Raw genomic sequence first — 72089 nt, 5'->3', positions numbered from 1 at the left:
TTCTTCTTCTTTTTCTTTCTCCCCTATGGGTAACCCTATCAGATAGCACCTCTACACTTTGTTACGTTTGATATTTGCCAGGGGCTTCACAGCACCCCACACTACGACAATAAAAGTCCGAACACTTTTTATAAGTATAGTTCGGCACCCCGAATTTAGCACTATATGCATTGGCTCCGAATCATGTCTTTGGTCAATAGTTGGGTTGCCCAGCTCCTGTGCTTGCTACCTTACGTTCCGCTATATCGGCTAAGGTAGTAAAGGGAGAACTACTGCGATTGTGCCTTTGTTTATCCAAAAGGAGCACCTCAGTAGAGAAAGCCGAAAACTAACTGTCCTGATGCGGCGAGAGTCGGTCAGCTGTTCAGAGGTTGCAAATCGTTGGAGATTTCTTCCGCATTACGTGAAGGATCGGTACTTCCCAATCATACACTTATAGCACTCTGGTTCAGATACTAGGGGTTGCGCGCATGTTTTTATTGTCAAACTCATATGGCTAAGTGAGGGCATTAAAGCTGCATAGTCTGATTGCCCGGTTCGTTGCGCTAAACAACTCCTTCAAGGACCATATTATTGGATCAAGATTGTTTAGATTCCATCCCGAACACCTCCGTACTACCTACGTGGGGGCAGAAGCCGACGACTGGTTAACCCTCAGATTTCATACAACACGGCCGCACATGAGGTAAAATTTAAAAACATAACAAGAATTATATTACAAACCCACTTTGTTCTATCATACAAGGCAGGTGGACCTCGAATACATTCATTCAAAGATAATATCCTGTGAACACTGTGTTGCTACAATGCGAGACCCCTCTAGGACATTTGCAAAATAGCGCTCGGGTGTGCGGTGCTCCTTGCCCTCCGGCAGCCCCTCGGTCATTTCAACGGCGTCCATCTTTGCCCACCACATCTTGCAGTGGGCAAAGGCCATGCACGCACATTCAATGCAGGCCAAACGCTTGATGATGTCCAGCCGAGGACAGGCGTTCACCAGCTGCTTCACGAGTCTGAAGTAGCTGCCTGGCATAGCTCCGGCTCGCCACAACCAGATTATCAAATCCTTCATGGCCAGTTCGGCCACCCTATGCAGCTCAACAAGCTGTTTCATGTGATCGAGGAAGGGCACGGGATGCTCAGGCGCAAGATACTGCGACCAGAACAATTTCTCCATGGAGCTCCCTTCTTCGGCTCAGAAGAACTTCACGACGTCGGACACACTGCGCGGCAGATCTGTGAAGGCTCCTGGAGAACTCCGAATCTGGGTTAGTAAGAAATACTTCTTCTTTATATATTTGCTTTGCATACTAAACGCCTTGCCTGCCACAATCTTCCTGGCCTCTTGGATCTCCTAGTGGGCACCCTGGGCTTCAACCCAGGCCGCTTCCGCGCTTTGACGAGCCTTGGAGAGTTCGGTTTATCGAGCCGATACATCGCCCTCTAGGGTCTCGTACTTCTTCACCGTGTCCTGGAGCTCTTGCTGGACCTCGTTCAGCCGGGCCTTCAGCTTCTTGCGAGCGGCCTGCTCCTTGACAACTTTCCCCTCGGCTTCGGCCAAGGCCTCTTTCCGGGCCGCGATCTCGGTCATCGCCCCTACACATAAAATGACAGTACGGTCATTATACATCATTTACTCTTTTCGAATATATAGCGAGCCATTGCATACCTTGCTGGTCTTCCAGCTGCTTCCTCGCCTGGCCGAGCTCTTCTTCGGCCCGCTCCAGTTTCTGCTTTAGTCCGGCGACTTCGGCAGTGTGAGAAGTCGCGGCCAGCAGCGATGCCTGCTTATTCACATCAGACATAGTTTGGTTAGTTTCCTGCGAAATATAATTGATCCTCTGTTTGGCTTTTCTTCCCGAACACCGGACAGTATCGCAGGGGCTACTGTCTATGTGGGGATTTTCTCGGTTAAACGATGCTTACGTCAAAACCGGTCAGCAGGCTGCTGCATGCTTCTGTCCGTCCACTTTTACGGACTGAACCTTCTCAATCACCAGACCCATAAGGATACGGTGTTCTTCCACAATGGATGTGCCTCGGCTGCCGGACACATGGGGGAGAAAGCCCCCATGGAGACTGGCAATGGGGGCCAAGTTCCCATCAACCCTCAGCCGGATACCATTCCGGAGACCTACATGGCTCCGGAGTCCAGCGAACGGCCTTCCCAGAAAGGAGGACGTGCACCTATTCCACCAGTGACCTCTGTCCAACCAGAGGCACCGGATAATCTACTGGAGGCACTGCGAGGCGCCTCCATTGTGGATGAGCACCGTATCCTTATGGGTACGGTGATCGAAAAGTTTCAGTCTGCCAAAAGCGGACTGACCGAGGCCCGCAGTAGCCCCTGATGCTCTATTCGATGTCCGGAAAGGAAAAGCCGAACAGGGGATCAAAATAATCTCCGTAGGAGTCTAACACAATATGTCTTTGTGAATAAGCAGGCATCACTGCTGGCTACTGCCGCTCACACTTCGGAGGTCTCCGGACTGAAGCAGAACTTGGAGCGGGTTGAGAAAGAGCTCAGCCTCATGAAGAAGCAGCTGGAGGACAGCAAAGGTATGTAGTAACATGCATGTATGTTTAGGAAGGATGAATGGTTCATGCTAACTAAAGTGCCATGAACTTTATTAGGGGCCATGACCGAGGTGGCGGCCCTCAAGAAGGCATTAGAGAAGGCCGAGGATAAAGCGGCCAGGGAACGCACCGCACACGAGAAGCACGAGGCCCGGGTCGGCGACGTTTAGCAAGAGCTCTAGGACGCCATCAAGAAGTGCGAGTCCTTGGAGCGTGATTCTAAGATGCAAGCATCCGAACTTGCGAAGGCCCTCTAGAGCGTGCAGGTGGCTCGAGCCAAATCCGAGAGAGCCCTTCAAGAAATCCAGGCGGCCTGGAAGATCGAGGCAGGTAAGGCTTTCAGTGTGCAAAGCAAGTCTGTGGAGGAAGCGTTCCTTTTACTTACCCGAATTTGGGGCTCTCCAGGGGCGTTTACGGTATCAGACGCTGTCGAGTTCTATCGAGCCGAGGAAGGGAGTCCGACGGAGAAGCTGTTTTGGTCCCAATATCTTAGGCCTGAACATCCGGTGTCCTTCAGTGACCAGCTGAAACAGCTAGTTGAGCTCCACAAGGCGGCCGAGCTAGCCATGAAGGAGCTGATAGTCCCACTATGGGCTGCCGCGCCAATACCTAGCAGCTACTTCGGACTTGTGAAGCGGCTTGTTGATGCCTGCCCCCGACTTGAGGTTATAAAGCAGTCAGTCTGCATCGAAGGTGCACGGATGGCCTTTGCCCAAGTCAAAATGCACTGGGTGAAGATGGATGCCAAGAAGGTAATGACCGAGGGGCCACCTGAGGGCAAGGAGCACCGCCGACCCGAGTTGTATTTTGATGGTGTCCTGGAGGGGTCCCGCATTGTTGCGGATCACTGTGCGAAAGACATTATCTTTGAATGAATGTACTCGAGCTCCCTTTGCCTTGTATAAAACAAGGCGTTTATGCAATATAATGTTTGTTATATTTTTAAATTTTTACTCCAAGTCGTGTTGTATGAAATATGAGGGTTAACCAGTCGTCGGCTTCTGCCCCCACGTAGGTAGTACGGGGGTGTTCGGGATGGAATCTAAACAATCTTGATCCAATTAGATGGTGCTTGAAGGAGTTGTTTAGCGCAACGAACCAGGCAACCAGACTATGCGGCTGTAACGCCCTCACTTAGCCATAGGAGTGCGACAATAAAAACATGGGCACAGCCCCTAGTATCCGAACTAGATTGCTATAGGTGTCTGATCGGGAAGTACCAATCCTTCGCGTAATGCAGAAGAAATCTCCAATGATTTGCAACCTCCGAATAGCTGACCGGCTCTCGCGCATCATGACAGTCAGTTTTCTGCTTTCTCTACTGAGGTGCTCCTTTAGATAAACCAAGGCACAATCGCAGTAGTTCTCCCTTTACTACCTTAGCCGATATAGAGGAACGTAAGGTAGCAAGCACAGGAGCCGGGCAACCCAACTATTGACCAAAGACATGATTTAGAGACAATGCATATAATGCTGAATTCGGGGTGCCGAACTATACTTATAAAAATTGTTCGGACTTTTTTGCCATAGTGTGGGGTGTTGTGCAGCCCCTAGCAAACATGAAACTTACCAAAGTGTACAGGTGCTACCTGATAGGGTTATCCACAGGGAGTTGAAAGAAAGAAAAAAGAAAGAAAACAGAAAAGATATGAAGGTAAAAAGTTGGAGTCCTACAGCTCCAGCTACAAACTGCTCTCATTATAATTTAATTAGTATGTCAAGGCGCATTGATGCAGGTAATGTGATAAGCAACAGACTATTTGACATGCCGAAACCAAGGGAGAGCTGGATATGGGTCCTAAAAACAGGTAGAGTTATCGTTAACGGAATCACCTAAGAAGTCCCCCATATGTCTGTGTTTCTCGTCATCTTGGAGTGTTTATCCTTCAATAGGACCGATGACCAGACCACCAGATGGTGCCTATGGGATTGAGACCTGCAAAGGAAACAAATAAAAGTGAAAGTATGTGTGTATCCGATGTCGGTTGAGCCATACTACGGATCACAAGCTAGCTATGCCTCCATCGATGCACATGGGATTTTGCGTGCATAATTATGTATGCGCGGCACGAATGCCACCACTTGATCAGAACCGCGATGGAGGCCGAATTGCTAGTCGAGCTCCTGATGAGCCGAGCTCTCCTTCTATAGAGTAGTTCAGACCCTCTTAACGGTGTCCATGGGCTCGACAGCCGAATAAGGGTTCTGCCTGAGAAGGTCGCTCTGTCCTTCTACTGCTAAGGCAGCTGTGTGCTCTTCTATACGGAGGGAGCGTTTCGTATTTCCGTTGACTGCTATGATGCCACATGGACCGGGCATCTTGAGCTTGAGATAAGCATAGTGTGGTACTGCGTTGAATCAAGCGAACGCAGTTCGTCCGAGCAGTGCGTGATAGCCGCTGTGGAAAGAAACGATATCGAAGATTAACTCCTCGCTTCAGAAGTTGTCCGGAGATCCGAAGAAAACCTCTAGTGTGATTGAGCCCGTACAGTGGGCCTCTACACCTGGTATGACTCCTTTGAAGGTAGTCCTAGTGGGCTTGATCTGAGATGGGTTAATGCCCATTTTTCGCGCTATATCCTGATAGAGCAGATTAAGGCTGCTACCTCCGTCCATAAGGACACGAGTCATGTGGAACCCATCAATTATTGGGTCTAGGACAAGTCCGGCTGAGCCACCGTGACGAATACTGGTCGGATGATCCCGGCGATCAAAGGTGATCGGGCGTGATGACCATGGATTAAATTTGGGGGCGCCTGGCTCTATCGCGTAGACATCCCTGAGCGCACGCCTGCGCTCCCTCTTGGGGATGTGGGTAGCGTATATCATGTTCACCATTTTGACCTGAGGGGGAAACTACTTATGTCCCCCTGTGTTCGGTTGCTGGGGCTCTTCGTCATCGTCCTTGCTTTGCGATCCCTTTTCCCTGTTTTTGGCGTTTAATTTGCCGGCCTGTTAAAAACCCAGCAATCTGTATTTGTATGATTGGGTGGTTTGTCTGGGGTGCCATGAATCTGGCACGGATGATTAAGTATGCGGTCCAAGTTGGATGGGCCTCAACTATTCTTTTGGAATGGCTTCTTCCACTGACCGGACTTAGAGCCCCTGAATCCGGCATTGACTGTCGTGTACTTGGTGTTATCACTGTTGTTTCGGTGCTTGTATCTGTTGCGTCGAGACTTGTCTTTGCTAGTTTTAGCTTCAGGGGTGCCTGTGTCGCTTGCATTGTTTTTGCTACGGGCCAACCAATTGTCCTCGCCCGCACAAAAGCGGGTCATGAGTGCCGTGAGGGCTGCCATGGATTTTGGCTTTTCCTGGCTCAGATGGCAAGCGAGCCATTCGTCGCGGATTCTGTGTTTGAAGGATGTTAGGGCTTCGGCATCCGGACAATCGATGATTTGGTTCTTTCTAGTTAAGAACCTAGTCCGGAATTTCCTGGCGGACTCTCCGGGCTGTTGAACTATATGGCTTAAGTCATCAGCGTCCGGAGGTCGAACATATGTACCTTGGAAGTTATCGAGGAAGGCCTCTTCGAAGTCCTCCCAGCTGTCAATAGAATTTGCAGGCAGACTGTTGAGCCAGTACCGAGCTGGCCCCTTGAGTTTTAAAGGGAGGTATTTGATGGCATGGAGGTCATCGCGTGGGCCATATGAATGCGGAGAATAAAGTCTTCGATCCACATGCGGGGTCCATGGTTCCATCGTATGTTTCTATATTCACGGGTTTGAACCCTTCTAGGAATTCATGATCCTGGACCTCATCGGTGAAGCAATGAGGGTGTGCGGCGCCTCTATATCGGGCCGTATTGCGACGTAGCTCTGATGGAGTCCGTCTGCGGTCTCTAGCCCGCGCATGACTAAATTTGTCATGTCTGAATAGGTGGCCATCGTCGCGTGTCGAGGCACGTCCTCGCGATCCGTACATTGATCTAGTATATCCTGCTTTATTGTCCAGGGTTTGCCGGAGGTCATATGTATGACTGTGGGCTAATTTACCTCTACATGTGTGATGAGACATGGCCGGCTGGTGTTCGGTGTGAGTTGCCATTTTGTCCCGACCACGTGGTGGTCGGTCAGACACTTTGTACAGTGGAGGTATGTATTCCGGCGCCTCCTCGTCAAACTGATGTAGCAATTTGTGCTATGGGTAGCTTTTGGTTGGGCGCTTGAGGCCGTACACTTTGGCTGCTAGGACATCGGTCCATTTATCATTGAGCATATCTTGGTCAGCTTGAAGTTGCTGTTGCTTCTTTTTCAGGCTCCTTGCAGTGGCAATTAGCTAGTGCTTGAAGCGCTCCTGCTCAAGAGGTTCCTTAGGCACGATTAAATCGTCGGTGCCGAGGCTTGGAGAGTGGAAGATAACTTCCGTCCTCTGAGTATTCGTTCGTGGCCTGCTTACCAGGGCTAGCCTGCCCATCTTCCCGTTCGTCTTGTTCATTAGCTGTTTCAACGAGGTCTTCATTGTCTTCAGCACCCTCCGGAGTGTTGTCTTCTCCTGTTCTGGTGTTGATGTCTTTACTACAGCATGACTTGGAGCAGAGCCGCTGACGTCGGCGCATGGATTGTATTTCGGAGGGTTTATCCTCAGCTAGATCTTCTTTGTCATCGCCACTGTTCTCCTTTGGTGCATCCACCATATATACATCATATCAGGAAGTGGCTGTCCAGCGTCCGGTGAACGGCGGGTTCTGGGCCTCTTCTTCTCTGGCATCGTCGTCCATACCGTCGATGTCCTCGGAGTCGTAATTAAGTTCGTCGTTCAAATCCTTGACCGTGGCTATGAAGTGGGTGGCGGGTGGGAAGCAAAATTCTCCACCGTCAGCCCCTAGTTCGAGCCGGATATAGATCGGTTGTGAGTCCTCCGCCAAGGACAGGTTTTTTAATGAGTTTAGCACATTGACCAAAGCCGAGTGCTGGAAGACGTCTGCGGTGCTGAATTCGAAGATCGACAAACGATCAAGCTCGGCATCCGTGGGCTCACGTGGTTCGAAACTTTCAACCGGATACGAGTCCGAAGTTCTATTGACAAGAACGTCGTGAGAGGTTAAGTGTATGTGTGCCTCCAATGCCGTGGAATCTGTGGCCTCCGTGGTGGGGTTGATCCTCCTGTCCTTGGACGGTGCAGCTTGCTCCGGATCTAGGGCTAGAGCGGTTACAGGAGCAATCTCCTGGATGCGTTGAGATGACAGATTTAGATCATGACCATCGGGGTGACCGGGACCAGCTACCGCGGTCTCGAACCCGGTGAAGATCAAATCTCCATGGATGTCCGCGACGTAGTTCAAGCTCCCAAATCTGACCTGATGGCCAGGGGTGTAGCTTTCGATCTGCTCCAGATGGCCAAGTGAATTGGCCCGCAGTGCAAAGTCGCCAAATATGAAGATCTGTCCGGGGAGGAAAGTTTCTCCTTGGACAACGTCATTATTGATCAAACCACTTGGCGATAGCACAGCGGAACTCTCAATGAAAGCAGGAATGTCGGTGTCAAAACCGGCGGTTCTCAGGTAGGGGGTCCCGAACTATGCGTCTATGGTCGATGGTAATAGGAGACAAGGGACACGATGTTTACCCAGGTTCGGGCCCTCTCTATGGAGGTAATACCCTACGTCCTGCTTGATTGATATTGATGAATATGAGTGTTACAAGAGTTGATCTACCTCAAGATCGTAATGGCTAAACCCTAGAGGTCTAGCTTGTATGGCTATGATAATGAGTCTCCTCTATCCGGACTAAGTCCTTTGGTTTATATAGACATTGGGAGGATCTAGGGTTACATAAGGTCGGATTCACAGAAAGGAATCTACATATTCGACACCAAGCTTGCCTTGCACGCCAAGGAGAATCCTATCCAAACACGGGTACAATTTTCGGTCTTCGTATCTTCACAGGCCATCAGTCCGACCCATGGCTAATAGGTCGGACGCCCAAGGTCCCCTTAGTCCAGGACTCCCTCACAGACCACGTGCCCAAGCGTGATGCTCAACCATGCGACCCGCCGCATGGGGCACTGGCGCAAGACAAGGCAAGCTTCCAGGTGGTGTCACGGACACAAGGTGACTCACGTGCGCTCCCAGCGCCGCCGCGTGAAAGCACAAGTGATCCCTGGGTGGTTTTGGTAATTAATGTCAACATGTCTCTTGTTTGACTACTATTGTTATCTAGTATATTCCAGATAAGTTCAACATATGGAGTCGTGTGGACAAGAGGATGTGGAACCCCTTCAAGATGGTAAGGACAAAGGATTGGCTCAAGCTCAAAAGCTCAAGGCTCTACAATTTCAGTTTAGTGATCCAAGATCACATTGAATCCTTAGGAAGGCCAATACTATTAAAAGGGGATGAGGTGCTGCTTAATGGCTTGCTTGCTCAAAATGCTTGGTGATATGCTCCAAAAACCCTCAACCACTTTCTCATATCCACATATGTCCCAAACCAAAAGTCAAACTCGGCCCCACCGAAATATTCTATCCGGCGCCACCGAGCTCACTTGACATAGCCACTGCCAGAAACCTAATCAATTCGGTCTCACCGATGGGATCTTGGTCTCACCAAGATGGGCTCGGAAACTCTTTGTTACCTGTCGTAATTATTTTGGTCCCACCAAGTTTTCCTGAACAACTCTCTGTTTTGCTTATTACCAAAATTGTTCCCACCGAGTTTTTGTAATCGGTTAAATCGAGATGAGGTTTTACCCTAACCCTAGCACATCGGTTCCACCGAGTTGATCATATCGGTCCCACCGAAATGCCTAACGGTCACATTTTGAACTGAATCGGTCCGACCGAGTTTTATGATTCAGTCCCACCGAGTTTGGTAAATTGTGTGTAACGGTTAGATTTTGAGTGGAGGTTGTATATACCCCTCCACCCTTCGTTCATTAGTAAGGAGAGCCATCAGAATATGCCTACACTTCAGCATTCATTTTCTGAGAGAAAACCACCTACACATGTGTTGACACCAAGATATTCCATTCCAACCATTTGAATCTTGATCTCTAGCCTTCCCCAAGTTGCTTTCTACTCAAATCATCTTTCCACCAAATCTAAATCTGTGAGAGAGAGTTGAGTGTTGGGGAGACTATTGATACGTCCATTTTTCATCATGCCTTTATATCGATATTTATTGCATTATGGGTTGTTATTACACATTATGTCACAATACTTATGCCTATTCTCTCTTATTTTACAAGGTTTACATGAAGAGGGAGAATGCCGGCAACTGGAATTCTGGGATGGAAAAGGAGCAAATATTAGAGACCTATTCTACATAGCTCCAAAAGTCCTGAAACTCCACGGGAATAATTTTCAGAATATACAAAAAATATTGGGTGAAGGAAGTACCAGAGGGGGGCCACCCACCATCCATGAGGGTGGGGCGCACCCTTCCCCCTGGGTGCGCCCCCTGCCTCGTGGGCCGCCTGGCAGGCCTCCGGTGCCCACCTTCTGCTATATGAAGTCTTTCGTCCAAGAAAAAATCATAAGCACACTCACGGGACGAAACTCCGCCGCCACGAGGCGGAACCTTGACGGTACCAATCTAGGGCTCCAGCGGAGCTGTTCTGTCGTGGAAACTTCCCTCCGGGATGGGGAAATCATCACCATCAATCCTCTCATCGGGAGGAGGTCAATGTCCATCAACATCTTCACCAGCACCATCTCATCTCAAACCCTAGTTCATCTCTAGTATCCAATCTTTGTCTCAAAACCTTAGATTGGTACCTGTGGGTTACTAGTAGTGTTGAATACTCCTTGTACTTGATGCTAGTTGGTTTATTCAGTGGAAGATCATATGTTCAGATCCTTTATGCATATTAATACCTCTCTGATTATTAACATGAACATGAATTGTGAGTAGTTACGTTTGTTCCTGAGGACATGGGAGAAGTCTTGCTATAAGTAGTCATGTGAATTTGGTATTCGTTCGATATTTTGATTAGATGTACGTTGTCTTTCCTCTAGTGGTTTCATGTCAATGTCGACTACATGCCACTTCACCATTGTTTGGGCCTAGGGGAAGGCATTGGGAAGTAATAAGTGGATGATGGGTTGCTAGAGTTACAGAAGCTTAAACCCTAGTTTATGAGTTGCTTCGTAAGGGGCTGATTTGGATCCATATGTTTCATGCTATGGTTAGGTTTACCTTAATACTTCTTTTGTAGGTGCGGATGCTTGCAAGAGGGGTTAATCATAAGTGGGATGCTTGTCCAAGGAAGGGAAGTACCCAAGCACCGGTCCACCCACATATCAAATTATCAAAATACCGAACGTGAATCATATGAACATGATGAAAACTAGCTTGACGATAATTCCCATGTGTCCCTGGAGTGCTTTCCTTTATATAAGAGTTTGTCCAGGCTTGTACTTTTCTGCAAAAAGGATTGGGCCATCTTTCGGCACCATATTTACTTTTATTACTTGTTACCCGTTACAAATTACCTTATCACAAAACTATCTGTTACCGATAATTTGAGTGCTTGCAGAGAATACTTTACTGGAAACTGCTTATCATTTCCTTCTGCTCCTCGTTGGGTTCGACACTCTTACTTATCGAAAGGACTACGATAGATCCCCTATACTTGTGGGTCATCAAGACTCTTTTCTGGCGCCGTTGCCGGGGAGTGAAGCGCCTTTGGTAGGTGGAATTTCATAAGGAAAAATTTATATAGTGTGCTGAAATTTACTGTCACTTGTTACTATGGAACATAATCCTTTGAGGGGCTTGTTCGGGGTATCTTCACCCCGACCAGTAGAGCAAAGAGTTGCTCCTCAACCTATTGAACCTACTGAAAATGTTTACTTTGAAATTCCTTCGGGTATGATAGAGAAACTGCTAGCTAATCCTTTTACAGGAGATGGAACATTGCATCCCGATTTGCAACCTAATCTATGTGGATGAAGTTTGTGGATTATTTAAGCTTGCAGGTATGCCCGAGGATGTTATCAAGAAGAAGGTCTTCCCTTTATCTTTGAAGGGAAAGGCATTGACATGGTTTAGGCTATGTGATGATATGGGATCATGGAAGTACAACCGATTGAAATTGGAATTTCATCAGAAGTTTTATCATATGCATCTTGTTCATCGTGATCGTAATTATATATATATAATTTTTGGCCTCGCTAAGTAGAAAGCATCGCTCAAGCTTTGGGTAGGCTTAAGTCAATGTTATATTCATGCCCCAATCATGAGATCTCAAGAGAAATTATTATTCAAAAAATTTATGCTCGGCTTTCTCTCAGTAATCGCTCCATCCTTGATACTTCTTGTACTGGTTCTTTTATGATGAAGACTATTGAATTCAAATGGGATTTATTGGAAATAATTAAACACAACTCTGAAGATTGGGATGTCAACGAAGGTAAGGAGTCAGGTATAACCCCAAAGTTTTATTGTGTTAAATCTTTTATGGACACCGATGCCTTTCGTAAATTTAGCACTAAATATGGACTTGACTCTGAGATAGTAGCTTCTTTCTGTGAATCCTTTGCTACTCATGTTGATCTCCCTAAGGAGAAGTTGTTTAAATACAATCCTCCCATTGAACTAAAAGTAGTTGCACCTATTAAAGTTGAATAAAAGACTATCACTTATAATGTTGATCCTGTTGTTCCTACCGCTTATATTGAGAAACCACCTTTCCCTATTAGAATAAAAGATCATGCTAAACCTTCAACTATGGTTCATAAGATTAATACTAGAACACCTACACCCCCTGAGAAAATTAAAGTTGAACCCAGTATTGCTATGGTTAAAGATCTCTTGGCCACTAATATTGATGGACATGTTATTTACTTCTATGATGAATCTGCTAGAATTGCTAGACCCGATACTAAAAATAAACATAGACCTATTGTAGGCATGGCTGTTATTTTTGTTAAAATAGGAGATCATTGCTATCATGGCTTATGTGATATGGGTGCTAGTGCAAGTGCAATACCTCATTCCTTATACAAAGAAATTATGCATGATATTGCACCTGCTGAGATAGAGGAAATTGATGTTACAATTAAGCTTGCCAATAGAGACACTATTTCACCAGTGGGGATTGTTAGAGATGTTCAAGCCTTGTGTGGGAAAGTTAAATATCCTGATGATTTTCTTGTTCTTGGTTCCCCACAAGATAACTTTTGTCCCATTATATTTGGTAGACCCTTCTTGAATACTGTTAATGCTAGGATAGACTGCAAAAAGGATGTTGTTACTATTGGTTTGGGGGATATGTCTCATGAGTTTAATTTTGCTAAATTTCATAGACAACCCCATGATAAAGAATTTCCTAGTAAAGATGAAATTATTGGTATTGCTTCTATTGTCGTGCCTCCTAATGACCCTTTAGAACAATATTTGTTCGACCATGAAAATGATATGTTTATGAGTGAAAGAAGGGAAATAGATGAATTATTCTTTAAAAAGGGACCTATCTTGAAACACAACTTGCCTGTTGAAATCCTAGGGGATCCTCCTCCACCCAAGGGTGATCCCGTGTTTGAGCTTAAACCTTTACCTGATACTCTTAAAGATGCTTCTCTTGATTAGAAAGAGATATATCCTATTATTATTAGCACTAAACTTTCAAAGCATGAAGAAAAGAAATTATTGAAAAAACTCTGAAGAAGCACGATGCTGCTATTGGATATACTCTTGATGATCTTAAGGGCATTAGTCCCACTCTATGCCAGCACAAAATAAAATTGGAGAAAGACGCTAAACCGGTTGTTGATCACCAACGATGGTTAAATCCTAAGATGAAATAAGTGGCAAGAAAAGAAATACTAAAGCTTCTAGAGGTAGGTATAATTTATCCCGTTGCTGATAGTCAGTGGGTAAGTCTTGTCCATTGTGTCCCGATGAAGGGAGGTATTACTGTTGTCCCTAATGATAAAGATGAATTGATCCCACAAAGAATTGTTACAGGTTATAGAATGGTAATTGATTTTCACAAATTAAATAAAGCTACTAAAAAGGATCATTACCCTTTACCTTCTATTGATCAAATGCTACAAAGATTATCCAAAGATACGCATTTTTTCTTTCTAGATGGTGATTATGGTTTCTCTCAAATACCTGTGTCAAAAGAGGATCAAGAAAAGACAACTTTCACTTGCCCTTACCTTTGCTTATAGACGTATGCCTTTTGGTTTATGCAATGCACCTGCTACCTTTCAAAGATGTATGACTGCTATATTCTCTGACTTTTGTGAAAACATTGTTCAAGTATTCATGGATGATTTTTCTGTATATGGAACTTATTTTGATGATTTCTTAAGGAACCTTGATCGAGTTTTGCATAGATGTGAAGAAACTAATCTTGTCTTGAATTGGGACAAGTGCCACTTTATGGTTAATGAAGGTATTGTCTTGGGGCATAAAATTTCTGAAAGAGGTATTGAAGTTGATAAAGCTAAAGTTGATGCTATTGAAAAGATGCTATGTCCTAAGGACATTAAAGGTATGGGAAGTTTCTTTGGTCATGCTGGTTTTTATAGGAGGTTCATTAAAGACTTCTCAAAAATTTCCAGGCCTCTGACTAATCTCTTACAAAAATATGTTCCTTTTGTCTTTGATGATGACTGTGTAGAAGCATTTGAAATAGTTAAGAAAGCCTTGATTTCTGCACCTATTGTTCAGCCACCTAATTGGAATTTACCCTTTGAAATTATGTGTAATGCTAGTTATTATGTTGTGGGGGCTGTTCTAGGACGAAGAGTTGATAAGAAAATAAATGTTATCCAATATGCTAGTAAAACTCTAGACAGTGCCCAAATAAATTATGCTACTACTGAAAAAGGATTTTTAGCAGTTGTATTTGCTTGTGATAAGTTCAGACCTTATATTGTTGATTCTAAAGTAACTATTCACACTGATCATGCTGCTATTAAATATGTTATGGAAAAGAAAGATGATAAACCTAGACTTATTAGATGGGTTATCTTGCTACAAGAATTTGATTTGCATATTATTGATAGAAAGGGAGCTGAGAACCCCGTTGCAGACAACTTGTCTAGGTTAGAGAATGTTCTTGATGACCCACTACCTATTGACGATAGCTTTCCAGATGAACAACTAGCTGTCATAAATGCTTCTCGTACTACTCCATGGTATGTTCAATATGCTAATTACATAGTTGCTAAATTTATACCACCTAGTTTCACATACCAGCAAAAGAAAAAGTTCTTCTATGATTTAAGACATTACTTTTGGGATGACTCACACCTTTATGAAGGAGTAGATGGTGTTATTGGACATTGTGTACCTGAGCATGAACAGGAACATATCCTACGCAAGTGTCACTCCGAGGCTTATGGAGGACACCATGCTGGAGATAGAACTGCACATAAGGTACTGCAATCCGGTTTTTATTGGCCTACACTCTTCAAGGATGCCCGTAATTTGTCTTGTCTTGTGATGAATGTCAAAGAATTGGTAATATTAGTAGCCGTCAAGAAATGCCTATGAATTATTCACTTGTTATTGAACCATTTGTTGTTTGGGGCTTTGATTATATGGGACCGTTTCCTTCCTCTAATGGGTATACACATATTTTAGTTGCTGTTGATTATGTTACTAAGTGGGTAGAAGCTATTCCAACTAGTAGTGCTGGTCATAACACCTCTATTAAGATGCTTAAAGAAGTTATTTTTCCGAGGTTTGGAGTCCCTAGATATTTAATGACTGATGGTGGTTCACATTTTATTCATGGTGCTTTTCGTAAAATGCTTGCTATGTATGATGTTAATCATAGAATTGCATCTCCATATCATCCAGTCTAGTGGTCAAGTAAAACTAAGTAATAGAGAGCTTAAGTTAATTTTGCAAAAGACTGTTAATAGATCTAGAAAGAATTGGTCCAAGAAACTTGATGATGCATTATGGGCCTATAGAACTGCATATAAAAATCCTAGAGGTATGTCTCCATATAAAATGGTTTATGGAAAAGCTTGTCACTTACCTCTCGAACTAGAACACAAGGCATATTGGGCCATTAAAGAGCTCAACTATTACTTCAAACTTGCCGGTGAGAAAAGGCTTTTTGACATTAGCTCACTTGATGAATGGAGAACCCGGTCCTATGAGAATGCCAAACTGTTTAAAGAAAAGGTTAAGAGATGGCATGACAAAAGGATACAAAAGCGGGAGTTTAATGTAGGTGATCATATTTTGCTATAAAACTCTCGTTTAAGATTTTTTGCAGGCAAACTCCTCTCTAAATGAGAAGATCCTTACGTCATCAAGGAGTTCTATCGTCCCGGTGCCATAAATCAACAACTTCGAAGGCACAAATCCAAGGGTGGTGAACGGTCAAAGAATCAAACATTTATCTCAGGTAATCCCATAAATGTTGAAACTAATGTTATTGAAACCATAACCTCAGAGGAATACATAAGGGACACTTTCCAGAATGTTTTAGACTCCGAAAAGGAAGAGGTATGTGGTACGGTAAGTAAAGCGACTCCAAAATAGTTCTAATAGCAATTTTTCTCTGTTTTGGAATATTTAAGAAAATAGGAAAATAAGAAGCAGTCCGGAAAGGAGACGAGGCATCCATGAGGGTGGAAGGCATGCCCCCTGACTCGTGGGCACCTGGTGTGCCCTCCGGACTCCATTTCATTGCACGATACTTCTTTTGGTCGGTAAAAATTCATTATATAATCTCTCGAAGGTTTTGACCACCGTATCCCGCAAATATCTTCTGTCTTTGTTTCGAGCTGTTTTTCTGACAGATCTAGATCACCATGACATCTTCAAGCGCCCCCAAGGACAAGTTCTTCGAGAAGGTCATCAACCCCTACCTCACGGAGGTGCTGCAACACCCTCAAACCATTGAGATGCGTGAGGGGTTGCTGCACATCCGCGATGTTGAGGGACCAAGGAGGACCAGAAGCTTGAAGGCAAGACTCGAAGCAATGGAGCAAAAAGTTTTCAAGTGCCAGGAGATGGTGGAACATGGACTCGACACCAACCACAAAATGATCAAGGAGTTCACCAACACCACCAAGCTAGATGCCAGGAACATCGGGGAGACCATCTTCAAGCTTCACGACAAAATCGAGCATCTCCGAGCCCAGATCTATGACCTGCAAAACCAAAACTGTGAGTATGAATATAGATTCCATAGGATGAGTTTGGCTGCAGATTCGAGGATCCCGGAGACTCGATCATCCTTCTATGATGGTGAGCCTATGCCTTAGAAGATGGACAACAAACCTACATCATCAATATCTCCATCATCACCATCTCCTTCACCTCCGAAGAATGAGTCATAAATACATGGGTATGGGCACTCCCGGGCTTGGGGGAGTGCCCCGGTATCGTATCACCATCACACTTTTATCTTTACTGTTTTTCTTAGTTCAATCCTTTTGGTAATATCTTAATCTAGTAGACTAATGTTTTAGTATGATCTAGTTTTCAGTTTTGCTTTATGATTCTTCTACGTAATCGAGTCTGTGAGCTATATGTAATAAATATTAGTGTTGAGTCAAGGGCTTGATTACCTTGCTATGATCTCGAGGGAATAAAATAAAAGGGAAGAGAAAGAATAAAAAGAAATAGAGAGATCATATGGATCTTATGGAGAGTAATGACTTCACATATAAAGAGTGTGATGAATAAAAGTTGTTGAGAGTTGACAAGCATAGTTTTGGTCATCGTTGCAATTAATAGGAAGTAATAAAGAAAGAGAGGTTTTCACATATAAATATACTATCTTGGACATATTCTATGATTGTGAGCACTCATTAAAATATGACATGCTAAAGAGTTGACGTTGGACAAGGAAGACAACGTAATGGGTTATGTTTTCTTACATTTGAAATAAATTATATTGTCATGGATCATCCAACATGTTGAGCTTGCCTTTCCCTCTCATGCTAGCCAAATTCTTTGCACCAAGTAGAGATACTAGTTGTGCTTCCTGATATCCTTAAACCCAGTTTTGCCATGGGAGTCAACCATATCTACCTATGGATTGAGTGAGATCCTTCAAGTAAGTTGTAATCGTTGCAAGCAATAAAAATTGCTCTCTAAATATGCATGTTTTATTAGTGTGGAGAAAATAATCTTTATATGGTCTTGTGATGTGGAAGAAATAAAAGCGACGGACTGCATAATAAAGGTCCATATCACAAGTGGCAATATAAAGTGACGTTCTTTCGTATTAAGATTTTTTGCATCCAACCATAAAAGCACCTGACAACTTCAGCTTCCCTCTGCGAAGGGCGTCATGGTGATCTTCACCTTTCTGTCGGTGTTCTAGGAACGGGGGTCCCTAGACTTGCGTACCTGCGGCCCGCAACGTGGCTCCACCAGCGGCCCTGTACGACCCATCTTCACCAGCAAACACTCAAGACCCTCGCAAGGGGCCAAGCCTCGCGAGGCGGACGATGGAAGACCTCCTCAGGGGCGGCCTCACCAGGCTGGCTTGCAAGGGCCAGAGAGATCAAGGCAGGGGACACCTCGTGAGGTTTCTGTGACAGAAGCCATGACGACGGGCGCCAGGTGGGCGCCAGCGCGTGCAGTGTCCTCGTTTCCTCTTTGGTGCTAAAGAGGCAAGCGCAGGCGAGGAGTCCCGAGGCATCAGGAAAAGGTTTCCATATCGGTGCAACGAGACCAAGACTAGCAGGACGACACGACGGAGGTCACCGTGGAGCCTAAGACAGCGTCACCACCAGAGACCTTTGGCAGGCGAAGACTACTTTTGTCAGGATAACTTCTACTAGTTGTCTTCCTTCCATTTTGGCCGTTGTGGGGTCCCTTCCCACTCTATATTTGGGAAGAGGACCAAGGCCTCTATAAATAGGACTAGCCACCACAGTAAAAAGGGCCCATCCAGAGAGAGAGAGGAGAGATCACATCCAGATCATCCTCAACCACACAAGTTCGCCAAGCACAAGAACATCTCTCCTCAGGAGGTTGTTCTTCCCTTGTAACTGTTCATCCTCAGCCCAAGAGGCAATCTACCACACCACACTGGAGTAGGTTATTACACCACATCGGTGGCCCGAACCAGTATAAACTCTTGTGTCTCGTGTTCTTTGGGTTCGTCGATCTAGGCCATGAGATCATGACATGTGCGAGCTAGTGGGGGGGAGAGATCTTCGTACGCACCCTAGTGTTCGAACCTCAAGGGTTTTGCCAGAACCCGAAATTCGTCATTTGGTGTGCCAGGTAGGGGTGCGTCAGAGCTTCTCTTCCGCAAGTTGATCCGCCAACACTCCGCGGTTCCGATGTCCGGCGACCAGAGGACCAACGCCGACCGCATGGCAGCTTGGCCGGCCCGAGCGGCACCGTCCGCCCTAGAAGATCTCAACCCTGCGCCCCAGGCGGCACGCGCACCGCCAAACGCTATGGGGTGCGGGCGGCGCGGTCAAAAGCCATCCACCCTTACTCCACGACAAGCGCGGGCAGCCGCAAGGGCCACAAGCCACACTGCAGCCATAGCGCCGCACACCCGACGGGAACAAGCAAAACATGAGGGCCGCGCTCACGATGGCTCGGGAGCTGCTATGATGCCGGCTGATGGAGAGCGACCGAGATGCATTGCTGGCACGCGCTGCCGAGCTACTAGAAGTTGTGGCCTCGGGAGCACCGCCCTTCTGCTCCCTGCTTATGCCTCAGGCCGCGGCCGAATCGCATGGCGGGCCTCGCCGCGCCCACGTGCCCCCAGGTGCGTGAGGAGGCTTCATCGACACCGGCGCGACCAGCAGCACCAGACGCCCAATCGCACCCACGCCACCTCCGATGAGCGTGGGCACGAGCGTTGCCACCCATGGCCCCAGCGGAGTGCTGCCCTACCATCCTCGGGGCGGTGCGCTGGGCCTGGCAATGTGGAGCGTGTGGCACTTCGGCGAGGTCTTCGGGGTGACGGCCTCAGAGGCCTACGTGCCCCGCATGATGGACCAGGAGTATGTGCTGGAAGACGACCCTGGCTCGTTCCTCGAGACAGGCTGGGAGGAGGAGGCGCTAGAAGCTGAGGCCTTCCAGGAGCCCCCCCCGGAGCCTCGCCAACCATGCCGGCGACAACAACTATAGGGTACCACTAATCTCTCAGGAGCAAGCTTACACTAACCATGGGTCGCAGGAGGATCAGGTCACAATGGCGGACGGCGGCCCTAGCTCAACGGCCTCCCTTCCACCAGGAGGAGCGCACTAGGGGCCGCAGGGGAGGAGCCGGGAGCAAAGTCCCTCCCCGCATCACGCGGAGCAGGGCGTCCCTCGGAGCTAGGCCCTCTGTCGGGGAGGTGCTAGTGAGCCTTCCCCCGGCAGAGGACCCGTGGTCGCCGAGGGCACCGCTGGCATCCCCTTTGCCCCTTGGCTTCATCCTGGTTTCCGGACGCACCAGTGGTGTTCGAGGGTGGCGCAAGCCGGGGCCCTCGTCTAGCGATATGAAGTAAGGCTCGCGCCTGTGCAGATCTCTGCTCGTGACACTCTCACGTAATAATGAGTGGGGCTGTACATGCCCCGGAGTCTCAGGAGTGCCGCCCTCTGGCCTCGGGGGCTCCCTCCCATTTCCTAGTGGTAGGACTTAGCTCTATGCTGGTGAGAAGACAAGAAGACTAGACTAGGCGCCGGGTGTGGCCATTTGCTTTTAATCTCTTTTCTGCAGCCCTCTTTTCTGGCTTTGGATTTAAATTTGGTGTTGAATGTTCGTTGGTATGCACAAGGGGTGTCTTTTCTCGTTCGTGCGATTTCTTGCAATCTGGTTCCTTGCCCTGATTTGGAGTTTGCACCTACTGCCTCCCCCATCATGAGCTCCTTGCTAGCGGGGTCTGGGCGCGGCGCATGCGCGCTGCGCGCACGTCCTTCCATGGCTGGCGCTTGCTTCTCGCGAGGCCCTCTCGGACAGATTGGCAGGCCCCTCAGAAGCTCACGACCTCACAAGCTGGACGGGAACTGGCCCTAACTAAGGTAAACTGCAGCAGTAGGCTCGCGGCGGGACTCGCAGGCTCATAAAAACACATCTCCAGCTTGGCCTAAGGAATAGGGGCAGTAATCTGTTTACATGAGGGGCTCCCCCTCCCAAAATGCTCTTACAACTTTCACGGCGGTGCCCAAGCTTTCACAGGCAGGGTCAACGACAAGGACGCACGGGCTTAAAAGGACATATCGCTCACCGCGCCCTCTGGGTCGCCCTCAGACGCGTCGCTGGCGTCGCCGTCGCTATCGCTGGCATCACCATCACCACCGCCGGCATCACCGTCACCATTGCCAGCGTCGCCCACACCATCGTTCACCACGTCACCTTCATCCGCCGCGACCACCACCGTGTCGTCCTCGGAGGTGAAGGCCTTGACTAGAGCATCCACATTGTCTTCTACCCAGCGCGCCAGGTCGCCCCGGGTGGCCTCAGGCACAGGGGCAATGGCGGCGTCAAAATCGAAGTTGGGGTAGGTGTTCTGGAGGTGGCTGAAGACACGAAAGAACGCGCGCCTGAGCAGGCCACGGCTCCTCTCTTCAACAAGCTCGCGAGCCCTCTCGGAGCAATTCTCCAGGCGTGTGACCACATCAATGAAGAAGAGGAGGTGACTGGCATAATTGTTCCAGTGGGGATGAGGGGCATCTTCATCGCAGATGGTGCCCAGCGTCGCGTTGGCTCTGATCCTAAGGCTTTGGAGCATGGGGGCATGCTTGCGCTCCCGCGTCCGCCGCCGAAGCGCTTCCTCCCAGCTCTACTGTGTAGAGGACTCGGCGTTGGTGACCCGCTGCTGAAGATAAAGCAGCTCGGCGCGGGCGGAAGCCAGCTCAGCTTGCACTGAGATCAGGGTGGCTGCGGCCGTTTCCTCGCGCTGTCCCGCCTCAGCCAACCCCGTCTTAAGGGCAGTAGTCCTGCCCACTGCTTCGGTTTCCACGAGCTTCAGCTTCAAGTCGTACCTGCCCACAAGATCCGCGCAAGCCACGGCCACCCGGCGATCGACCTCCTCCTAGGTCTTGGCCTCGCGTGCGCCGACAACATCCTCCTCTTGGGCGACTTGGTGCTCCCTCGACTCCAACCGCTCAAGCTCAAGGCTGCGCTCCATGGCTTCCAGTGCCAGCGCTTCCTCATGCCTCAGGATCTCTTCCTCTTCGGCAAGCATCCCCTTCATTGATGCTAGGGCAGCCTTGCGCGCCTCCACTTGCTGCTCTAGGGAGGCAATCCAGGCTTGGAGCTCCCACGCACATTTCCCTGTGATCTCGCGGCGACAATCAACTTCCCGGGCTTCTTCCAAGGCTCAAGCGCGGGCCTCGCGAGAGGTCGCAAGAGACGCCTCAGCCTTCGCATTATCAAGCTCGTGCTGGTGGCACCCGAGGTTGATGGCCACCTTCAGTTTATGCCGCTCCTCCATCAGCCGAAGACCCTCGGCCTCGAGACGTGCGTCTACATCTTCGAGTTCTTCGCCAAGCCGGCTCATCGCGCCCATCGGCTCCCAAAATATCTCGTGGCGGACGACACTCCGTTCGTGCGCAAACTTGAGCACGCGGTCGATTACGTCCTCCATAGCGGCGGTCGCCGACGGGATCCGAAGTGGCTCACTCCCTTTCCGCAGGGGGCTAGAGGCTGCCCCCCCCCCCCCGGTCGCTGACCGGGCTTCGGCGGGAGCCCGGTTGGGTTCAGGATCGCTACTCGAAGAAGAAACCAAGACCGAAGCCGTCCAGCCGCCGCCTACAACCAAAGGAGGAACCCTTGGCACACTCGGTGCACCCCCGGCGAGCCCACGAAGAAGGGATGGCAGGAGCGCGGGATCGAGGCGCCAAGCTAGCGTGTCTGCCTCTCCGGCCGACCTCGCGCCAGGGACATCATGCTAGCTTGGGACACTCAAGGCCAGCGGGGGATTCGAGGCAGCAGGAGGTTGCTTCCCGGGAGGCTTCAAGGCCTTAGCAGATGGGATACTGAAGATCCACCGTTAGGAAGGGAAGCGGCACTCAATGAATTACAAAGATAAGGTACTTACTCATCTATGGCGATGTACTCCCTCTGTTTCAACGGCCGGAAGGCGCCGTTGCTGCACCTTGGGGACCCCTTCCTTTTGCGCAGCACATCGAAGTCTACACGAAGCCGGCCGAACCGTCGAACGTGGTGACCAGCGCAGGGCGCGGCTGGTGAAGCGCCCGAGGAGGCGACCTCAGGAGCGCCAAGCTAGGGAGAGCCAACGGGTTCCGCCTCGCGATAACCTCCTGAGGCCTCGGGAGCTTCGACCACAGGAGCAGCGGATTGCGTCGCCCCCTCAACTGCCACCCCAGAGTGAGAGTTACGGGCTCCCGGAGATGGCGCCACAGGAGCCACGGGCGGCGTCGACACGTTGGCACCCATGCCTCTGGCCTTCAATGGTGCTTGCCCCCCGCGTCCACTCTTGGGGAAAGTTCAGCACCGGCGATAACGAGGGGAACCACGGTTACGGGGTTCTCGCGGGACCCCTCAAGGCCGACCAGACGCAGCCCCCATTCATCAAAGGGGGGCATCTGCCTTGTGAACTCCACCCTGTTTGAGCAACAATACAAGAGACAGCCCTCTAGTGGCATATTGGCTGGCGAGGGGTCGCCCGCCAGGACCTCGAGCACCATCCTTCGTGCCTCGAGCGGCAGCCCCGACACCTGAAGCCTCATGTGATCCTGGCTGACAGACAGGGTCCACATCGGTTGGTAATGGCGCTGGAGTGGGGTGACGCGGCGTCGGAGGAACTCCATCATCACCATGGGCGCAGTCAAGCCAAGATCTTTCAACCTCTTCAACCGGAGCCAGACGAAGGCGAGGCAGGGGCTCGTGAGCCCAGCCGGAGCTGGGGACGGCGGGTGCCAACAGAGGAAATAGCAAAGGGTTGAGCACTCCGACATCCACATACACCCACCGTGTCCAGAGCCCGCTCGCAGACGGCGGGAGTTCAAAGTCAATCCCCGAGCCGGCCGTCGCCGTCACGGCCTGGAAGCTCAGGCACCCCGAGGATTGCGAGGGGTCGGTCAGGTGCAGCGAGAAGAAATGGTGCAGAAGGGCCACGGAGGGGGCGATGCCCACCATGGCCTCGCAGACAAAGGCGCCGGGGCAAGAAGAGCGATAGATTGGGGATCTAGGTGCGCCATATGAATCTAGTAATGGGAAAGCACGGCGTTGAAGAAGGTGGAGAAGGGAGGAACCAGGCCGGCCCACAGGGCGTCGATTAAGAATTGGACCTCGGTACCTGTTCTATCGACAGAAGCTCGGGACGCAGGCCAGGCCGCCATCCGTCCCCATTCATTGAAGCTGGTGGCCAGCGCAAGGAGGACCTTTTCCATGGCCTCCTGATTGAGCACCCGCGATCGGCCGACGGCGGGCTCGACGGCCAAAGGTGGGCTCGCTGAGGACAGGTGCTTCTTCCCTTTCTCGGTCCAGTTCGGCGCCATGGCGATGGAGAGGACTGAGCTCAGGTTGGATTGGGAGAGGAGGCTGAGGTTCGAAGAAGCGGAGGAGTTGGGGAGTGTGTTGCCAGCAATGGGGAAATAACTGTGTGGGACACTGTGGCCGCCTAGCCATGCAGATATCAAGGCTGTGTGGAGAAGTGGGGCCACCCACGTCCAATCGATCGCCACGCGTCGAGCGGGGCCGCTGGCTGTTGGGGCCTGCGGCGCTCCGCACTTGCCCTTTGGAATCTCCTTGAAGCCAAGTCCAAGCGCGCTTTGGGCCCAGGGGATACTGTCGGCGTTCTGGGAATGGGGGTCCCCAAGCTTGCCTGTCTGCGGCCCGCAGCGTGGCTCCACCAGTGGCCCTGTATGGCCCATTTTCACCAGCAAACACTGAAGACCCTCGCGAGGGGCCAAGCCTCGCGAGGCGGACGATGCAAGACCTCCTCAGGGGCGGCCTCACTAGGCTGGCTCGCGAGGAGGCGGAGAGATCAAGGCAAGGGACACCTCGCGAGGTTTCTGTGATGCAAGCCATGATGACTGGAGCCAAGAGGGGCCAATGCGTGCAGTGTCCTCGTTTCCTCTTTGGTGCTAAAGAGGCAAGTGCAGGCGAGGATTCCTGGGGCATCAGGCAAAGGTTTCCATATCAGTGCAACGAGACCAAGACTGGCAGGACGACACGATGGAGGTCAGCATGGAGCCTGAGGGAGTCCTGGACTAAGGGGTCCTCGGGTGTCCGATCTATTGGATATGGGCCGGACTGATGGGCCGTAAGGATACAAAGACCAAAGACTCCACCCGTGTCCGGATAGGACTCTCCTTGGCATGGAAGGCAAGCTTGGCGTCCAACTATGAAGATTGCTTTCTCTATAACCAACCTTGTGTAACCCTAGATCCCTCCCGTGTCTATATAAACCGGAGGGCTAGGTCCATAGATAGGCCGAATCCTCATAATCATAGCCAGACTAGACTTTTAGGGTTTAGTCATTAGGATCTCATGGTAGATCAACTCTTGTAACACTCATATTCATCAAGATCAATCAAGCAAGACGTAGGGTATTACCTCCATAGAGAGGGCCCGAACCTGAGTAAAACATTGTGTCCCCTGTCTCCTGTTACCATCGATCCTAGACGCACAGTTCAGGACCCCCTACCCGAGATCCGCCGGTTTTGACACCGACATTGGTGCTTTCATTGAGAGTTCCACTGTGCCATCCTCAAAAGGTTTGATGGCCTCTTCAATCGTCGACAATGATGTTGTCCAAGGTGAGACCTTCTTCCCTGGACAGATCTTCCTGTTCGACGGCTTCGCACTGCGGGCCAACTCGCTTGGCCATCTGGGGCAGATCGATAGCTATGCCCCTGGCCACCAGGTTAGATTTGGGAGCTTGAACTACGTTGCGGACATCCGTGGAGACTTGATCTTCGCCGGATTCGAGACCGTGGTAACCACTCTTGGTCACCCCAATGGACATGACCTAAATCTGTCATCGGACCGCATCCAAGAGATAGCTCCTGTAACCGCTCTGGCCTTAGATCCGGAGCATACTGCGCCATACGAGGACCGGAGGCTCAACCCCACCACGGAGGCCACAGATTCGCCGGCGTTGGAGCCGTACATGGACTTAACCTCGCACGATATTTGTGTCACTGGAACTCCAGACTCTTCTGCGGCAATAAGTTTCGAACCGTGTGAGTCCGCGGACACCGAACTTGATCGTTTATCGATCATGGAATTCAGCGCCGCAGATATCTTCCAGCACTCACCTTTGGGCGATGTGCTAAACTCATGAAAAAAATCTATCCTTAGCGGGGGGTTCGCAGCCGAACTATACCCGGTTCGAACTAGAAGCTGATGACAGGGAATTCCGCTCCCCACCCGCCACCCACTTCATAGCCACTGTCGAAGACTTAACTGACATACTCGATTACGGCTCCGACGACATCGACGGTATGGACGACATGCCGGAGAAGAAGAGGCCCAGGACCCACCGTTCACCGGACGCTGGATGGCCACTTCCTTGTACGATGTATACATGGTGGATACACCAAAGGAGAACAGCGGCGATGAGAAAGAAGATCCTGTTGAGGATAAACCTCCTGAGATACAATCGAAACGCCGGCGACAGCGGAGCCGCTCTAAGTCACGCCTCAGTAAAGATAGCAACACCGACACAGGAGAAGATAACACTCCGGAAGGTGTCGAAGACAACGAAGACCCCGTTGACAGAGCTACCGAACATCATGAACGGGAAGATGGGCAGGTTAGCCCTGGTAAACATGCCACACATGAGGAATCGGAGGACAGTAATTATCTTCCGCTCTCCGAGGATGAGGCGAACCTTGGAACCAAGGATTTCATCGTGCATGAGGAACCTCTCGAACAGGAGCGCTTCAAGCGCCAGCTAATAGCCACTGCAAGGAGCCTGAAGAAGAAGTAGCAGCAACTTCAAGCTGACCAAGATCTGCTCAACGATAAATGGACTGACGTCCTAGCAGCCGAAGAATACGGCCTCATGCGCCCGGCCAAAAGCTACCCGAAGCGCAAATTAATACCTTAGTTCGACGATTAGGCGCCGGAACACATACCACCATCGTGCAATGCGGCTGACCGACCACCACGTGGCCAGGACAACGCGGCAACTCAAGCCAAACACCAGCCCACCCTGCCTCATCACAAAGGCAGAGGTAAATACCAGATCGATCTACGGATCAAGAGGACGTGCCCCGACACGCGACGACGGCCACCTGTTCGGACGTGAAAAACCTAGTCATATGCGGGCTGAAAGCCGCAGACAGACCCCATCAGAGCTACGTCGCGATACGGCCCGATATAGAGGTGCCGCACACCCTCATTGCTTCGCCGACAAAGTCATGGAACATGAATTCCCAGAAGGGTTCAAACCCGTGAATATAGAATCATATGATGGCACCACAGACCCGGCGGTATGGATCGAAGACTTCATTCTCCACATTCATATGGCCCGCGGCGATGACCTTCATGGCATTAAATACCTCCCCCTGAAACTCAAAGGACCAGTGCGGCACTGGTTGAACAGCCTGCCCGAAAACTCCATCGGCAGCTGGGAAGACTTGGAAGAAGCCTTCCTTGATAACTTCCAAGGTACATACGTTCGACCTCTGGATGCCGATGACTTAAGCCATATAGTTCAACAGCCCAAAGAGTCCGCCAGGAAATTCTGGACCAGGTTCCTAACTAAACAGAACTAGATAGTCGACTGCCCGGATGCCAAAGACCTAGCGGCCTTTAAACACAGCATCCACGACGAATGGCTCGCTCGCCACCTTGGCCAAGAGAAGCAAAAGTCCATGGCGGCCCTCACGGCACTCATGACCCGCTTTTGTGCGGGCGAGGATAGTTGGCTGGCCCGTAGCAAAAATAATGCAAGCGACGCCGGCACCCTTGAAGTCCAAAATAGCAGCGACAAGTCTCAACGCAACAGGTAGAAACGTCAAAATAACAATGACAACATCGAGGATACGGCGTTGTTGTCGAATTCAGTGGTTCTAAGCTTGGTCAGCGGAAGAAGCCATTCAAAAAGAACAATTCGAGCCCATCTAGCCTGGGCCACATACTCGATCGTCCGTGCCAGATTCATGGCACCCCAAACAAACCACCCAATCATAACAATAGAGATTGTTGGGTTTTTAAACAGGGTGGCAGGTTAAATGCCAAAAACAAGGATAAGGGATCGCAAAACGAAGACGACGACATGGAGCCCTGGCCACCGAACACAGGGGGATAGAAGAAGTTCCTTCCTCAGGTTAAAACGGTAAACATGATATACGCTACCCACATCCCCAAGAGGGAGCGCAAATATGCGCTCGGGGACGTCTACGCGATAGAGCCACTCGCCCCAAAGTTTAATCCATGGTCGTCATGCCCAATCACTTTTGATCGCTGGGATCATCCGACCAGTATCCGTCATGGCGGTTCAGCCGCATTGGTCCTGGACCCAATAATTGATGGTTTCCACCTGACACGAGTCCTGATGGACGGTGATAGCTGCCTCAACTTGCTCTATCTAGATACAGTGCGCAAAGTGGGCATTGATCCATCATGGATCAAACCCACAAAGACTACCTTCAAAGGAGTCATACCAGGTGTAGACGCCCGCTGTACGGGCTCAATCACGCTCGAGGATGTCTTCGGATCTCCGGACAATTTCCAAAGCAAGGAGTTAATCTTCGACATAGTCCCCTTTCGCGACGGCTATCACGCACTGCTCGGACGGACCACAGTCGCCCAATTCAATGCAGTGCCACACTATGCTTATCTCAAGCTCAAGATGCCCGGTCCATGTGGCGTCATAACAGTCAATGGAAATACGGAACGCTCCCTCCATACAAAAGAGCACACAGCTGCCTTAGCAGCAGAAGTACAGAGCGGCCTTCTCAAGCAGAACCTTAATTCGGCTGCCGAGCCCACGGACACCGTCAAGAGGGTCCGAACTACCTTGCAATTCGGCCTCCGTCTCAGTCCTAGTCAAGTAGTGGCATTCGTACCACGCGTACATAATTACACACTCAAAATTCCATGGGCATCGACTCAGGCATACCTAGTTTGTGACCCACAATACGTCTCAACTGACACCAAATACACACATACTTTAACTTCTATTCGTTTTCTTTTCAGATTTCAATCACGCAGGCCCCATTAGATGGCCTGATCACCAGTACTCTTGAAGGATAAACACACCAAGACGGCGAGAAATGCATACGTACAAGGGATTTTCAAGGTGGTTTCGTTAACGATCACTCTACCTATTTTCAGGACCCACATGCAGCTCTCCCTTGGTTTTTGGCATATTAAATAGGCTGTTGCTTATTGCACTACTTGTATCAATGCGCCTCGACGTATTAATCAAATTACAATGAAATCAGTTCGCGGCTGGAGCTCTAAAGCCCCAGCTTATCACCTTCTGCACCCTTTTCTGATTTCTTTCCTTTTTCTTCTTCTTTTTCTTTCTCCCCTATGGGTAACCCTATCAGATAGCACCTCTACACTTTGTTACGTTTGATATTTGCCAGGGGCTTCACAGCACCCCACACTACGACAATAAAAGTCCGAACACTTTTTATAAGTATAGTTCGGCACCCCGAATTTAGCACTATATGCATTGGCTCTGAATCATGTCTTTGGTCAATAGTTGGGTTGCCCAGCTCCTGTGCTTGCTACCTTACGTTCCGCTATATCGGCTAAGGTAGTAAAGGGAGAACTACTGCGATTGTGCCTTGATTTATCCAAAGGAGCACCTCAGTAGAGAAAGCCGAAAACTAACTGTCCTGATGCGGCGAGAGTCAGTCAGCTGTTCAGAGGTTGCAAATCGTTGGAGATTTCTTCCGCATTACGTGAAGGATTGGTACTTCCCGATCAGACACTTATAGCACTCTGGTTCGGATACTAGGGGTTGCGCGCATGTTTTTATTGTCAAACTCATATGGCTAAGCGAGGGCGTTAAAGCCGCATAGTCTGATTGCCCGGTTCGTTGCGCTAAACAACTCCTTGAAGGACCATATTATTGGATCAAGATTGTTTAGATTCCATCCCGAACACCTCCGTACTACCGACGTGGGGGCAGAAGCCGACGACTAGTTAACCCTCAGATTTCATACAACACGGCCGCACATGAGGTAAAATTTAAAAACATAACAAGCATTATATTACAAACCCACTTTGTTCTATCATACAAGGCAGGTGGACCTCGAATACATTCATTCAAAGATAATATCCTGTGAACACTGTGTTGCTACAATGCGAGACCCCTCTAGGACATCTGCAAAATAGCGCTCGGGTGTGCGGTGCTCCTTGCCCTCCGGTAGCCCCTCGGCCAGTTCAACGGCGTCCATGTTCGCCCACCACATCTTGCAGTGGGCAAAGGCCATGCACGCACATTCAATGCAGGCCAAACGCTTGATGATGTCCAGCCGAGGAAAGGCGTTCACCAGCCGCTTCACGAGTCTGAAGTAGCTGCCTGGCATAGCTCCGGCTGGCCACAGCCGGATTATCAAATCCTTCATGGCCAGTTCGGCCACCCTATGCAGCTCCACAAGCTGTTTCATGTGATCAAGGAAGGGCACGGGATGCTCAGGCGCAAGATAGTGCGACCAGAACAATTTCTCCATGGAGCTCCCTTCTTCGGCTCAGAAGAACTTCACGACGTCGGACACACTGCGCGGCAGATCTGTGAAGGCTCCTGGAGAACTCCGAATCTGGGTTAGTAAGAAATACTTCTTCTTTATATATTTGCTTTGCATACTAAACGCCTTGCCCGCCGCGATCTTCCTGGCCTCTTGGATCTCCTGGTGGGCACCCTGGGCTTCAACCCAGGCCGCTTCCGCGCTTTGACGAGCCTTGGAGAGTTCGGTCTATCGAGCCGATACATCGCCCTCTAGGGTCTCGTACTTCTTCACCGTGTCCTGGAGCTCTTGCTGGACATCGTTCAGCCGGGCCTTCAGCTTCTTGCGAGCGGCCTGCTCCTTGACAACTTTCCCCTCGGCTTCGGCCAGGGCCTCTTTCCGGGCCGCGATCTCGGTCATCGCCCCTACACATAAAATGACAGTACGGTCATTATACATCATTTACTCTTTCCGAATATATAGCGAGCCATTGCATACCTTGCTGGTCTTCCAGCTGCTTCCTCGCCTGGCCGAGCTCTTCTTTGGCCTGCTCCAGTTTCTGCTTTAGTCCGGCGACTTCGGCAGTGTGAGAAGTCACGGCCAGCAGCGATGCCTGCTTATTCACATCAAACACAGTTTGGTTAGTTTCCTGCGAAATATAATTGATTCTCTGTCTGGCTTTTCTTCCCGAACACTGGACAGTATCGCAGGGGCTACTGTCTATGTGGGGATTTTATCGGTTAAACGATGCTTACGTCAAAACCGGTCAGCAGGCTGCTGCATGCTTCTGTCAGTCCACTTTTAACGGACTGAACCTTCTCAATCACCATACCCATAAGGATACGGTGTTCTTCCACAATGGATGTGCCTCGGTTGCCGGACACATGGGGGAGAAAGCCCCCATGGAGACTGGCAATGGGGGCCAAGTTCCCATCAACCCTCAGCCGGATACCATTCCGGAGACCTACATGGCTCCGGAGTCCAGCGAACGGCCTTCCCGGAAAGGAGGACGTGTACCTATTCCACCAGTGACCTCTGTCCAACCAGAGGCACCGGATAATCTACTGGAGGCGCTGCGAGGCGCCTCCATTGTGGATGAGCACCGTATCCTTATGGGTACGGTGATCGAAAAGTTTCAGTCCGCCAAAAGCGGACTGACCGAGGCCCGCAGTAGCCCCTGATGCTCTATTCGATGTCCAGAAAGGAAAAGCTGAACAGGGGATCAAAATAATCTCCGTAGGAGTCTAACACAATATGTCTTTGTGAATAAGCAGGCATCACTGCTGGCTACTGCCGCTCACACTACGGAGGTCTCCGGACTGAAGCAGAACTTGGAGCGGGTTGAGAAAGAGCTCGGCCTCATGAAGAAGCAGCTGGAGGACAGCAAAGGTATGCAGTAACATGCATGTATGTTTAGGAAGGATGAATGGTTCGTGCTAACTAAAGTGCCATGAACTTTATTAGGGGCCATGACCGAGGTGGCGGCCCTCAAGAAGGCATTAGAGAAGGACGAGGATAAAGCGGCCAGGGAACGCACCGCACACGAGAAGCACGAGGCCCGGGTCGTTCAGGTTCAGCAAGAGCTTTAGGACGCCATCAAGAAGTGCGAGTCCTTGGAGCATGATTCTAAGATGCAAGCATCCGAACATGCGAAGGCCCTCTAGAGCGTGCAGGTGGCTCGAGCCAAATCCGAGAGAGCCCTTCAAGAAATCCAGGCGGCCTGGAAGATCGAGGTAGGTAAGGCTTTCAGTGTGCAAAGCAAGTCTATGGAGGAAGCGTTCCTTTTACTTACCTGAATTTGGGGCTCTCCAGGGGCGTTTACGGTATCAGACGCTGTCGAGTTCTATCGAGCCGAGGAAGGGAGTACGACGGAGAAGCTGTTTTGGTCCCAATATCTTAGGCCTGAACATCCGGTGTCCTTCAGCGACCAGCTGAAACAGCTAGTTGAGCTCCACAAGGCGGCCGAGCTAGCCATGAAGGAGCTGATAGTCCCACTATGGGCTGCCGCGCCAATACCTAGCAGCTACTTCGGACTTGTGAAGCGGCTTGTTGATGCCTGCCCCCGACTTGAGGTTATAAAGCAGTCAGTCTGCATCGAAGGTGCACGGATGGCCTTTGCCCACGTCAAAATGCACTGGGTGAAGATGGATGCCAAGAAGGTAATGACCGAGGGGCCACCTGAGGGCAAGGAGCACCGCCGACCCGAGTTGTATTTTGATGGTGTCCTGGAGTGGTCCCGCATTGTTGTGGATCACTGTGCGAAAGACATTATCTTTGAATGAATGTACTCGAGCTCCCTTTGCCTTGTATAAAACAAGTCGTTTATGCAATATAATGTTTGTTATATATTTAAATTTTTACTTCATGTGCAGTCGTGTTGTATGAAATATGAGGGTTAACGAGTTGTCGGCTTCTGCCCCCACGTAGGTAGTACGGGGGTGTTCGGGATGGAATCTAAACAATCTTGATCCAATTAGATGGTCCTTGAAGGAGTTGTTTAGCACAACGAACCAGGCAACCAGACTATGCAGCTGTAACACCCTCACTTAGCCATAGGAGTGCGACAATAAAAACATGGGCGCAGCCCCTAGTATCCGAACTAGATTGCTATAGGCGTCTGATCGGGAAGTACCAATCCTTCACGTAATGCAGAAGAAATCTCCAATGATTTGCAACCTCCGAATAGCTGACCGGCTCTCGCCGCATCATGACAGTTAGTTTTCGGCTTTCTCTACTGAGGTGCTCCTTTGGATAAACCAAGGAACAATCGCAGTAGTTCTCCCTTTACTACCTTAGCCGATATAGAGGAACGTAAGGTAGCAAGCATAGGAGCCGAGCAACCCAACTATTGACCAAAGACATGATTCAGAGACAATGCATATAATGCTGAATTCGGGGTGCCGAACTATACTTATAAAAATTGTTCGGACTTTTTTGCCATAGTGTGGGGTGCTGTGCAGCCCCTAGCAAACATGAAACTTACCAAAGTGTACAGGTGCTACCTGATAGGGTTATCCACAGGGGAGTTGAAAGAAAGAAAAAAGAAAGAAAACAGAAAAGATATGAAGGTAAAAAGTTGGAGTCCTATAGCTCCAGCTACAAACTGCTCTCATTATAATTTAATTACTATGTCAAGGCGCATTGATGCAGGTAATGTGATAAGCAACAGGCTATTTGACATGCCGAAACCAAGGGAGAGCTGGATATGGGTCCTAAAAACAGGTAGAGTTATCTTTAACGGAATCACCTAAGAAGTCCCCCATATGTCTGTGTTTCTCGTCGTCTTGGAGTGTTTATCCTTCAATAGGACCGATGACCAGACCACCAGATGGTGCCTATGGGATTGAGACCTACAAAGGAAACAAATAAAAGTGAAAGTATGTGTGTATCCGATGTCGGTTGAGCCATACTACGGATCACAAGCTAGCTATGCCTCCATCGATGCACATGGGATTTTGCGTGCGTAATTATGTACGCGCGGCACGAATGCCACCACTTGATAAGAACCGCGACGGAGGCTGAATTGCTAGTCGAGCTCCTGATGAGCTGAGCTCTCCTTCTATAGAGTAGTTCAGACCCTCTTAACGGTGTCCATGGGCTCGACAGCCGAATAAGGGTTCTGCCTGAGAAAGTTGCTCTGTCCTTCTACTGCTAAGGCAGCTGTGTGCTCTTCTGTACGGAGGGAGCGTTCCGTATTTCCGTTGACTGCTATGATGCCACATGGACCGGGCATCTTGAGCTTGAGATAAGCATAGTGTGGTACTGCGTTGAATCAAACAAACGCAGTTCGTCCGAGCAGTGCTTGATAGCCGCTGTGGAAAGAAACGATATCGAAGATTAACTCCTCGCTTCAGAAGTTGTCCGGAGATCCGAAGAAAACCTCTAGTGTGATTGAGCCCGTACAGTGGGCCTCTACACCTGGTATGACTCCTTTGAAGGTAGTCCTAGTGGGCTTGATCTGAGATGGGTTAATGCCCATTTTTCGCGCTATATCCTGATAGAGCAGATTAAGGCTGCTACCTCCGTCCATAAGGACACGAGTCATGTGGAACCCATCAATTATTGGGTCTAGGACAAGTCCGGCTGAGCCACCGTGACGAATACTGGTCGGATGATCCCGGCGATCAAAGGTGATCGGGCGTGATGACCATGGATTAAATTTGGGGGCGCCTGGCTCTATCGCGTAGACATCCCTGAGCGCACGCCTGCGCTCCCTCTTGGGGATGTGGGTAGCGTATATCATGTTCACTATTTTGACCTGAGGGGGAAACTACTTATGTCCCCCTGTGTTCGGTTGCTGGGGCTCTTCGTCATCGTCCTTGCTTTGCGATCCCTTTTCCCTGTTTTTGGCGTTTAATTTGCCGGCCTGTTAAAAACCCAGCAATCTGTATTTGTATGATTGGGTGGTTTGTCTGGGGTGCCATGAATCTGGCACGGATGATTAAGTATGCAGTCCAAGCTGGATGGGCCTCAACTGTTCTTTTGGAACGGCTTCTTCCACTGACCGGACCTAGAGCCCCTGAATCCGGCATTGACTGTCGTGTACTTGGTGTTATCACTGTTGTTTCGGTGCTTGTATCTGTTGCGTCGAGACTTGTCTTTGCTAGTTTTAGCTTCAGGGGTGCCTGTGTCGCTTGCATTGTTTTTGCTACGGGCCAACCAATTGTCCTCGCCCGCACAAAAGCGGGTCATGAGTGCCGTGAGGGCTGCCATGGATTTTGGCTTTTCCTGGCTCAGATGGCAAGCGAGCCATTCGTCGCGGATTCTGTGTTTGAAGGATGTTAGGGCTTCGGCATCCGGACAATCAATGATTTGGTTCTTTCTAGTTAAGAACCTAGTCCGGAATTTCCTGGCGGACTCTCCGGGCTGTTGAACTATATGGCTTAAGTCATCAGCGTCCGGAGGTCGAACATATGTACCTTGGAAGTTATCGAGGAAGGCCTCTTCGAAGTCCTCCCAGCTGTCAATAGAATTTGCAGGCAGACTGTTGAGCCAGTACCGAGCTGGCCCCTTGAGTTTTAAAGGGAGGTATTTGATGGCATGGAGGTCATCGCGCGGGCCATATGAATGCGGAGAATAAAGTCTTCGATCCACATGCGGGGTCCATGGTTCCATCGTATGTTTCTATATTCACGGGTTTGAACCCTTCTAGGAATTCATGATCCTGGACCTCATCGGTGAAGCAATGAGGGTGTGCGGCGCCTCTATATCGGGCCGTATTGCGACGTAGCTCTGATGGACTCCGTCTGCGGTCTCTAGCCCGCGCATGACTAAATTTGTCATGTCTGAATAGGTGGCCATCGTCGCGTGTCGAGGCACGTCCTCGCGATCCGTAGATTGATCTAGTATATCCTGCTTTATTGTCCAGGGTTTGCCGGAGGTCATATGTATGACCGTGGGCTAATTTACCTCTACATGTGCGATGAGACATGGCCGGCTGGTGTTCGGCGTGAGTTGCCATTTTGTCCCGACCACGTGGTGGTCGGTCAGGCACTTTGTACAGTGGAGGTATGTATTCCGGCGCCTCCTCGTCGAATTGATGTAGCAATTTGTGCTATGGGTAGCTTTTGGTTGGGCACTTGAGGCCGTACACTTCGGCTGCTAGGACATTGGTCCATTTATCATTGAGCATATCTTGGTTAGCTTGAAGTTGCTGTTGCTTCTTTTTCAGGCTCCTTGCAGTGGCAATTAGCTGGCGCTTGAAGAGGTTCCTTAGGCATGATTAAATCGTCGGTGCCGAGGCTCGGAGAGTGGAAGATAACTTCCGTCCTCTGAGTCTTCGTTCGTGGCCTGCTTACCAGGGCTAGCCTGCCCATCTTCCCGTTCGTCTTGTTCATTAGCTGTTTCAACGAGGTCTTCATTGTCTTCAGCACCCTCCGGAGTGTTGTCTTCTCCTGTTCTGGTGTTGATGTCTTTACTACAGCATGACTTGGAGCAGAGTCGCTGACGTCGGCGCATGGATTGTATTTCGGAGGGTTTATCCTCAGCTAGATCTTCTTTGTCATCGCCACTGTTCTCCTTTGGTGCATCCACCATATATACATCATATGAGGAAGTGGCTGTCCAGCGTCCGGTGAATGGCGGGTTCTGGGCCTCTTCTTCTCCGGCATCGTCGTCCATACCGTCGATGTCCTCGGAGTCGTAATTAAGTTCGTCGTTCCAATCCTTGACCATGGCTATGAAGTGGGTGGCGGGTGGGAAGCAAAATTCTCCACCGTCAGCCCCTAGTTCGAGCCGGATATAGATCGGTTGTGAGTCCTCCGCCAAGGACAGGTTTTTTAATGAGTTTAGCACATTGACCAAAGCCGAGTGCTGGAAGACGTCTGCGGTGCTGAATTCGAAGATCGACAAACGATCAAGCTCGGCATCCGTGGGCTCACGTGGTTCGGAACTTTCAACCGGATACGAGTCCGGAGTTCTATTGACAAGAACGCCGTGAGAGGTTAAGTGTATGTGTGCCTCCAATGCCGTGGAATCTGTGGCCTCCGTGGTGGGGTTGATCCTCCTGTCCTTGGACGGCACAGCTTGCTCCAGATCTAGGGCTAGAGCGGTTACAGGAGCAATCTCCTGGATGCGTCGAGATGACAGATTTAGATCATGATCATCGGGGTGACCGGGACCAGCTACCGCGGTCTCAAACCCGGCGAAGATCAAATCTCCATGGATGTCCGCGACGTAGTTCAAGCTCCCAAATCTGACCTGATGGCCAGGGGTGTAGCTTTCGATCTGCTCCAGATGGCCAAGTGAATTGGCCCGCAGTGCAAAGTCGCCAAATATGAAGATCTGTCCGGGGAGGAAAGTTTCTCCTTGGACAACGTCATTATTGACGATTGAAGGGGCCATCAAACCACTTGGCGATAGCACAGCGGAACTCTCAATGAAAGCAGGAATGTCGGTGTCAAAACCGGCGGATCTCAGGTAGGGGGTCCCGAACTATGCGTCTAAGGTCGACGGTAACAGGAGACAAGGGACACGATGTTTACCCAGGTTCGGGCCCTCTCTATGGAGGTAATACCCTACGTCCTGCTTGATTGATATTGATGAATATGAGTGTTACAAGAGTTGATCTACCTCAAGATCGTAATGGCTAAACCCTAGAGGTCTAGCTTGTATGGCTATGATAATGAGTCTCCTCTATCCGGACTAAGTCCTTTGGTTTATATAGACATTGGGAGGATCTAGGGTTACATAAGGTCGGTTTCAAAGAAAGGAGTCTACATATTCGACACCAAGCTTGCCTTGCACGCCAAGTAGAATCCTATCTAGACATGGGTACAATTTTCGGTCTTTGTATCTTCACAGCCCATCAGTCCGGCCCATGGCTAATAGGTCGGACGCCCGAGGTCCCCTTAGTCCAGGACTCCCTCACAGACCACGTGCCCAAGCGTGATGCTCAACCATGCGACCCGCCGCATGGGGCACTGGCGCAAGACGAGGCAAGCTTCCAGGTGGTGTCACGGACACAAGGTGACTCACGTGCGCTCCCAGCGCCGCCGCGTGAAAGCACAAGTGATCCCTGGGTGGTTTTGGTAATTAATGTCAACATGTCTCTTGTTTGACTACTATTGTTATCTAGTATATTTCAGATAAGTTCAACATATGGAGTGGTGTGGACAAGAGGATGTGGAACCCCTTCAAGATGGTAAGGACAAAGGATTGGCTCAAGCTCAAAAGCTCAAGGCTCTACAATTTCAGTTTAGTGATCCAAGATCACATTGAATCCTTAGGAAGGCCAATACTATTAAAAGGGGATGAGGTGCTGCTTAATGGCTTGCTTGCTCAAAATGCTTGGTGATATGCTCCAAAAACCCTCAACCACTTTCTCATATCCACATATGTCCCAAACCAAAAGTCAAACTCGGCCCCACCGAAATATTCTATCCGGCGCCACCGAGCTCACTTGACATAGCCACTACCAGAAACCCTAATCAATTCGGTCTCACCGATGGGATCTTGGTCTCACCAAGATGGGCTCGGAAACTCTTTGTTACCTGTCGTAATTATTTCGGTCCCACCGAGTTTTCCTGAACAACTCTCTGTTTTGCTTATTACCAAAATTGGTCCCACCGAGTTTGTGTAATCGGTCAAATCGAGATGAGGTTTTACCCTAACCCTAGCACATCGGTTCCACCGAGTTGATCATATCGGTCCCACCGAAATGCCTAACGGTCACATTTTGAACTGAATCGGTCCGACCGAGTTTTATGATTCAATCCCACCGAGTTTGGTAAATTGTGTGTAACGGTTAGATTTTGAGTGGAGGTTGTATATACCCCTCCACCCTTCCTTCATTAGTAAAGAGAGCCATCAGAATGTGCCTACACTTCAGCATTCATTTTCTAAGAGAGAACCACCTACACATGTGTTGAGACCAAGATATTCCATTCCAACCATTTGAATCTTGATCTCTAGCCTTCCCCAAGTTGCTTTCCACTCAAATCATCTTTCCACCAAATCCAAATCTGTGAGAGAGAGTTGAGTGTTGGGGAGACTATTGATACGTCCATTTTGCATCATGCCTTTATATCGATATTTATTGCATTATGGGTTGTTATTACACATTATGTCACAATACTTATGCCTATTCTCTCTTATTTTACAAGGTTTACATGAAGAGGGAGAATGCCGGCAACTGGAATTCTGGGATGGAAAAGGAGAAAATATTAGAGACCTATTCTACACAGCTCCAAAAGTCCTGAAACTCCACGGGAATAATTTTCAGAATATACAAAAAATATTGGGCGAAGGAAGTACCAGAGGGGGGCCACCCACCATCCATGAGGGTGGGGGCGCACCCTTCCCCCTGGGTGCGCCCCCTGCCCCGTTGGCCCCCTGGCAGGCCTCCGGTACCCACCTTCTGCTATATGAAGTCTTTCGTCCGAGAAAAAATCATAAGCACACTCATGGGACGAAACTCCGCCGCCACGAGGCGGAACCTTGACGGTACCAATCTAGGGCTCCGGCGGAGCTGTTCTGTCGTGGAAACTTCCCTCCGGGATGGGGAAATCATGACCATCAATCCTCTCATCGGGAGGAGGTCAATGTCCATCAACATCTTCACCAGCACCATCTCATCTCAAACACTAGTTCATCTCTAGTATCCAATCTTTGTCTCAAAACCTTAGATTGGTACCTGTGGGTTACTAGTAGTGTTGAATACTCCTTGTACTTGATGCTAGTTGGTTTATTCAGTGGAAGATCATATGTTCAGATCCTTTATGCATATTAATACCTCTCTGATTATTAACATGAACATGAATTGTGAGTAGTTACGTTTGTTCCTGAGGACATAGGAGAAGTCTTGCTATAAGTAGTCATGTGAATTTGGTATTCGTCCGATATTTTGATGAGATGTACATTGTCTTTCCTCTAGTGGTTTCATGTCAACGTCGACTACATGCCACTTCACCATTGTTTGGGCCTAGGGGAAGGCATCGGGAAGTAATAAGTAGATGATGGGTTGCTAGAGTTACAGAAGCTTAAACCCTAGTTTATGAGTTGCTTCGTAAGGGGCTGATTTGGATCCATATGTTTCATGCTATGGTTAGGTTTACCTTAATACTTCTTTTGTAGGTGCGGATGCTTGCAAGAGGGGTTAATCATAAGTGGGATGCTTGTCCAAGGAAGGGAAGTACCCAAGCACCGGTCCACCCACATATCAAATTATCAAAATACCGAACGTGAATCATATGAACGTGATGAAAACTAGCTTGACGATAATTCCCATGTGTCCCTGGAGTGCTTTCCTTTATATAAGAGTTTGTCCAGGCTTGTACTTTTCTGCAAAAATGATTGGGCCATCTTTCGGCACCATATTTACTTTTATTACTTGTTACCCGTTACAAATTACCTTATCACAAAACTATCTGTTACCGATAATTTCAGTGCTTGCAGAGAATACTTTACTGGAAACTGCTTATCATTTCCTTCTGCTCCTCGTTGGGTTCGACACTCTTACTTATCGAAAGGACTACAATAGATCCCCTATAGTTGTGGGTCATTAAGACTCTTTTCTGGTGCCGTTGCCGGGGAGTGAAGCGCCTTTGGTAGGAGGAATTTCATAAGGAAAAATTTATATAGTGTGCTGAAATTTACTGTCACTTGTTACTATGGAACATAATCCTTTGAGGGGCTTGTTCGGGGTATCTTCACCCCGACCAGTAGAGCAAAGAGTTGCTCCTCAACCTATTGAACCTACTGAAAATGTTTACTTTGAAATTCCTTCGGGTATGATAGAGAAACTGCTAGCTAATCCTTTTACAGGAGATGGAACATTGCATCCTGATTTGCAACCTAATCTATGTGGATGAAGTTTGTGGATTATTTAAGCTTGCAGGTATGCCCGAGGATGTTATCAAGAAGAAGGTCTTCCCTTCATCTTTGAAGGGATAGGCATTGACATGGTTTAGGCTATGTGATGATATGGGATCATGGAAGTACAACCGATTGAAATTGGATTTTCATCAGAAGTTTTATCATATGCATCTTGTTCATCGTGATCGTAATTATATATATAATTTTTGGCCTCGCTAAGTAGAAAGCATCGCTCAAGCTTTGGGTAGGCTTAAGTCAATGTTATATTCATGCCCCAATCATGAGATCTCAAGAGAAATTATTATTCAAAAAATTTATGCTCGGCTTTCTCTCAGTAATCGCACCATGCTCGATACTTCTTGTACTGGTTCTTTTATGATGAAGACTATTGAATTCAAATGGGATTTATTGGAAATAATTAAACGCAACTCTGAAGATTGGGATGTCAACGAAGGTAAGGAGTCAGGTATAACCCCAAAGTTTTATTGTGTTAAATCTTTTATGGACACCGATGCCTTTCGTGAATTTAGCACTAAATATGGACTTGACTCTGAGATAGTAGCTTCTTTCTGTGAATCCTTTGCTACTCATGTTGATCTCCCTAAGGAGAAGTAGTTTAAATACAATCCTCCCATTGAACTAAAAGTAGTTGCACCTATTAAAGTTGAATAAAAGACTATCACTTATAATGTTGATCTTGTTGTTCCTACCGCTTATATTGAGAAACCACCTTTCCCTGTTAGAATAAAAGATCATGTTAAACCTTCAACTGTGGTTCATAAGAGTAATACTAGAACACCTACACCCCCTGAGAAAATTAAAGTTGAACCCAGTATTGCTATGGTGAAAGATCTCTTGGCCACTAATATTGATGGACATGTTATTTACTTCTATGATGAAGCTGCTAGAATTGCTAGACCCGATACTAAAAATAAACATAGACCTATTGTAGGCATGGCTGTTATTTTTGTTAAGATAGGAGATCATTGCTATCATGGCTTATGTGATATGGGTGCTAGTGCAAGTGCAATACCTCATTCCTTATACAAAGAAATTATGCATGATATTGCACCTGCTGAGATAGAGGAAATTGATGTTACAATTAAGCTTGCCAATAGAGACACTATTTCACCAGTGGGGATTGTTAGAGATGTTCAAGCCTTGTGTGGGAAAGTTAAATATCCTGATGATTTTCTTGTTCTTGGTTCCCCACAAGATAACTTTTGTCCCATTATATTTGGTAGACCCTTCTTGAATACTGTTAATGCTAGGATAGACTGCAAAAAGGATGTTGTTACTATTGGTTTGGGGGATGTGTCTCATGAGTTTAATTTTGCTAAATTTCAAAGACAACCCCATGATAAAGAATTTCCTAGTAAAGATGAAATTATTGGTATTGCTTCTATTGTCGTGCCTCCTAATGACCCTTTAGAACAATATTTGCTCAACCATGAGAATGATATGTTTATGAGTGAAAGAAGGGAAATAGATGAATTATTCTTTAAAAAGGGACCTATCTTGAAACACAACTTGCCTGTTGAAATCCTAGGGGATCCTCCTCCACCCAAGGGTGATCCCGTGTTTGAGCTTAAACCTTTACCTGATACTCTTAAAGATGCTTCTCTTGATTAGAAAGAGATATATCCTATTATTATTAGCACTAAACTTTCAAAGCATGAAGAAAAGAAATTATTGAAAAAACTCTGAAGAAGCACGATGCTGCTATTGGATATACTCTTGATGATCTTAAGGGCATTAGTCCCACTCTATGCCAGCACAAAATAAAATTGGAGAAAGACGCTAAACCGGTTGTTGATCACCAACGATGGTTAAATCCTAAGATGAAATAAGTGGCAAGAAAAGAAATACTAAAGCTTCTAGAGGTAGGTATAATTTATCCCGTTGCTGATAGTCAGTGGGTAAGTCTTGTCCATTGTGTCCCGATGAAGGGAGGTATTACTGTTGTCCCTAATGATAAAGATGAATTGATCCCACAAAGAATTGTTACAGGTTATAGAATGGTAATTGATTTTCACAAATTAAATAAAGCTACTAAAAAGGATCATTACCCTTTACCTTCTATTGATCAAATGCTACAAAGATTATCCAAAGATACGCATTTTTGCTTTCTAGATGGTGATTATGGTTTCTCTCAAATACCTGTGTCAAAAGAGGATCAAGAAAAGACAACTTTCACTTGCCCTTTTGGTACCTTTGCTTATAGACGTATGCCTTTTGGTTTATGCAATGCACCTGCTACCTTTCAAAGATGTATGACTGCTATATTCTCTGACTTTTGTGAAAACATTGTTCAAGTATTCATGGTTGATTTTTCTGTATATGGAACTTATTTTGATGATTGCTTAAGGAACCTTGGTCGAGTTTTGCATAGATGTGAAGAAACTAATCTTGTCTTGAATTGGGACAAGTGCCACTTTATGGTTAATGCAGGTATTGTCTTGGGGCATAAAATTTCTGAAAGAGGTATTGAAGTTGATAAAGCTAAAGTTGATGCTATTGAAAAGATGCTATGTCCTAAGGACATTAAAGGTATGGGAAGTTTCTTTGGTCATGCTGGTTTTTATAGGAGGTTCATTAAAGACTTCTCAAAAATTTCCAGGCCTCTGACTAATCTCTTACAAAAAGATGTTCCTTTTGTCTTTGATGATGACTGTGTAGAAGCATTTGAAATAGTTAAGAAAGCCTTGATTTCTGCACCTATTGTTCAGCCACCTAATTGGAATTTACCCTTTGAAATTATGTGTAATGCTAGTTATTATGCTGTGGGGGCTGTTCTAGGACAAAGAGTTGATAAGAAAATAAATGTTATCCAATATGCTAGTAAAACTCTAGACAGTGCCCAAATAAATTATGCTACTACTGAAAAAGAATTTTTAGCAGTTGTATTTGCTTGTGATAAGTTCAGACCTTATATTGTTGATTCTAAAGTAACTATTCACACTGATCATGCTGCTATTAAATATGTTATGGAAAAGAAAGATGCTAAACCTAGACTTATTAGATGGGTTATCTTGCTACAAGAATTTGATTTGCATATTATTGATAGAAAGGGAGCTAAGAACCCTGTTGCAGACAACTTGTCTAGGTTAGAGAATGTTCTTGATGACCCACTACCTATTGACGATAGCTTTCCGGATGAACAACTAGCTGTCATAAATGCTTCTCGTACTACTCCATGGTATGTTCAATATGCTAATTACATAGTTGCTAAATTTATACCACCTAGTTTCACATACCAGCAAAAGAAAAAGTTCTTCTATGATTTAAGACATTACTTTTGGGATGACTCACACCTTTATGAAGGAGTAGATGGTGTTATTGGACATTGTGTACCTGAGCACGAACAGGAACATATCCTACGCAAGTGTCACTCCGAGGCTTATGGAGGACACCATGCTGGAGATAGAACTGCACATAGGGTACTGCAATCCGGTTTTTATTGGCCTACTCTCTTCAAGGATGCCCGTAATTTGTCTTGTCTTGTGATGAATGTCAAAGAATTGGTAATATTAGTAGCCGTCAAGAAATGCCTATGAATTATTCACTTGTTATTGAACCATTTGATGTTTGGGGCTTTGATTATATGGGACCGTTTCCTTCCTCTAATGGGTATACACATATTTTAGTTGCTGTTGATTATGTTACTAAGTGGGTAGAAGCTATTCCAACTAGTAGTGCTGGTCATAACACCTCTATTAAGATGCTTAAAGAAGTTATTTTTCCGAGGTTTGGAGTCCCTAGATATTTAATGACTGATGGTGGTTCACATTTTATTCATGGTGCTTTTCGTAAATTGCTTGCTAAGTATGATGTTAATCATAGAATTGCATCTCCATATCTTCCAGTCTAGTGGTCAAGTAAAACTAAGTAATAGAGAGCTTAAGTTAATTTTGCAAAAGACTGTTAATAGATCTAGAAAGAATTGGTCCAAGAAACTTGATGATGCATTATGGTCCTATAGAACTGCATATAAAAATCCTAGAGGTATGTCTCCATATAAAATGGTTTATGGAAAAGCTTGTCACTTACCTCTCGAACTAGAACACAAGGCATATTGGGCCATTAAAGAGCTCAACTATGACTTCAAACTTGCCGGTGAGAAAAGGCTTTTTGACATTAGCTCACTTGATGAATGGAGAACCCGGTCCTATGAGAATGCCAAACTGTTTAAAGAAAAGGTTAAGAGATGGCATGACAAAAGGATACAAAAGCGGGAGTTTAATGTAGGTGATTATGTTTTGCTATAAAACTCTCATTTAAGATTTTTTGGAGGCAAACTCCTCTCTAAATGAGAAGATCCTTACGTCATCAAGGAGTTCTATCGTCCCGGTGCCATAAAAATCAACAACTTCGAAGGCACAAATCCAAGGGTGGTGAATGGTCAAAGAATCAAACATTTATCTCAGGTAATCCCATAAATGTTGAAACCAATGTTATTGAAACCATAACCTCAGAGGAATACATAGACACTTTCCAGAATGTTTTAGACTCCGAAAAGGAAGAGGTATGTGGTACGGTAAGTAAAGCGACTCCAAAATATTTCTAATAGCAATTTTTCTCTGTTTTGGAATATTTAAGAAAATAGGAAAATAAGAAGCAGTCCGGAAAGGACACGAGGCATCCATGAGGGTGGAAGGCATGCCCCCTACCTCGTGGGCACCTGGTGTGCCCTCCGGACTCCATTTCATTGCACGATACTTCTTTTGGTCGGTAAAAATTCATTATATAATCTCTCGAAGGTTTTGACCACCGTATCCCGCAAATATCTTCTGTCTTTGTTTCGAGCTGTTTTTCTGACAGATCTAGATCACCATGACATCTTCAAGCGCCCCCAAGGACAAGTTCTTCGAGAAGGTCATCAACCCCTACCTCACGGAGGTGCTGCAACACCCTCAAACCATTGAGATGCGTGAGGGGTTGCTGCACATCCGCGATGTTGAGGGACCAAGGAGGACCAGAAGCTTGGAGGCAAGACTCGAAGCAATGGAGCAAAAAGTTTTCAAGTGCCAGGAGATGGTGGGACATGGACTCGACACCAACCACAAAATGATCAAGGAGTTCACCAACACCACCAAGCTAGATGCCAGGAACACCGGGGAGACCATCTTCAAGCTTCACGACAAAATCGAGCATCTCCGAGCCCAGATCTATGACCTGCAAAACCAAAACTGTGAGTATGAATATAGATTCCATAGGATGAGTTTGGCTGCAGATTCGAGGATCCTGGAGACTCGATCATCCTTCTATGATGGTGAGCCTATGCCTTAGAAGATGGACAACAAACCTACATCATCAATAACTCCATCATCACCATCTCCTTCACCTCCGAAGAAAGAGTCATAAATACATGGGTATGGGCACTCTCGGGCTTGGGGGAGTGCCCCGGTATCGTATCACCATCACAGTTTTATCTTTACTATTTTTCTTAGTTCAATCCTTTTGGTAATATCTTAATCTAGTAGACTAATGTTTTAGTATGATCTAGTTTTCAGTTTTGCTTTATGATTCTTCTACGCAATCGAGTCCGTGAGCTATATGTAATAAATATTAGTGTTGAGTCAAGGGCTTGATTACCTTGCTATGATCTCGAGGGAATAAAATAAAAGGGAAGAGAAAGAATAAAAAGAAATAGAGAGATCATATGGATCTTATGGAGAGTAATGACTTCACATATAAAGAGTGTGGTGAATAAAAGTTGTTGAGAGTTGACAAGCATAGATTTGGTCATTGTTGCAATTAATAGGAAGTAATAAAGAAAGAGAGGTTTTCACATATAAATATACTATCTTGGACATATTCTATGATTGTGAGCACTCATTAAAATATGACATGCTAAAGCGTTGACGTTGGATAAGGAAGACAACGTAATGGGTTATGTTTTCTTACATTTGAAATAAATTATATTGTCATGGATCATCCAACATGTTGAGCTTGCCTTTCCCTCTCATGCTAGCCAAATTCTTTGCACCAAGTAGAGATACTAGTTGTGCTTCCTGATATCCTTAAACCCAGTTTTGCCATGGAAGTCAACCATAGCTACCTATGGATTGAGTAAGATCCTTCAAGTAAGTTGTAATCGTTGCAAGCAATAAAAATTGCTCTCTAAATATGCATGTTTTATTAGTGTGGAGAAAATAATCTTTATATGGTGTTGTGATGTGGAAGAAATAAAAGCGACGGACTGCATAATAAAGGTCCATATCACAAGTGGCAATATAAAGTGACGTTCTTTCGTATTAAGATTTTTTGCATCCAACCATAAAAGCACCTGACAACTTCAGCTTCCCTCTGCGAAGGGCGTCATGGTGATCTTCACCTTTCTGTCGGCGTTCTGGGAACGGAGGTCCCTAGACTTGCCTACCTACGGCCCACAACGTGGCTCCACCAGCGGCCCTGTATGACCCATCTTCACCAGCAAACACTCAAGACCCTCGCGAGGGTCCAAGCCTCGCGAGGTGGACGATGCAAGACCTCCTCAGGGGCGGCCTCACCGGGCTGGCTTGCAAGGGCCAGAGAGATCAAGGCAGGGGACACCTCGTGAGGTTTCTGTGACAGAAGCCATGACGACGGGCGCCAGGTGGGCGCCAGCGCGCAGTGTCCTCGTTTCCTCTTTGGTGCTAAAGAGGCAAGCGCAGGCAAGGAGTCCCGAGGCATCAGGAAAAGGTTTCCATATCGGTGCAACGAGACCAAGACTAGCAGGACGACACGACAGAGGTCATCGTGGAGCCTAAGACGGCGTCACCACCAGAGACCTTTGGCAGGCGAAGACTACTTTTGTCAGGATAACTTCTACTAGTTGTCTTCCTTCCATTTTGGCCGTTGTGGGGTCCCTTCCCACTCTATATTTGGGAAGAGGACCAAGGCCTCTATAAATAGGACTAGCCACCACAGTAAAAAGGGCCCATCCAGAGAGAGAGAGGAGAGATCACATCCAGATCATCCTCAACCACACAAGTTCGCCAAGCACAAGAACATCTCTCCTCAGGAGGTTGTTCTTCCCTTGTAACTGTTCATCCTCAGCCCAAGAGGCAATCTACCACACCACACTGGAGTAGGTTATTACACCACATCAGTGGCCCGAACCAGTATAAACTCTTGTGTCTCCTGTTCTTTGGGTTTGTCGAGCTAGGCCATGAGATCATGACATGTGCGAGCTAGTGGGGGGGGGAGATCTTCGTGCGCACCCTAGTGTTCGAACCTCAAGGGTTTTGCCGGAACCCGAAATTCGTCATTTGGTGTGCCAGGTAGGGGTGCGTCAAAGCTTCTCTTCCGCAAGTTGATCCGCCAACACTCCATGGTTCCAATGTCCGGCGACCAGAGGACCAACGCCGACCGCATGGCAGCTTGGCCGGCCCGAGCGGCACCGTCCGCCCTAGAAGACCTCAACCCTGCGCCCCAGGCGGCACGCGCACCGCCAAACGCTGTGAGGCGCGGGCGGCGCGGTCAAAAGCCATCCACCCTTACTCCACGACAAGCGCGGGCAGCCGCAAGGGCCACAAGCCACACTACGGCCATAGCGCCGCACACCCGACGGGAACAAGCAAAACATGAGGGCCGCGCTCACGATGGCTCGGGAGCTGCTGTGATGCCGGCTGATGGAGAGCGACCGAGATGCATTGCTGGCACGCGCTGCCGAGCTACTAGACGTTGTGGCCTCGGGAGCACCGCCCTTCTGCTCCCTGCTTATGCCTCAGGCCGCAGCCGAATCGCATGGCGGGCCTCGCCGCGCCCACGTGCCCCCAGGTGCGCGAGGAGGCTTCATCGACACCGGCGCGACCAGCAGCACCGGACGCCCAATCGCACCCACGCCACCTCCGATGAGCGTGGGCACGAGCGTTGCCACCCGTGGCCCCAGCGGAGTGCCTCCCTACCATCCTCGGGGCGGTGCGCTGGGCCTGGCAATGTGGAGCGTGTGGCACTTCGGCGAGGTCTTCGGGGTGACGGCCTCAGAGGCCTACGTGCCCCGCATGATGGACCAGGAGTATGTGCTGGAAGACGACCCTGGCTCGTTCCTCGAGACAGGCTGGGAGGAGGAGGCGCTAGAAGCTGAGGCTTTCCAGGAGCCCCCCCGGAGCCTCGCCAACCATGCCGGCGACAACAACTATAGGGTACCACTAATCTCTCAAGAGCAAGCTTACACTAACCATGGGTCGCAGGAGGATCAGGTCACAACGGCGGACGGCGGCCCCAGCTCAACGGCCTCCCTTCCACTAGGAGGAGCGCACTAGGGGCCGCAGGGGAGGAGCCGGGAGCAAGGTCCCTCCCCGCATCACGCGGAGTAGGGCGTCCCTCGGAGTTAGGCCCTCTGTCGGGGAGGTGCTAGTGAGCCTTCCCCCGGCAGAGGACCCATGGTCGCCGAGGGCACCGCTGGCATCCCCTTTGCCCCTTGGCTTCATCCTGGTTTCCGGACGCACCAGTGTTGTTCGAGGGTGGCGCAAGCCGGGGCCCTCCTCTAGCGATATGAAGTAAGGCTCGCGCCTGTGCAGATCTCTGCTCGTGACACTCTCACGTAATAATGAGTGGGGCTGTACATGCCCCGGAGTCTCAGGAGTGCCGCCCTCTGGCCTCGGGGGCTCCCTCCCATGTCCTAGTGGTAGGACTTAGCTCTACGCTGGTGAGAAGACAAGAAGACTAGACTAGGCGCCGGGTGTGGCCATTTGCTTTTAATCTCTTTTCTGCAGCCCTGTTTTCTGGCTTTGGATTTAAATTTGGAGTTGAATGTTCGTTGGTATGCGCAAGGGGTGTCTTTTCTCGTTCGTGCGATTTCTTGCAATCTGGTTCCTTGCCCTGATTTGGAGTTTGCACCTACTGCCTCCCCCATCATGAGCTCCTCGCTAGCGGGGGCTGGGCGCGGCACATGCGCGCTGCGCGCACGTCCTTCCATGGCTGGCGCTTGCTTCTCGCGAGGCCCTCTCGGACAGATTGGCAGGCCCCTCAGAAGCTCACGACCTCACAAGCTGGACCGGAACTGGCCCTAACTAAGGTAAACTACAGCAGTAAGCTCGCGGCGGGACTCGCAGGCTCATAAAAACACATCTCCAGCTTGGCCTAAGGAATAGAGGCAGTAATCTGTTTACATGAGGGGCTCCCCCTCCCAAAATGCTCTTACAACTTTCAGGGCGGTGCCCAAGCTTTCACAGGCAGGGTCAACGACAAGGACGCACGGGCTTAAAAGGACATATCGCTCACCGCACCCTCTGGGTCGCCCTCAGACGCGTCGCTGGCGTTGCTGTCACTATCGCTGGCATCACCATCACCACCGCCGGCATCACCGTCACCATTGCCGGCGTCGCCCACACCATCGTTCACCACGCCACCTTCATCCGCCGCGACCACCACCGCGTCGTCCTCGGAGGTGAAGGCCTTGACTAGAGCATCCACATTGTCTTCTACCCAGCGCGCCAGGTCGCCCCGGGTGGCCTCAGGCACAGGGGCAATGGCGGCGTCAAAATCGAAGTTGGGGTAGGTGTTCTGGAGGTGGCTGAAGACACGGAAGAACGCGCGCCTGAGCAGGCCACGGCTCCTCTCTTCAACAAGCTCGCGAGCCCTCTCGGAGCAATTCTCCAGGCGTGTGACCACATCAATGAAGAAGAGGAGGTGATTGGCATAATTGTTCAAGTGGGGATGAGGGGCATCTTCGTCGTAGATGGTGCCCAGCGTCGCGTTGGCTCTGATCCTGAGGCTTTGGAGCATGGGGGCATGCTTGCGCTCCCGCGTCCGCCGCCGAAGCGCTTCCTCCCAGCTCTACTGTGCAGAGGACTCGGCGTTGGCGACCCGCTGCTGAAGATAAAGCACCTCGGCGCGGGCGGAAGCCAGCTCAGCTTGCACTGAGATCAGGGTGGCTGCGGCCATTTCCTCACGCTGTCCCGCCTCAGCCAACCCCGACTTAAGGGCAGTAGTCCTGCCCACTGCTTCGGTTTCCACGAGCTTCAGCTTCAAGTCGTACCTGCCCACAAGATCCGCGCAAGCCTCGGCCACCCGGCGATCGACCTCCTCCTACGTCTTGGCCTCGCGCGCGCCGACAACATCCTCCTCTTGGGCGACTTGGTGCTCCCTCGACTCCAACCGCTCAAGCTCAAGGCTGCACTCCGTGGCTTCCAGTGCCAGCGCTTCCTCATGCCTCAGGATCTCTTCCTCTTCGGCAGGCATCCGCTTCATCGATGCTAGGGCAGCCTTGCACGCCTCCACTTGCTGCTCTAGGGAGGCACTCCAGGCTTGGAGCTCTCACGCGCATTTCTCTGTGATCTCGCGGCGACAATCAACTTCCCGGGCTTCTTCCAAGGCTCAAGCGCGGGCCTCGCGAGAGGTCGCAAGAGACGCCTCGACCTTCGCATTATCAAGCTCGTGCTGGTGGCACCTGAGGTTGATGGCCACCTTCAGTTTATGCCGCTCCTCCATCAGCCGAAGACCCTCGGCCTCGAGGCGTGCGTCTACATCTTCGAGTTCTTCGCCAAGCCGGCTCATTGCGCCCATCGCCTCCCAAAATATCTCGTGGCGGATGACACTCCGTTCGTGCGCAAACTTGAGCGCGCGGCCGATTCCGTCCTCCATTGCGGCGGTTGCCGACGGGATCCGAAGTGGCTCACTCCCTTTCCGCAGGGGGCTAGAGGCTGCCCCCCCCTGGTCGCTGACTGGGCTTCGGCGGGAGCCCGGTTGGGTTCAGGATCGCTACTCGAAGAAGAAACCAAGACCGAAGCCGTCCAGCCGCCGCCTACAACGAAAGGATGAGCCCTTGGCACACTCGGTGCACCCCCGGCGAGGCCACGAAGAAGGGATGGCAGGAGCGCGGGATCGAGGCGCCAAGCTAGCGTGTCTGCCTCTCCGGCCGACCTCGCGCCAGGGACATCATGCTAGCTTGGGACACTCAAGGCCAGCGGGGGATTCGAGGCAGCAGGAGGTTGCTTCCCAGGAGGCTTCAGGGCCTTAGCAGATGGGATACTAAAGAGCCACCGTTAGGAAGGGAAGAGGCACTCGATGAATTACAAAGATAAGGTACTTACTCATCTATGGCGATGTACTCCCTCTGTTTCAACGGCCGGAAGGCGCCGTTGCTGCACCTTGGGGACCCCTTCCTTTTGCGCAGCACATCGAAGTCTACACGGAGCCGGCCGAACCATCGGACGTGGCGACCAGCACAGGCCGCGGCTGGTGAAGCGCCCGAGGAGGCGACCTCAGGAGCGCCAAGCTAGGGAGAGCCATCGGGTTCCGCCTCGCGATAACCTCCTGAGGCCTCGGGAGCTTCGACCTCAGGAGCAGCGGATTGCGTCGCCCCCTCAACTGCCACCCCAGAGTGAGAGTTACGGGCTCCCGGAGATGGCGCCACAGGAGCCACGGGCGGCGTCGACACGTTGGCACCCACGCCTCTGGCCTTCAGTGGTGCTTGCCCCCCGCGTCCACTCTTGGGGAAAGTTCGGCACCTGCGATAACGAGGGGAACCACGGTGACGGGGTTCTCGCAGGACCCCTCAAGGCCGACCAGACGCAGCCCCCATTCATCAAAGGGGGGCATCTGCCTCGCGAACTCCACCCTGTTTGAGCAACAATACAAGAGACAGCCCTCTAGTGGCATATTGGCTGGCGAGGGGTCGCCCGCCAGGACCTCGAGCACCATCCTTCGTGCCTCGAGCGGCAGCCCCGACACCTGAAGCCTCATGTGATCCTGGCTGACAGACAGGGCCCACATCGGTTGGGAATGGCGCTGGAGTGGGGTGACGCGGCGTCGGAGGAACTCCATCATCACCATGGGCGCAGTCAAGCCAAGATCTTTCAACCTCTTCAACCGGAGCCAGACGAAGGCGAGGCGGGGGCTCGTGAGCCCAGCCGGAGCTGGGGACGGTAGGTGCCGACAGAGGAAATAGCAAAGGGTTGAGCACTCCAACATCCACATACACCCACCGTGTCCAGAGCCCGCTCGCAGACGGCGGGAGTTCAAAGTCAATCCCCGATCCGGCCGTCGCTGCCACGGCCTGGAAGCTCAGGCACCCCGAGGATTGCAAGGGGTCGGTCAGGTGCAGCGAGAAGAAATGGTGCAGAAGGGCCACGGAGGGGGCCATGCCCACCATGGCCTCGCAGACAAAGGCAAAGACGGCAAGAAGAGCGATAGATTGGGGATCTAGGTGCGCCAAATGAATCTAGTAATGGGAAAGCACAGCGTTGAAGAAGGTGGAGAAGGGAGGAACCAGGCCGGCCCACAGGGCGTCGATTAAGAATTGGACCTCGGTACCTGTTCTATCGACAGAAGCTCGGGACGCAGGCCAGGCCGCCATCCGTCCCTTTCTCTGTCCAGTTCGGCGCCATGGCGATGGAGAGGACTGAGCTTAGGTTGGATTGGGAGAGGAGGCTGAGGTTCGAAGAAGCGGAGGAGTTGGGGAGTGTGTTGCCAGCAATGGGGAAATAACTGTGTGGGACGCTGTGGCTGCCTAGCCAAGCGGATATCAAGACTGTGTGGGGAAGCGGGGCCACCCACGTCCAATCGATCGCCACGCGTCGAGCGGGGCCGCAGGCTGTTGGGGCCTGTGGCGCTCCGCACTTGCCCTTTGGATTCTCCTTGAAGCCAAGTCCAAGCGTGCTTTGGGCCCAGGGGATACTGTCGGCGTTCTGGGAACGGGGGTCCCCAAGCTTGCCTGTCTGTGGCCCGCAGCGTGGCTCCACCAGTGGCCCTGTATGGCCCATTTTCACCAGCAAACACTGAAGACCCTCGCGAGGGGCCAAGCCTCGCGAGGCGGACGATGCAAGACCTCCTCAGGGGCGGCCTCACTAGGCTGGCTCGCGAGGAGGCGGAGAGATCAAGGCAAGGGACACCTCGTGAGGTTTCTGTGACGCAAGCCATGATGACTGGAACCAAGAGGGGCCAATGCGTGCAGTGTCCTCGTTTCCTCTTTGGTGCTAAAGAGGCAAGTGCAGGCGAGGAGTCCTGGGGCATCAGGCAAAGGTTTCCATATCAGTGCAACGAGACCAAGATCAGCAGGACGACACGATGGAGGTCAGCATGGAGCCTGAGGGAGTCCTGGACTAAGGGGTCCTCGGGTGTCCGATCTATTGGATATGGGCCGGACTGATGGGCCGTAAGGATACGAAGACCGAAGACTCCACCCGTGTCCGGATAGGACTCTCCTTGGCATGGAAGGCAAGCTTGGCGTCCAACTATGAAGATTGCTTTCTCTATAACCAACCCTGTGTAACCCTAGATCCCTCCCGTGTCTATATAAACCGGAGGGCTAGGTCCATAGATAGGCCGAATCCTCATAATCATAGCCAGACTAGACTTTTAGGGTTTAGTCATTAGGATCTCATGGTAGATCAACTCTTGTAACACTCATATTCATCAAGATCAATCAAGCAAGACGTAGGGTATTACCTCCATAGAGAGGGCCCGAACCTGAGTAAAACATTGTGTCCCCTGTCTCCTTTTACCATCGATCCTAGACGCACAGTTCAGGACCCCGTACCCGAGATCCGCCGGTTTTGACACCGACATTGGTGCTTTCGTTGAGAGTTCCACTGTGCCGTCCTCAAAAGGTTTGATGGCCTCTTCAATCGTCGACAATGATGTTGTCCAAGGTGAGACCTTCTTCCCTGGACAGATCTTCGTGTTCGACGGCTTCGCACTGCGGGCCAACGCGCTTGGCCATCTGGGGCAGATCGATAGCTACGCCCCTGGCCACCAGGTCATATTTGGGAGCTTGAACTACGTTGTGGACATCCGTGGAGACTTGGTCTTCGCCGGATTCGAGACCGCGGTAACCACTCTTGGTCACCCGGATGGACATGACCTAAATCTGTCATCGGACCGCATCTAAGAGATAGCTCCTGTAACTGCTCTGGCCTTAGATCCGGAGCATACTACGCCATACGAGGACCGGAGGCTCATCCCCACCACGGAGGCCACAGATTCGCCGGCGTTGGAGCCGTACATGGACTTAACCTCACACGATATTTGTGTCACCGGAACTCCAGACTCTTCTCCGGCAATAAGTTTTGAACCGTGTGAGTTCGCGGACACCGAACTTGATCGTTTATCGATCTTCGAATTCAGCGCCGCAGATATCTTCCAGCACTCACCTTTGGGCGATGTGCTAAACTCATTAAAAAATCTATCCTTAGCGGGGGGTTCGCAGCCGAACTATACCCGGTTCGAACTAGAAGCTGATGACAGGGAATTCCGCTCCCCACCCGCCACCCACTTCATAGCCACTGTCGAAGACTTAACTGACATACTCGATTACGGCTCCAACGACATCGACGGTATGGACGACATGCCGGAGAAGAAGAGGCCCAGGACCCACCGTTCACCGGACGCTGGACGGCCACTTCCTTGTATGATGTATACATGGTGGATACACCAAAGGAGAACAGCGGCGATGACAAAGAAGATCCTGCTGAGGATAAACCTCCTGAGATACAATCGAAACGCCGGCGACAGCGGAGCCGCTCTAAGTCACGCCTCAGTAAAGATAGCAACACCGACACAGGAGAAGATAACACTCCGGAAGGTGTCGAAGACAACGAAGACCCCGTTGACACAGCTACCGAACATGATGAACGGGAAGATGGGCAGGTTAGCCCTGGTAAACATGCCACACATGAGGAATCGGAGGACAGTAATTATCTTCCGCTCTCCGAGGATGAGGCGAACCTTGGCACCGAGGATTTCATCGTGCATGAGGAACCTCTCGAACAGGAGCGCTTCAAGCGCCAGCTAATAGCCACTGCAAGGAGCCTGAAGAAGAAGCAGCAGCAACTTCAAGCTGACCAAGATCTGCTCAACGATAAATGGACTGACGTCCTAGCAGCCGAAGAATACGGCCTCATGCGCCCGGCCAAAAGCTACCTGAAGCGCAAATTAATACCTTAGTTCGACGATGAGGCGCCGGAACACATACCACCATCGTGCAATGCGGCTGACCGACCACCACGTGGCCAGGACAACGCGGCAACTCAAGCCAAACACCAGCCCACCCTGCCTCATCACAAAGGCAGAGGTAAATACCAGATCGATCTACGGATCAAGAGGACGTGCCCCGACACGCGACGACGGCCACCTGTTCGGACGTGAAAAACCTAGTCATACGCGGGCTGAAAGCCGCAGACAGACCCCATCAGTGCTACGTCGCGATACGGCCCAATATAGAGGTGCCGCACACCCTCATTGCTTCGCCGACAAAGTCATGTTACATCAATTCCCAGAAGGGTTCAAACCCGTGAATATAGAATCATATGATGGCACCACAGACCCCGCGGTATGGATCGAAGACTTCATTCTCCGCATTCATATGGCCCGCGGCGATGACCTTCATGGCATTAAATACCTCCCCCTGAAACTCAAAGGACCAGTGCGGCACTGGTTGAACAGCCTGCCCAAAAACTCCATCGGCAGCTGGGAAGACTTGGAAGAAGCCTTCCTTGATAACTTCCAAGGTACATACGTTCGACCTCTGGATGCCGATGACTTAAGCCATATAGTTCAACAGCCCAAAGAGTCCGCCAGGAAATTCTGGACCAGGTTCCTAACTAAATAGAACCAGATAGTCGACTGCCCGGATGCCGAAGACCTAGCGGCCTTTAAACACAGCATCCGCGACGAATGGCTCGCTCGCCACCTTGGCCAAGAGAAGCAAAAGTCCATGGCGGCCCTCACGGCACTCATGACCCGCTTTTGTGCGGGCGAGGATAGTTGGCTGGCCCGTAGCAAAAACAATGCAAGCGACGCCGGCACCCTTGAAGTCAAAAATAGCAGCGACAAGTCTTGACGCAACAGGTAGAAACGTCAAAATAACAATGAAAACACCGAGGATACGACGTTGTTGTCGGATTTAGTGGTTCTAAGCTTGGTCAGCGGAAGAAGCCATTTAAAAAGAACAATTCGGGCCCATCTAGCCTGGGCCACATACTCGATCGTCCGTGCCAGATTCATGGCACTCCAAACAAACCACCCAATCATAACAATAGAGATTGTTGGGTTTTTAAACAGGGTGGCAAGTTAAATGCCAAAAACAAGGATAAGGGATCGCAAAACGAAGACGACGACATGGAGCCCCGGCCACCGAACACAGGGGGATAGAAGAAGTTCCCTCCTCAGGTTAAAATGGTAAACATGATATACGCTACCCACATCCCCAAGAGGGAGCGCAAACATGCGCTCGGGGACGTCTACGCGATAGAGCCACTCGCCCCAAAATTTAATCCATGGTCATCATGCCCAATCACTTTTGATCGCTGGGATCATCCGACCAGTATCCATCATGGCGGTTCAGCCGCATTGGTCCTGGACCCAATAATTGATGGTTTCCACCTGACACGAGTCCTGATGGACGGTGTTGAATTAACTATTGATGCAAAAGAACTAATGTTTAATCATTTTGATATGGCCTCCAATCTTGGTGATGATTCTGTGTCCAATGACTTATTGCATGTTTGCTTATTTAAGCATGTTGTAGCATGTAAATTTGATGCAAGTAAGTTTTATTCACCAAAGTTGGGATGGTTTAATGATGAACATTGCGAATCTTTTGAAATGAATAAGAGCTTCACTTATATGTGCAAACTTAGTTCTAATATTTTCATGCCTTCTACTTCTTGTGATAATTTTTTGGCTTTAGTTTTTATGAACTATGAAAGTTACTCATGTATACATGTGTCATACGTGCAAAAATCAAGGGAAGTTAAACTGGATGACATATACATATACAACATGTACACCTTGTCTCTTTTGTTAGCCACATTTTAGATTAAGCAACGCCGAGGACGGCTTTATTTTCAAAAAGGGGAGGATGATGAGGACATGACTACCTTGGATACGACCAAAAACATTGCATACATGCATATTTGTCAGGTGATTTCTAATGCAAACTATTCAATAATCTATTTATGTTATCCAGAACAAAAATACGTCACACACTTTTGTGTTTTGTCTAATTGCATGTGTATGGGACATTTGTACAATCCACATATGAAGATAAGGGAAAAGGAGAAGTTTAGGTTGTGTTCAAAAAGTCCTTCTCACGTCACTTTTGGGCCAAGAGAAGATAGAGTCCAAGTCTCTCACGTTCTGGATTCAGATTCGGACTGCACAGACATACCTGACTCAAAACGCCAACAACTTTTTCATACGGACTCCGAATTGGGTGATTATTTTTTTGTTGGAAACTAGATTTCGTGATCTTTCCAAGCCAATTGGATTCACCTTCAAATTCGTCTGGAGCGTTGAGTTACGGACAAAACAATCTGACGTTGCAGCAGAATCCGAGTCAAACTACAAGCCCAAAGGTGTTGCATCACCTCCACTTGGGCCCATGAGCCTTGTACGACCTAGGGTTAGTTTTAGGATGCCTTGGGACGTCCTCCCACCTCCTTGGCCGCCACCCCTTGCTCCTATATAAGTAGATCCATCTAGTAGCTTTTTGCTTGGGATTTGTTTAGTTAAAAGTTAGCCATTGCAACTTCGTGTACTTCGTTTGTGTCCAACGACCAGACCAAGACCGCTTCTGAATCCCCACCATTATCAATACTTCATATATATTTGCAATATTCAGATTGATTTATCATATTCTTGCTCGTTCTTCAATTGCTTGCAGGAATAGACCTTCGTGGTCAGGCTGACCGTGCTTCTAGCATCGTCAGTAACCTTAGGAGATTGGTTTAGCGATTGCTAAGGCGCAACGTCGTGCACGTTTGTAGTCGGATCGTCAAAGTCGTCTCCACCAAATCGATAGTTATCATCTCATCAAAAGATCGGGACCCTCGCCTCTATGACGGTGATAGCTGCCTCAACTTGCTCTATCTGGATACAGTGCGCAAAGTGGGCATTGATCCATCATGGATCAAACCCACAAAGACTACCTTCAAAGGAGTCATACCAGGTGTAGACGCCCGCTGTACGGGCTCAATCACGCTCGAGGTTGTCTTCGGATCTCCGGACAATTTCCAAAGCAAGGAGTTAATCTTCGACATAGTCCCCTTTCGCGACGGCTATCACGCACTGCTCGGACGGACCACATTCGCCCAATTCAATGCAGTGCCACACTATGCTTATCTCAAGCTCAAGATGCCTGGTCCATGTGGCGTCATAACAGTCAATGGAAATACGGAACGCTCCCTCCATACAAAAGAGCACACAGCTGCCTTAGCAGCAGAAGTACAGAGCGGCCTTCTCAAGCAGAACCTTAATTCGGCTGCCGAGCCCACGGACACCGTCAAGAGGGTCCGAACTACCTTGCAATTCGGCCTCCGTCTCAGTCCTAATCAAGTAGTGGCATTCGTACCACGCGTACATAATTACGCACTCAAAATTCCATGGGCATCGACTGAGGCATAGCTAGTTTGTGACCCACAATACGTCTCAACTGACACCAGATACACACATACTTTAACTTCTATTCGTTTTCTTTTCAGATTTCAATCACGCACGCCCCATTAGATGGCCTGATCACCAGTACTCTTGAAGGATAAACACATCAAGACGGCGAGAAATGCATACGTACAAGGGATTTTCAAGGTGGTTTCGTTAACGATCACTCTACCTATTTTCAGGACCCACATGCAGCTCTCCCTTGATTTTTGGCATATTAAATAGGTTGTTGCTTATTGCACTACTTGTATCAATGCGCCTCAACGTATTAATCAAATTACAATGAAAACAGTTCGCAGCTGGAGCTCTAAAGCCCCAGCTTATCACCTTCTGCACCCTTTTCTGATTTCTTTCCTTTTTCTTCTTCTTTTTCTTTCTCCCCTATGGGTAACCCTATCAGATAGCACCTCTACACTTTGTTACGTTTGATATTTGCCAGGGGCTTCACAGCACCCCACACTACGAAAAAGTCCGAACACTTTTTATAAGTATAGTTCGGCACCCCGAATTTAGCACTATATGCATTGGCTCCGAATCATGTCTTTGGTCAATAGTTGGGTTGCCCAGCTCCTGTGCTTGCTACCTTACGTTCCGCTATATCGGCTAAGGTAGTAAAGGGAGAACTACTGCGATTGTGCCTTGGTTTATCCAAAGGAGCACCTCAGTAGAGAAAGCCGAAAACTAACTGTCCTGATGCGGCGAGAGTCAGTCAGCTGTTCAGAGGTTGCAAATCGTTGGAGATTTCTTCCGCATTACGTGAAGGATTGGTACTTCCCGATCAGACACTTATAGCACTCTGGTTCGGATACTAGGGGTTGCGCGCATGTTTTTATTGTCAAACTCATATGGCTAAGTGAGGGCGTTAAAGCCGCATAGTCTGATTGCCCAGTTCGTTGCGCTAAACAACTCCTTCAAGGACCATATTATTGGATCAAGATTGTTTAGATTCCATCCCGAACACCTCCGTACTACCTACGTGGGGGCAGAAGCCGACGACTAGTTAACCCTCAGATTTCATACAACACGGCCGCACATGAGGTAAAATTTAAAAACATAACAAGCATTATATTACAAACCCACTTTGTTCTATCATACAAGGCAGGTGGACCTCGAATACATTCATTCAAAGATAATATCCTGTGAACACTGTGTTGCTACAATGCGAGACCCCTCTAGGACATCTGCAAAATAGCGCTCGGGTGTGCGGTGCTCCTTGCCCTCCGGCAGCCCCTCGGTCAGTTCAACGGCGTCCATCTTCGCCCACCACATCTTGCAGTGGGCAAACGCCATGCACGCACATTCAATGCAGGCCAAACGCTTGATGATGTCCAGCCGAGGATAGGCGTTCACCAGCCGCTTCACGAGTCTGAAGTAGCTGCCTGGCATACCTCCGGCTGGCCACAGCCGGATTATCAAATCCTTCATGGCCAGTTCGGCCACCCTATGCAGCTCCACAAGCTGTTTCATGTGATCGAGGAAGGGCACGGGATGCTCAGGCGCAAGATAGTGCGACCAGAACAATTTCTCCATGGAGCTCCCTTCTTCGGCTCAGAAGAACTTCACGACGTCGGACACACTGCGCGGCAGATCTGTGAAGGCTCCTGGAGAACTCCGAATCTGGGTTAGTAAGAAATACTTCTTCTTTATATATTTGCTTTGCATACTAAACGCCTTGCCCGCCGCGATCTTCCTGGCCTCTTGGATCTCCTGGTGGGCACCCTGGGCTTCAACCTAGGCCGCTTCCGCGCTTTGACGAGCCTTGGAGAGTTCGGTCTATTGAGCCGATACATCGCCCTCTAGGGTCTCGTACTTCTTCACCGTGTCCTGGAGCTCTTGCTGGACCTCGTTAAGCCGGGCCTTCAGCTTCTTGCGAGCGGCCTGCTCCTTGACAACTTTCCCCTCGGCTTCGGCCAGGGCCTCTTTCCGGGCCGCGATCTCGGTCATCGCCCTACACATAAAATGATAGTACGGTCATTATACATCATTTACTCTTTCCGAATATATAGCGAGCCATTGCATACCTTGCTGGTCTTCCAGCTGCTTCCTCGCCACGCCGAGCTCTTCTTCGGCCCGCTCCAGTTTCTACTTTAGTCCGGCGACTTCGGCAGTGTGAGAAGTCGCGGCCAGCAGCGATGCCTGCTTATTCACATCAGACACAGTTTGGTTAGTTTCCTGCGAAATTTAATTGATCCTCTGTCTGGCTTTTCTTCCCGAACACCGGACAGTATCGCAGGGGCTACTGTCTATGTGGGGATTTTCTGGGTTAAATGATGCTTACGTCAAAACCGGTCAGCAGGCTGCTGCATGCTTCTGTCAGTCCACTTTTAACAGACTGAACCTTCTCAATCACCATACCCATAAGGATACGGTGTTCTTCCACAATGGATGTGCCTCGCATCGCTTACAATACATTGTCCAGCGCCTCTAGTTGGACAGAGGTCGCCGACGGGACGGGCACGCCTCCTTCTCTTGAAGGAAGCTGCTTGTCAGATTCCGGGGCCATATGGGTCTCCGGATCTGTGCTAATATGGGGGCCGAATTGAGCTCGCCCTCCGGCGGCCGAGGTATCGCCCTTCGGTGCCGTTGTGACGGCCTCCTGAACCTCTCCCTGGCCTGGTAAGGTCAATTGGGAGAGCACCTCATCGTCTCCCTTGGCCGTGGGAGAGTAAGCGGCTAGCGGTGTCTCGCTGGACATCTCCTTTGAGTCCAACGAGCCTCTTGATGAGGATCGCTGGGAGCTGTCGTGGGCCGGACTGCAATAGCATAATTAGTCATGTCAATACGACAAAGAGGAGAGGTTAGATTTATGGGCATGTACGAGTCTTAGAACTTACGATGCGGCCCGAGGCTTAGTGCGGGGGCATCGCTCCGGACTGTTGTCGACGTCCCATGCAGAGCTGCCCGCAAGCGGGCCTTTCCCCTTCTTGGGCACCTCCGCCTCCAGAATTGTGGAGGCCACCCTCGTCGTTGTCGTCTTCGGTGGCGGAGGAACGGGTCTTGTCTTCGGACATCATGTCCGAAGTAACCTTGCGGCGGGGGCCGGTCTAGACCCTCTTGGCCTTCCCCATGGCCTTCTTCTCCGGCGCCTTATAGGGCGCCGGTACCAGCATCTTCGCTAGACACAGGATGACTGGTTCTTCAGGCAGCAGAGCCGGACACTGGATCTGCTTCGCCCTCTTCATCCAATCATGAAGAAGCAATGATAATAATAGCTTAGATGTCATCCTTGAAACAAGCAAGTAGGGGATGCGTTAAAAATAACATACCTTGTTGGCAAGGTGGTTGATGTCGTGCCCGCGTTCCGAATATGTGGCCGGCGGTGTCTCGTTGCCCTTGAAGAGCAACTTCCAGGCGTCTTCGTGAGTAGTTTTGAAGAGCCTATTCAGGGTATGGTGCTTCTTCCGATTGAACTCCCATAGAGGGCGGCTTCGGCTTTGGCACGGGAGAATCCGGCGAACTAGCATCACCTGGATTATATCAACAAGCTTGATATCTTTGTCCACCATACTTTGAACTCGCATCTGCAGCGCTATCTGCTCATCTGGCGAACACCAGTTCGGGCTCTTCTCAACCCAGGAGGTGAGCCGCATTGGAGCGCCGGAGTTGAATTCGGCAGCTGTGGCCCAGTTTGCGCTGCAGGGTTCTGTGATGTAGAACCATTGTTTCTGCCATTCCTTGACAGTCTCCACGAAAGTGCCTTTCGGCCAGGAGACATTGGTCAGCTTACTCACCATGGTACCTCCGCACTCTGCATTCTGGCCATCCACCACCTCCGGCTTCACGTTGAAGACTTTGAGCCACAGCCCGAAGTGGGGTTGGATGCGGAGGAAGGCCTCACACACGATGAGATGTTAAGGAAAGTGTTCGGGGATAGATCATGGAAGTCTATCCCATAATAGTACATCATCCAGCGGACGAAAGGGTGAAGTGGAAACCCTAGCCCGCGGAGGAAATGAGGGATGAATACCACCCTCTCGTTGGGCTTTGGTGTGGGGACGATTTTCCCATGGGCTGGAACACGGTGGGCAATTTCCTTTGCCGGGTACCCGGCCGCCTGAAGCTCAGTAATGTCCTTCTCCTTAACGGAGGAGACCATCCACTTGCCTTGACCTCTGGATCTGGACATGGTTGAGTGCTAGCTTGAGTGGGAAGGAGATGAGAACTTGGGCGCTAGAGCTCAAGAGGGGAAGGGTAGAGGAAGAGAGAAGGCGTGGGAGAAGAAGGGGGAATCCTTATCCCCTTATAAAGGCAGTGAATACCGAATGCATCCCACTCGCCCTAAAACTCGCTTGTTCCCAAGGGATGTGTAAACGGCACGGTTGGGTTACCCACGCCCGCATTGATGAAAATCCCGCAATAAGGGGACACGATCTCTGCTTTGACAAGACGTGCCAATGGAAACCGCATCTCGAAACACGGAACGGCGGACAAAAATGGTTCGATATAGTGACTGAACAAATGTGATATCATCTTGCAAAAAGTAGTCAGCTGATGGAACTCATGAAATACTATATTCCTTGCGGTTGTGTGTGGTACTTATGTTGCAGATATGGACACCTTTGTTTTATCCGAAGACTATCCTGGAGTATTCGTAATGTAGAGCCCGCCTTGCAATGCCGAAGACAATCTGCGCGCTGGACACATCGTCATTGAAGCCTTGTTCAGGGGCGATTGAGGGAGTCCTGGATATGGGCCAGACTGATGGGTCGTAAGGATACGAAGACCGAAGACTCCACCTGTGTCCGGATAGGACTCTCCTTGGCGTGGAAGGCAAGCTTGGCAGCCAACTATGAAGATTCCTTTCTCTGTAACCGACCTTGTGTAACCCTAGATCCCTCCTGTGTCTATATAAACCGGAGGCTAGGTAAGTAGATAGGGCGAATCCTCATAATCATAGCCAGACTAGACTTTTAGGGTTTAGTCATTATCACAAGCTACTTGACAAGACGACATACGAGCTTCTCACCAGTAACAAACTCAAAGTTGGATACTTTCGAGTATTCGGCTCAAAGTGCTACATTCTTCATAAGTATCATTGTTCCAAATTTGCTCCTAAATCTCATGAGGGTTTCCTACTTGGTTTGTAGCGACCAGACCTCAAACAGTCTGATCTCTGTGCTCCGGTGTCATCCCTGGATCAGTAATGCTGACACCACACAGTACTCGGAGGATTTATAACAGAGTAGCAATCACACACTTATTACATCGAGTGTCTCAAACAAGAACTTATTACAATAAATATGGCATAAGGCCATCTAATAACAATAACAGCGGAAGGCTTGGAAGATAAGCGAGTCCATCAACTCCAACGGCATCACTAAGTATAGGACCACGACCCTAAAACTCCTTAATCGTCGTCTGAAAAGTCTGCAACATTAACGTTGCAGCCCGAAATGGGTCAGCACATGGAATATGCTGGCAAGGTAACACATAGAGAGTAATGGAATGAAACAGCTATACTATATGCATATTTGGCTGGTGGAAAGCTCTATGGTTACAGTTTTGCGTAAAGCCAATTTTCCCCTACTGCAAAGGAATAAATTTATTTAACTATCATGGTAGTTGTTAAACATTGAGAATGGTTGACAGCATCCTCAATCCCAATTAAGCATCATCTTTAAACAAAACCCAACAAAATTAATTTAGAGTAACATGTTGAGATTCACATGATAATCCAGGTACTAGATACTCAAGATGTCCATAACCGGGGACACGGCTAACCATGATTAGTTTATTACACTCTGCATAGGTTTGCGCACTTTTCCCCACAAGACTCGATCGCCTCCGTTTGGTTTCTCGCACTACAAGGTGTTTGAGAAGACGGATGACCGAGACATAGTCTTTCAGAAGCGCTAGCACCTTACGATCGGGTAGACCGTACCACCTACATCCCCTACATCTGCTAGTCTACCACTGTAAGAGTTCGCATGACTTAGTCAACTATGCTAGAGCCCATAATAGCTTGTGGCTGCACACGGAAGTTTCTAGTATGAATAGTCTCATGATCCCTTTGAGCCTGGGTGGCGGTCCATAAAGAAAAACAGGCAAGTCCTGGAATACCCAGGTGCCTCAATCCACCCAGATGTGTGTTTAAGTTGCCACCTTAGATAAACCATTAATTAACAAACTCACATCTGTCATGGATTTCACTCACCCAATCCACGTCTACTAGCATAGCATGGCATAATAAGCAGACGTAGATGTAACTCCCAAAGGTTTGAAAATAAATAATAGGTACTACCTCAACTACTTCCCATCCCACAGTTTAATTAGATCCTAATCATGCAATGTGTGAGGATTAGATCTAATGCAATAAAACTGGGTAGTAGAAAAGGTATGATCAAAGTGTTACTTGCCTTGCTGATGATCCGGTAAACCTAGAGATTCGAAGTAACAAGCGGCGCACTCCAGGTATTCTATCGCAGACAAACAAACAAGCATACAATAAGTACTCATCTAATGCACAGGTAAAATTCAAATAAGGGATCTAACCAGAAGGTTCAACTTAAGAACTCCGGTTGGCAAAAAGAATCAAATCGAACGAAGCAACGAAAGTCAAATGGCGAAAGAAAACAACTTCGTTCTACTAATTTGGATCTAGGGAATTTTTACAGTAGCAAAAACTTGTTTAAGATGGTTAAACAGATAGAGGGTTTCGAGACGAAACTCCAGGCGCTTGAATCACCTGATTCCGATAAACGAGCGAAAAGTTATACTAAAACGAAAATCGGATCAGGAATCGCGATCAAAAAAAAAATCGCTGATTTAATCCGAGAAAAAGAAAAACGACGAACGCTCGCTAAATTAAATAAACCGAAAAACCGATCTATTTAAAAAAACCTAAACTTAAAAAAACGACGGGAAAACCGACGAAAAAACCGAACGGTTTTTCAAAGAAAAAAAATAAAATAAACGGTGCGGAAAATGAGGTGGCGGCGGACCACGGGCGGCGGGTCGGCGGCGGCGGCGGGGCGGCGGCGGCGGCGGGAGCTAGCGGCTAGGGTTTCGAGGGCTGGGGCGCTGGCTCGGCTGGGCCTCTCCCCCGGCTTATAAAGCCTTCCCGGGCCGGTGTCCAGGTCGGACACGGCCCGTAGGTCGGTGCGCGTTTTTTAAAAAAATATTACGCGCAGAAGAAAAATAAAAAGAAATACTAAACGAACTCCAAAAATTCCGACATAAATTTTCACGGGCTTCTAAAATCAAGCCGCCAAGGTGAACATTTATTTGGGACCTAAATGTAATTTTCAAAAACGCACATTTTTCCTAAATTCAAATGAAATAACAAAAACTCCGAAATAAAATCTTATTTGATTTTATCATTAAATCCTCAATATTTCTTTATTTTGGGAAAGTCATTTTATTCCCTCTCTCATATTTTGTAATAGAAATAATTTATGATAAAATAAATAAAATCAAATGATCCTATTCTCAAAATATGAGAAAACTCAAATATGAAAATAACGAAATCCCAACTCTCTCCGTGGATCATTGAGTTGCGTGGAATTTCTAGGATCAACCAAAATGCAAAATAAAATATGGTATGCAATGATGATCTAATGTATAACATTCCAAATTGAAAATTTGGGATGTTACAAACCTACCCCCCTTAAGATGAATCTCGCCCTCGAGATTCGGGTTGGCTAGAAAATAGGTGAGGGTGGTCCTTGAGAAAATCTTCCTCTCGTTCCCAGGTGGCTTCATCTTCTGTGTGGTGGCTCCACTGAACTTTGCAAAACTTGATAACCTTGCTGCGAGTGACTCGATTGGCAAACTCGAGAATCTTAACGGGTCTCTCCTCATAGGTCAAATCGTTATCCAACTGAATAGTTTCCAAAGGCACTGTGTCTCTCAACGGTAAGTCATCCATCTCCGCGTGACACTTCTTCAACTGGGAAACGTGGAACACATCATGAACTCCTGACAATCCTTCTGGTAATTCCAACTTGTAGGCCACTTCTCCCATATGCTCCAAAACTCGATATGGTCCTACAAATCGTGGCGCTAACTCCCTTTAACTCCAAAACGCTTTGTTCCCCGAAGTGGAGATACTCGAAGATAAGCTCTATCTCCGACTTCGAAAATGGTCTCCTTGCGTTTAGAATCTGCATAACTCTTCTGTCTGGACTGGGCTACCTTGAGCCTATCGCGAATCAACTTCACCTTCTGTTCAGACTCTTTAATCAAGTCAGGTCCAAACAACTGGCGGTCTCCAACTTCGTCCCACGATAACGGTGTCCTGCACCTCCTTCCGTACAATGCTTTGAAAGGGGCCATCTTCAAACTGGTTTGGTAACTGTTGTTGTAAGAGAACTCTGCATATGGCAAAATGTCGTCCCAACTAGATCCATAATCTAGCGCACAAGCTCTCAGCATATCCTCCAAAATCTGATTGACTCTCTCGGTCTGTCCATCTGTCTGTGGATGAAAAGCTGTACTGAATTCTAGCCTGGTACCCAAAGTTTCGCGCAACTACTTCCAGAACTTTGAGGTAAACTGGGTTCCTCTATCTGATACGATACTCCTTGGAACTCTATGCAAACATACGATCCTGGTCATGTATATCTTTGCGAACTTAGCACTGGTGTAAGTGGTCTTTACTGGGATGAAATGAGCTACTTTCGTCAAGCGATCAACTACAACCCAAATCGAGTCATAGCCTGAACGAGTCCTGGGTAATCCTGTGATAAAATCCATGCCTAGCTTATCCCACTTCCATTCGGGTATCGGCAATGGTTGTAGCAATCCTGCTGGCTTCTGATGCTCTGCCTTTACTCTCTGACATACATCACAAACTGCTACATACTCCGCAATATCTTTCTTCATTCCATTCCACCAGAAAATATCCTTCAAATCCAAATACATATTGGTATTTCCTGGGTGAATCGAATATGGTGAATCGTGTGCCTCTTGCAGAATCAACTTCCTGATCTCCGGGTCATTGGGCACATAAACACGGTCTTCAAACCATAGGGTGTCGTGCTCATCCTCACGAAATCCTTTAGCTTTTCCTTTGCTCAGTTTCTCCTTTATAGCGGCAATCTTTTTGTCAGTCTTCTGAGCTTCTCTAATTCTATCCATCAAGGTTGATTGAATCTCCAATGCTGCTACATAGCCTCTCGGAACTATTTCCAAACATAGTTCACGAAGATTTTTTGCTAACTCCTTGGGTATTTCTCCCGTCATTAACGTATTGACATGGCTCTTACGGCTTAATGCGTCAGCTACTACATTAGCCTTCCCGGGATGATAATGCAATTTCATATCATAATCCTTGATGAGCTCCAACCATCTCCTTTGTCTGAGATTCAACTCCTTCTGTGTGAAAATGTACTTCAAACTCTTATGGTCCGTGTACACCTCACAATGGTTTCCAATGAGGAAATGCCTCCATGTTTTCAAAGCATGCACTATAGCTGCTAACTCCAAATCATGTGTAGCATAATTCAACTCATGAGGCTTCAGTTGTCTTGAGGCATATGAAACAACTCTCCTTTCCTGCATAAGCACTGCTCCAAGTCCTCGACGTGAAGCGTCGCAATACACCTCATAATCTTTGGTCTGGTCTGGCAAAATCAACACTGGTGAGGTAACCAAACGTTTCTTCAACTCCTGGAAACTAGCCTCACATTCCTCCGTCCATATGAACTTGGTATCTTTCTTTAATAACTCCGCCATAGGCTTCGCAATCTTTGAGAAATTCTCAATGAATCTCCGGTAGTATCCTGCGAGTCCAAGAAAACTCCAGATCTCTCCCACTTTAGTTGGTGCTTCCCACTTGGTCACGGTATCTACTTTGGTAGGATCTACTGCTATACCTTCTCCAGATATAACGTGTCCGAGGAATCCTACTTCCTTCAACCAAAACTCACATTTGCTGAACTTGGCATATAATTGATGTTGTTTGAGATTTCCAAGTACCAAACGCAAATGCTCCTTATGCTCCTCTTCATTCTTCGAATAAACCAGGATATCATCAATGAACACTACAATGAACTTATCCAAAAACTCCATAAATACTTTGTTCATCATGTTCATAAAATAGGCAGGTGCGTTAGTCAGACCAAATGACATAACGGTATACTCGTACAGCCCATACCTGGTGGTAAAAGCTGTCTTAGGAATATCATGTTCTCGAATCTTCAACTGGTGGTATCCTGATCGCAGATCGATCTTTGAAAATACCTTAGCTCCTTGCAATCGATCAAACAGATCATTAATCATTGGTAGTGGGTACTTTTTCTTGATCGTTACTTCATTCAATCCTCGATAATCAACAACCATCCTTAATGATCCATCCTTCTTCTCCACTAGAAGTACTGGCGATCCCCAAGGCGAAGAACTTGGGCGAATATATCCTTTATCCAGTAACTCCTTAATCTGCTTCTTAATTTCTACCAAATCCTTTGCTGGCATCCTATATGGTCTCTTTGATATTGGTCCGGTGCCTGGCAATAGCTCAATCAAAAACTCAATATCTCTATCCGGTGGCATGCCTAGCAACTCCTTTGGAAATACTTTAGGGAAATCGTCTACCACTGGTACTTCCTCCTACACAACTCCTGTTAAGCAATTTACTTGAGTCCTCTTCGGCACATGTCGGGATACATACTTGATCCTTCTCCCTTCTGGGGTGGTAAGCAAAATTGACTTACTAGCGCATTCAATATTTCCTTCATACTTTGATAACCAATCCATGCCTAATATCACATCCAATCCTTGAGATTCCAATACTATTAGGTCTGAGGGAAAAACATAGTTACCAATCCTTAATGGTAACTGATCACACCATACACTAGCCACGTACTCTGCTCCAGGCAAGGTTACTAACATGGGTGACCTAAGGGCTTGGGTTGGTAGGTTATACTTGTCCACAAATCCCCTGGAGATGTATGAATGCGATGCACCAGTATCAAAAAGAACGAGTGCAATAAATGACTTAACCAAAAACTTACCTATTACTGCACCAGGCTGAGCTTCAACCTCCTCCACGCTAACGTGGTTCACTTGTCCCCTATTAAAAGGGTTCGGCTTCTTCCCAGAGCTTCCATTGCCATTTCCATTTTGTATCTCAGGGCATTCATTGGCATAATATCCGGTCTTCTGACACTTAAAGCAAGTGACTGGGCTCAGGTCCTTCTTGGCTGGGGTTGATGGGTTGGTGCGATTATGGTCGTTGCTTCCTCCATTTCCATTACCATTCCTGGTGCCATTGTGATTGTGCGAGCTACCTCCTCCATGGGTATGCTGAAAATGTCCTCCCGATCTAGGGGTAAAACGTGGCTTCTGCTGAGCTCCTGAAGTGTACTTTCCTTGTCCATACTTCCTCTTGCGATTCTCAATTTGCTGCTGCTTCCCTTCAATCATAAGAGCATGATCTACCAACTCCTGGTAGTTGTTGAAGGTGGCTACCATCAACTACATGCTCAACTCATCATTCAGTCCTTCCAGAAACTTCTCCTGCTTAGCTGCATCCGTAGCGACGTCATCTGGGGCATAACGTGCTAACTTACTAAAGTCCTCCACATACTGGCCAACTGTCCGTCCTCCTTGGTGCAAGTTGCGAAACTCACGCTTCTTCATGGCCATAGCTCCTGCTGAAACATGTGCAGTACGAAAAGCCTACTGAAACTGGTCCCATGTGACAGTGTCGACAGGGAAGGTGGCTGTGAAATTCTCCCACCATGATGTTGCGGGTCCTTCAAGCTGATGTGTGGCAAACTTCACCTTCTCCGCATCCGTACGTCCTGATGTGGTCAACTCTCTAGCTGTCTTGCGGAGCCAATCATCTGCTACTATCGGCTCAGTGCTACTGGAAAACACCGGTAGATTCAGCCTAAGAAAACGGGCTAAGTGATCAATAGGTGGGGGTGGTGGTGGTGGGTTGTTGTTGTTGTTCCCCAGATTCTGATTCTGGACTAGCAACTGCATCAATGTGTTCTTCTGCTGGATCAACTGAGTGAGCTCCGGTGGAAAGGTAAATCCGGGGTCACGTCTTGGAGGCATCTGAGGGTTTAGAAAAGATGAGATGTAAGAATAGAGGGGGTCTAAAGAGAAAACACTACCCATATGCACATGACGCAAAATCAAACAATTCACTTCATTCAATCAAACAAGGGCATACAATCGATCTAACTTTCGCAAAAGTGCTCGGACTACTATATTTACATGGTGGACTACTACTACTGATGAGGTGGTCTACTAGAAATATTCTTCGGTTGCAGACTCCATGATATCTGCTCCAGATTCATCAACATAGTCATCATCACTTTCGTCTGGGTCCGAGTCGGTGCCGTCGATGATGATGTAGTCTTCCGGGCTAATCTCCTTGGGTTCTTCGTCTTCCTCTACTGGCGTAGGGCCTCCCATAAATATTCTGATCTTCTTGATCAGGTCGTCATTCTTCTCCACCAATACTTCAATTTCCTCTTCATAATCTTCACGTGTAGCCTTGAGTTCTTCCTCCAGTTCCTTGATTCTTGTCTTAGCCTTCTTCAGATCTATCATGTCGGCGCACATCTGATTCTCCTGTCGTCGAATGTGCTGGTTTAGCTCCTGGATAAAAGCTGCAATTGATCTATCCTTCCTGGTGTTGATCATCTCCCAGTGCTCATCTCGGCGCCCACAAATCTGGTAGATTCTATCCTTGAGGTCATTGCGGTAGACTTCTCCAATGCGTCCCATGGCGATGTGAGCTGCCATGCTCATTCCCAGACTCCAAGTTGGTGCATCAAAAGAAAACTCTATGGGCTCAGTGACTGGCATGAACGTCCTTCCTGGAACTTGAACTTGAATCATCCAGCGCTCTTCTTCAGGTAAAGTGGCGTTGTAGGTTCCGGTGAAGCTTGGTATTCCTATGTTCAGGTATCTAGTGACTTCCTTCAAGTAACGTCCAAAGGGTGTATCTTCATCTGGTTGCGTGAACTTGTTCCTTGCATCCGTCATCCTAAAGAGTAGAAAAGATGAGAGGTCAGAAGAGAAGAGAGTAAATAGTGATCTAGGTCTCTAACTTAGCGGTCGTATCCTACAGTCAGCGTATGCTCTGATACCATCTCTGTAGCGACCAGACCTCAAACAGTCTGATCTCTGTGCTCCGGTGTCATCCCTGGATCAGTAATGCTGACACCACACAGTACTTGGAGGATTTATAACAGAGTAGCAATCACACACTTATTACATTGAGTGTCTCAAAACGAGAACTTATTACAATAAATATGGCTTAAGGCCATCTAATAACAATAACAGCGGAAGGCTTAGAAGATAAGTGAGTCCATCAACTCCAACGGCATCACTGAGTATAGGACCACGACCCTAAAACTCCTTAATCGTCGTCTGAAAAGTCTGCAACATT

The sequence above is a fragment of the Triticum urartu genome, chromosome 3A (genome assembly GCF_056163025.1).
Source record: "Triticum urartu cultivar PI428250 chromosome 3A, HENAU_Tu73, whole genome shotgun sequence".
NCBI lineage: Eukaryota > Viridiplantae > Streptophyta > Magnoliopsida > Poales > Poaceae > Triticum > Triticum urartu.
The sequence above is the reverse complement of the archived record's forward strand: the minus strand, read 5'-3'. Positions refer to the sequence as shown.